This window comes from Coregonus clupeaformis, chromosome 17 (assembly GCF_020615455.1).
Source record: "Coregonus clupeaformis isolate EN_2021a chromosome 17, ASM2061545v1, whole genome shotgun sequence".
NCBI lineage: Eukaryota > Metazoa > Chordata > Actinopteri > Salmoniformes > Salmonidae > Coregonus > Coregonus clupeaformis.
The window spans coordinates 21,615,260-21,687,348 of NC_059208.1; the positions used below are offsets into that span (position 1 = coordinate 21,615,260).

At 44.1% G+C, this 72,089-nt stretch overlaps 1 protein-coding gene across 1 annotated transcript; it reads right to left on the reverse strand.

The window, feature by feature from the left end:
- Window positions 1-17,186: 17,186 nt before the first annotated feature.
- Window positions 17,187-38,623, reverse strand: LOC121586078 (hyaluronan synthase 2-like). The gene is made up of 4 exons (XM_041902535.2): window positions 38,099-38,623; window positions 26,976-27,602; window positions 22,566-22,667; window positions 17,187-20,331 (listed from the first exon to the last, which is right to left on the reverse strand). The coding sequence occupies exons 2-4, from the start codon at window positions 27,600-27,602 to the stop codon at window positions 19,402-19,404; spliced, it is 1,659 nt and encodes a 552-aa protein (XP_041758469.2). The 5' UTR covers window positions 38,099-38,623; the 3' UTR covers window positions 17,187-19,401.
- Window positions 38,624-72,089: the final 33,466 nt, after the last annotated feature.

Here is a 72,089-nt window from a genome sequence, read left to right on the forward strand (position 1 = left end):
TACTCTCTGACAGGGTAAGGACTTAGTATCCTATACTTCTCCTGGTACTCTCTGGCAGGGTAAGGACTTAGTATGCTATAGGTCTCCTGGTACTCTCTGACAGGGTAAGGACTTCGTATCCTATAGGTCTCCTGGTATTCTCTGATAGGGTAAGGAGTTAGTAGACAGTATATGAAAGTTCTCGTATACCTTTTTGCGGCGCTCCTACATGTTGATTATTAGTTTATGTGTCACAAAGCTGTTACCGCCGCCAGGGAAAACACGAGTCAACATGTTCATCTCTCTTCAGACGAGTCCAGACGAAACACAAAACCTCTATTGAGAGAACCTCCGCGCTGAAGCAGACCTGGGTTCAAATACTATTTGGAATCGTTCAAATACTTGCCTGAAGTGCCCGTAGGGCAATGTTTTTACTTTCAGGACTTTTCCATTGGTTCCATTGTAACATGCAAGCTCAATCAAGCACAGCTAAAGAACTTGAAATGATTTGTAATAGTACTTGAACCCAGATCTGTTCTGAAGGCGGGAGCTCTAAATGTGTTGTTTTTACGCTGCCCTCTCGCTGGCAGTACAGGGTCTTTCATTCCTTAATGTCCCACAAACATTTCCCCTGAAACAGGCAACAGATGCACAGTGTAGGGCCCTACAACAGGCCCGTCTCTATCTCTATCTACTGCCAGGCGTTTGATGCCTGCACGCACTGACATCATCCTTCCCACCGTCAGCTGGAGGGTTCTGGGAGGGAGGGAGGGAGGGAGAGAGAGAGAGAGAGAGAGAGAGAGAGAGAGAGAGAGAGAGAGAGAGAGAGAGAGAGAGAGAGAGAGAGAGAGAGAGAGAGAGAGAGAGAGAGAGAGAGAGAGAGAGAGAGAGAGAGAGAGAGAGAGAGAGAGAGAGAGAGAGAGAGAGAGAGAGAGAGAGAGAGAGAGAGAGAGAGAGAGAGAGAGAGAGAGAGAGAGAGAGAGAGAGAGAGCAGAAGAGAGAGACAGAGAGAAAAGGAAATGAGAGAATAGAAAGAGAGAGATGGCGAGAAAGAGGAAGACAAAAATAAACAGAGAAAGAGAGAAACGGAGAGACAAAAAAAGAGAAAGAGAGCGAGCGGTCGAAATCTAAATAAAGAGAAAGGGACGTCCATTATTGACAGCGACCCTGGAGCAATGCCTTTCTCAAGAGCAGATCAACAGTTTTTTTTCACCTAGTTGGCTCGAGGATTCGAACAAGCAACCTTTCAGTCATTCTAGGGTGGCAGGTAGCCTAGCGGTTAGATCATTGGTCCAGTAACTGAAAGATTGCTTGTTTGAATCCCCAAGCCAACTAGGTGAAAAAATCTGTTGATCTGCTACTGAGCAAGGCACTTAAAGCTAATTGCTTCAGGGTCGCTGTCAGTAATGGCTGATCCGTAATGGCTGATCCGTGTCAGTAATGGCTGATCCGCAAAAAACACATTTCCATTTCATACTTGTACAGGTTACACACTTGTACATGTGTGAAACATTACAAATACAAGCACCCCCTATTTTATACTCTACTTTTAATCAGAGCCCTATGGGAGTCCTCTGGGTCCTGGTCAAAGTAATGCATTAAATAGGGAATAAGGTACCGTTTCTGAGGCAGCCCTAGGTCTTCCTCCAGTAGTGTCTGATGGAGCTGTAGTATTTTACAGGCCATTGTGAGAGCTATGAGGATTCACTGGAGGACGACTGTTTCCCTGATATGATCTCCCTGTGGAGGAACGGTCAGAGATATCTCCAGGGAGGGAAGCCGGGAATGAAGGAAGGGTAGGATGTAATGTGATGTAATGTGTCAGTGCACAGCGTCACTGACACATTACAACACACAACTGCTGAGAGAGAGAGAGAGAGAGAGAGAGAGAGAGAGAGAGAGAGAGAGAGAGAGAGAGAGAGAGAGAGAGAGAGAGAGAGAGAGAGAGAGAGAGAGAGAGAGAGAGAGAGAGAGAGAGAGAGCGCGCCCACACTGAGGCCCTTTCATTCTCACTGAAGTGTGGGTCTCAGCATCAGGTCTAACAGCCTCCAGCCACAAGCCTTCAGCTCTTACAAGCAGCAGCAATTACATAATATCCCCTTAGGTTCCCCTCCATAGCTCAGCCTTATGGTGGTCTCATTTCTTTGATGTTTTAGATAAACCACTGTATTTACAATGTTGTATTTAAAGTCAGATATTGACCCTTTGGAAGTACTGAAAGCATGGTATATATTTGCGCTGGTTTTTGTCAGAGCCACAGGACTGCAACAGAAGAAGTCTGTGACATCAACTCAGTTTACAGCTGAACTCACTTGTTTAACACCTGGTGGTCTGATTACTCATAGTCTCAGCAACTGTTATTTAATTACTCACTTTATTAAACATTTTACTTTCACATCTGGAGCTAGCTAATATCTATAAAAAAAACATTAGGACATGTTAATGAGCGTGAATGTTGGCTGGGCTGAGGAGGAGGATTATGAAGGTATACTGCATGAGACAGCGATACTAATTCATGTCATTGGTTCCAATGTTAGACTTCTGGCTTCTGTCTTGGGATACATCCCAATGGCACCCTATTCCCTATATAGTGCACTAATTTTGAGCAGGGGTCAAAAGTAGTGCACTATATAGGGAATAGGGTGCCATTTGGGATGCATCCCTGGCTGGTTCACTCAGGTGGTAGTGGAGGTGGGGCATATAAACTATAAACAGCTGTTAGTGAATGGGTGTGCCTGTTATGGGTACGCTGAGCAAACTAGCAGCACAGCAACCTGAATGGACCTCTGTTAGCACCGCTCAGCTGATGCCATGGACTCCCTCTAATGGTAGAGGAAGAAGAAGGAGGAGGTGGAGGAGGGGGGGAGGAAGGGGGGAGGGGGGAGGGGGGAGGAGGAGGGGAGGAAGGGAGGAGGTGGAGGAGGGGAGGGAGGGGGGGAGGTAGGGAGGAGGGAGGAGGGGAGGAGCAGGGGGAGGGTGGGGGGGAATGGAGGAGGCGGAGGGGAGGGGGGAGGAAGGGAGGAGGAGGAGGAGGGAGGAGCAGGAAGGAGGGGAGGAGGGGGGAGGAGGCGGAGGGGAGGGGGAGGAAGGGAGGAGGAGGAGGAGGAGGAGGAGGAGGGAGAAGCAGGTGGGTAGGGGAGGAGGGGAGGAGGGGAGGAGGGGGGAGGAGGTGGAGGGGGAGGGGGGAGGAAGGGTGGAGGAGGAGGAGGAGGAGGGAGGAGCAGGGGGGAGGGGAGGAGGGGAGGAGGGGAGGAGGAAGGGAGGAGGAGGAGGAGGAGGAGGAGGGAGGGGGGGAGGGGGGGAGGAGGACAGAAAAGTCTCACATTTTGTTTAGCTGGGATATTTCTGGAAGCTCACATGACTGACACTCTAGTCTACACAACCTTTTGGTGTGCTGTTTGGTGGGTCATGGATACAGGAAAACATCACAAGGCCTATTCTCAGGAATCATTTGCATTGTGCTGACTTTGTACCTAATTCTGTAACATCAGATCACAGAAATGACATTGAAGTTATCATATATAATTGATTATATTGAAAAACAACAACAAAACGTCAGCCCGACAGCCGCCGTGTCTAAAAATTGATCAGCCTCTGATTAAAAAGGCAAGTATGAAAACCGAAGAGACAGAATCTTTAGATCATTTGTTTCGGTACTGTCCACGTGTAGCTTGTTTTTGGTCGCTGGTTCAGGAATGGCTGAAGAATTGCAACATTTACCTGGAGCTAACTCTGCAAATAGCACTGCTGGGTGATTTTGAAAAGTCATAGTCAATCGATCAATAATCGAATAGTACTCTTAGCAGAGTTAGCTTCTGTTATATGTTTTATTCATGGGAGCCAGGCCCAGCCAATCAGAATGAGCCCAGCCAATCAGAATGAGTTTTTCCCCACAGACAGAAATACTCCTCAGATGAACTTCAACGAGTACAGTCAGATCAGGGAGGGAAATATCAATTATGTAGCTGGGGGTGTTAGCTAGCACGTCTGCCTCTATGATGTCATAGCCTTCTGTATAAACTGAAGGGCTATCAACTTTTCAATACCTTGGAACATGCCAATACAAATGGATTGAGTAGTATGTTTGTGTCACGCCCTGACTCAAGGGACTTGTATTTGTTGAGTCAGGGTGTGTATTTTCTGTGTTGGGTTTGTCATTGTTATAGAATCTATGATGTGTAGATCTATGTTGGCCGGGGTGGTTCCCAATCAGAGGCAGCTGTAGCTCGTTGTCTCTGATTGGGGACCATACTTAGGCAGCCTTTTGGCACGAGTTAGTTGTGGGATCTTGTTCCGTGTGAGGTATGTTATTTGTCTACCTTGGACGTCACGTTTCGTTTGTTGTTTTGTCGTGTGTTTAGTCGTCAATAAACATGAATGCATATCACGCTGCGCCTTGGTCCGTCTCGTCCGTAAACGATCGTGATAGAAGATCCCACCAATCCTGGATCAAGCAGCGTGACGAGGAGAGAGGATGGACTTGGGAGGAGATGAGCGAGAGTCTGGCAAGAGAGATGGAGGCCATGATCACGGGGGAGAGACAAGCCCAAAAAAAATTTAGGGGGGGGCTCACGCCGTGGACGACGAGGCAGCAGGAGGCCGCGATAGAGCGGTTCAGCCGTTTAGCAGAGGAGGCCGCCAGATTAAGGGGGCCATTAGTTCAGAGGGAGCAGAAGGAAAGTGTAGAGGAACGGCGAGAGGAGCTGGTTAGGCAGCAGAAGGAGCGGGGGTTAATGAAGGAACCCAGTCCCGCTCTTCGCACCAATCGAGTGGTGCGTGTTGCTAGTCCGGTCCGGCCCGTTCCTGATTCCCGCACTAAGCCAGTGGTGGGTGTTCCCAGTATGGTTCGGCCCGTTCCTGCTCCTCGCATCAAGCCAGTGGTGCGCGTCGTCAGCCCGGTACGGCCCGTTTCTGCTCCCCGCACCAGGCCAGTGGTGCGCGTCGCCAGTCCGGTACGGCCCTTCCTGCTCCCCGCACCAAGCCAGTGGTGCGTGTCGTCAGCCCAGTCCGGCCCGTTCCTGCTCCCCGCACCAAGCCAGGGGTGTGCGTCGTCAGCCCAGTCCGGCCCGTTCCTGCTCCCCGCACCAAGCCAGTGGTGCGTGTGTCCAGTCCGGCACGGCCCGTGCCTGTTCCACCGGTGCCTTGTCCGGCACCGATCAGCTGCTCCACTCCGGAGCCAGAGCAATCCGCTCCACCGGGGTCCAGTCCAGCTCCGGTCAGCGGCTCCACTCCGGAGCCAGAGCAGTCCGCTCCACCGGTGCCTGATCCAGTTCCGGTCAGCGGCTCCACCCCGGAGCCAGAGCAGTTCGATCCACCGTCGTCGGGTCCAGCTCCAGTCAGCGGTTCCAGTCCAGACCCAGACGTCAGCCCCTCTCCAGGTTCGGGGTCTCCCACACCAGGGTCCAGACAGGGCGTGGTCCTTCGTGGGAGGAAGGAGAGAGGAAGCAGCGCGCCAAGGTCCAGACCAGACCAGGGGCGCAACAGGGAGGTGGAGAGTAAGTGGTGGTCACACCCGGAGCCGGATCCGCCTCCGAGGCGGAATGCCCAACCGACCCCTACCCTGTTAGGTTTATGTGGCGCGGTCGGAGTACGCACCTTTGGGGGGGGTACTGTCACGCCCTGACTCAAGGGACTTGTATTTGTTGAGTCAGGGTGTGTATTTTCTGTGTTGGGTTTGTTATAGAATCTATGATGTGTAGATCTATGTTGGCCGGGGTGGTTCCCAATCAGAGGCAGCTGTAGCTCGTTGTCTCTGATTGGGGACCATACTTAGGCAGCCTTTTGGCACGAGTTAGTTGTGGGATCTTGTTCCGTGTGAGGTATGTTATTTGTCTACCTTGGACGTCACGTTTCGTTTGTTGTTTTGTCGTGTGTTTAGTCGTCAATAAACATGAATGCATATCACGCTGCGCCTTGGTCCGTCTCGTCCGTAAACGACCGTGACAGTTTGGTCATAGTGACTGAGCTCTATTTGGAAAGGATTTCAACAAAATGGATTAAAGTAAATCTGGAATTAGAATAAAATCTGGGAAACATTGCGCAACCACTTACAATCTGTATAAAGTATTTGTTTTCCAACCATTGGTTTTAACGCGTTTGTTCAGTTTTCTAATGCAAACTCCTGTTGGTCAGGTAATCAGCCATTCCAAATACAACCCTGCAGGTCTACCATGTGCTTTATGAATGCTACTCTCCCCACACAACCCTGCAGTTCTACAATGCTTCATGAATGCTACTCTCCTGACACAGAGAAAGAGTGCTGCATTAGGTCCCGTGTAGCTCAGCTGGTAAAGCATGGCGCTTGCAACGCCAGGGTTGTGGGTTTGTTTCCCACGGGGGGCCAGTATGAAAAAAAAAAAAAATTATGCACTCACTAACTGTAAGTCGCTCTGGATAAGAGCGTCTGGTAAATTATTAAAATGTAAAACAAATTAGCATTACCGGTTAGCAAACCTGTACTAACTCCTACTCTGTCTCAATCTAAAGCAACCACATCCCAGATGAAATAAAGAGCGTACATTAGCATTAGTTACTTGTATCTCTCTCTGCAACTGCCTGAAACCCTGCCGGATATCTCATCTTGACTGTCCGTTCATTCCAATGAGATGTTCCATCTGTAAGTCTACATCTGTTTCTACTTTCCCTCTGCCAGAAAGACAATCAGTCACTGTTAGTCCTTCCATTAATGCCTGTGTTTACAGAGACCAGTCTAAAAAGACATTCATCAAGACCTTTGATATGGTCGCTTTATTCTCTATGTAAATAAGTATTTAAGGACATTGCTTAAGTTTGCTGGAGAATTAAAGTCAGTCATGGAGGTCGGATGCTGTCCATCTGTGATGCGGTGGTTGTGATGGCAACTGCTGTAGCCTGTTTTGAATAAGAAAAAATGCCTTAACGTCTGTATTTAACAACCCAGAACGAACGCCATGAGGATCCATCCATCCATTTTCCTTCCATCCATCCAGGCAGGCTGAGAGGGCACTACAGCCATGTTAAACCTATTGGAATGACTACTTACGTAGATGGAAGAACAGTTTAGTTTCAGGGCGAGGCTGATACAGCTGTGCATCCCCCAACACTCCTAAATGAACAGAGAATGACATAAATAACGCCAGGCCAGTAGCACACAGACACACAAAGCATCTGAGAAAGTACTTCAGTGTCCAGCTTCGTCTATAGACTTCAGATGTAAAGGATGTGAGGATGTGAGGGGAACTCCAATGAGAGGTGTTCTGTTCTCTACAGTATCTCTGAGGTACAGGATAGGTGTTCTGTTCTCTACAGTATCTCTGAGGCACTAAGGAGTCTAAGACACTAAACTACTGGTAATGAATGAATGGCTATAGCTGGATTTAGAGGAGCAAAACTTATTTTTGACATTGGGAGATACTGTAGATGTACAGTATATCATAGTTTGTTAAATGTTTTCCAGGTTATCCAGAGGGTTCATGAATCAAAGTCAATTCAACACAGCACTTTCAGCATGTTCATTTCCTTATGTTTTGAACAATGATTTAAAACATATCGCTTAAAAGGCTCAAAGTAGTCTTAAATCACTGTGGTCTGAGGCAATTAACTGTTTCGAGGGGCTTGGCATGGCTTTTCATGTCGGATGTACAGCATAAACACTATACCAGATGTTGTTCGGTGACAAGATCATCTCAGCAGTACTATTGGGAGCAGCCAGGCAGTATTGTCCTGCTGCGAAACATGATAACACTGTAAAACCAGGATAACACTATAAAACCAGGATAACACTATAAAACCAGGATAACACTATAAAACCAGGATAACACTGTAAAACCATGATAACACTATAAAACCAGGATAACACTATAAAACCTGGATAACACTATAAAACCAGGATAACACTATAAAACCTGGATAACACTATAAAACCACTATAACACTATAAAACCAGGATAACACTATAAAACCAGGATAACACTATAAAACCAGGATAACACTATAAAACCACGATAACACTACAAAACCAGGATAACACTATAAAACCAGGATAACACTATAAAACCAGGATAACACTATACAACCAGGATAACACTATAAAACCATGATAACACTATAAAACCAGGATAACACTATAAAACCAGGATAACACTATAAAACCAGGATAACATTATAGAACCACGATAACGCTATAAAACCAGGGCCCTCCAAGCCCTTCCACCCTGCAAACAACAAGGTAGTTTTCAGGGCTGGAAGTGGGGCTGAGTGCTGACTGAAGGGGAGTGCTTTGCTTGACATGTGCAGGGAGCCCCAGTCAGGCTACGTCCCAAATGGCACCCTATTCCTTATAAAGTGCACTATGTAGAGAATAGGGTGGCATTTGAGACGCAGCCTCCAGAATCGCAGGAAGTCCCCTTGTTTGTAAAGCATCTGGAGCCGAGCGGAATCGCAGTGTCCCTGGGCACCAGTAAATCACCAGCCATGTAAGAAGGGCCTGCGTTGCATCCTCAATCAAAACGGTACCAAATGGATGAATGGGAAGTTACTTTCAGACTTGAAAAGTACAGAGACATGTTTCAGATATGGTTGAAGCCTTGCCTTGTCATCTTATAGCTGCTGTCACCAATGCCTGGAAAACACACAATCCTTTTCCTTTTCGTCAGGATGGTCTGAATACTGTAGCCTGTCTGCCTGAGAACTACTCTATCATCCAATATTGGACACTAAGGACTTTTTGAACAATATCTTGTTTAGGGAAGAGGAAATCCCATTGCTTTTATTTATTTATTCATTGTTTGTTTTAAGGGAACTCAAGCTTAAATATGTCCTTCCTGCATTGGCGTTTCTCTTTTCTACCAGTCATTCCGCCAGTTTCCACAGCCATTTTGAGTAGAAATATATTTATTTCTTAGTCCCTTGTGATAAATTAAATAATGCATGACACGCTTGGGAAAAGAAATCTCAAAGATTAAGTTCATTAATTGAAGTCCACTCCTCCATCTTCTACATACAATCGCTAGTGAAAGTCTACACACCCCCTGCACAGTCTTCACATTTTGCCACCTTAACCTTGTACTGCAGTGGGCTAAATCAGGGTCACACAGAGTATTTCTTGGTAGTCTTAAACAAATCTACTTTGAAACAAAAGTATACACCTCACACACATGGTTATGGGCTTTTTATTTTAAAGACACCTGTACCATGTCAGATATAGAGTTGAAATGTATTACATTTTGAGTTTGCATCCCAATATTACACTTTATATACATCACAGAAGACTGAAATATCACAAAACCATTTGACATAGAAACACCGGATGTTCTTTTTTTAAATTTAAATAAGATTTATTAATAATGAAATAATGAATAATATTAATAACATTCCACCCATGAGGCCAGTAGGTCATTTGACTGCAGGAAAGAGCTACAATTATATCTGAAAAGGGATTCAATTGTGTGTGTTCTATTTTTACAGAACCTACTCCACATTTTCAAAGTATTTATTTATTTATTTTTATAATCGTTTTATTTTTCAGCTGGACAATTACACACATTTTAATGCCAAAGACACGCCAGAATGGCTTTCCAAGCGGTGTTAAGTGTTCCTGAGGGGTCCAGTCTCAGTCCTGACTTAAATCTTCTTGAAAATGAGAGACAAGGTTTGAATATTGCTTTCCATCAATGATCCCAACCTAATTTACTGAGCTTGAGACATTTTGACAAAAAACTATGGATACATGTTGCCCTAAGAGTTGTGCAAATCTTATTCAAAATTATTTACAGCTGTAAAGGTGCTTCCACCCTAACCCTAAACCTAAATCTGGGGTGGGAAGACATATGCAATCAAGGCATCTTTGTTTTCTATTTGTAGTGAACCCTGATAACCCCACCCAACACACAGTTTATAGTGAACCCTGATAACCTCACCCAACACACAGTTTATATTGAACCCTGATAACCCCACCCAACATGAGAATTACAGTGTATAGGAAAACTGTTCCTAATTGAGTAGACAGAGAAAGACACTAGGCAACGTCTGCAGTGTTTACAGTGTTTTAAATGCGCTCTCCTTGGTATTGTCCACAACATTAAAAACAACATTTCCCCCAATTGGCTACACACAGAGATTATAGAACAATACGTAAAGGTTGAAGCAAGGTCAATAATAAAGGTCAATAATTGGTTAAACTCTGGTGTGGTATCCTGTAATATATATATTACTACTATCTATAATTCATTGGACAATCATTTAGACCCTTGGACGTCATTGTGAATACATTCAATGAATAATCTTTGACATACTCTTGTTCCATGGCCATGTTCTTCCAGACATAATGTTGGCAGCAGCACATGAATGAAACAGCTCACAAGATGGTGTGCATTGACTTCCTGACCTCCACCCATTCATCAACAGTCAAACACGGAATTAATTACAATGTTCATTCATTTGACTTCTGGCACAATGATCTCCAATGCCCAGTATTGGCTGTAATAAGTAAATACAGGTGGTGGTAGACCGTCCAGACGAGACCTGCAGGGTTCAAGTACTATTTGAAATCTTTCAAATACTTGTAACGTTTGCTTTAGTTTGCCTGGAGTGCCAGATGGGTGAGGTTTGCAGTTTTGTGACTATTCCATTAGTTCCATTGTGCCAGGCCAGCTCAATCAAGCCCAGATAAAGTATGTGAAATGATATCAACTAGTCTTTGAATCCAGGTCTGGGTCCGATCAGCCTCTGATGCTGGGTATTTTCCTCAGTGTTATGACATAATGTTTTCTTTATAAATGTGATATTCTTTTCAATCAACAGAGCAGCTGATTGCTGGCAAACCCCAATGATCCGGGCTGGGGCAATCGGATATATTTTGAAAACTATCCCAAGTGGTTTACCAAATGGGAAAAGGGAAACTATCCCAAGTGGTTTACCCAATGGGAAAAGGGAAACAATCCCAAGTGGTTTACCCAATGGGAAAAGGGAAACTGCTATCTCACTACCAATATACTGTACATTATATAAATCCTGTTTTTCAGGGTCGATCCATCATGTCAGTGTCTTGACTGTCATTTGTCATCCTGTAGGGAGCAGCCCTGTCTGCTAGTACTGATATATAACCACATTAATTGACCTGCCACTGTGGAGTCACAAATTGACCTGCCATTGTGGCGTCACAAATTGACCTGCCATTGTGGCGTATAAGCAAAGCGTTTTGATTCCTTCCAGCCACCACTGCCCTGGGGGCAGCCATGGTAAATCCCATTGACTTCTCCCTCACAGTGTTTCGGGTGGTCAGGCTGATCTGGCCTGGTGCTCCAGAATCAAAGTGTCCTCTATAGTGTTCCTTCCTACCCTTCTTCAGACTCCACTTCACCCCTGATTACATCATTACATCTATTCGCCAGCAATTAATAACAGAATTACATCTATTCACCAGAACTTAATGACATAATTAGAAGTAATCACCAGAACCTATCTACATAATTAGATGTAATCACCAGAATGTAATGATTTGATAACTCCCTTGTGTTGCACACAGCCAGTGCGTCAGTATGATGGGGGACGTTGGTAAACTCCATCTGCTGCTCTACCAGAGGTTTGTGGTTGACCACCCAGGGTTCCCCCACAGAAACACCATGTCTGCGTCCCAAATAGCACTCTATTCCCTACTATGGGCCAAAGGCCCTGGTCAAAAGTAGTGCACTATTCAGGGAATAGGGTGCCATTTGGGATGCAACAACATCAAAGTGGGGAAACCGTGGGGCGATTCTGTGTACAGTTAATTCCTGTTAAAACACAATGGGTTCTTCTATGCTTGTAAACCTGATTCAGGGCAGATAAGCAGGCAGGATGGCTGAGTCAGTCATATGGGATCCAGTCAGGATGGCTGAGTCAGTCATATGGGATCCAGTCAGGATGGCTGAGTCAGTCATATGGGATCCAGTCAGGATGACTGAGTCAGTCATATGGTATCCAGTCAGGATGGTTGAGTCAGTCATATGGGATCCAGTCAGGATGGCTGAGTCAGTCATATAGGATCCAGTCAGGATGGCTGAGTCAGTCATATGGGATCCAGTCAGGATGGCTGAGTCAGTCATATGGGATCCAGTCAGGATGACTGAGTCAGTCATATAGGATCCAGTCAGGATGGCTGAGTCAGTCATATGGGATCCAGTCAGGATGGCTGAGTCAGTCATATGGGATCCAGTCAGGATGGCTGAGTCAGTCATATGGAATCCAGTCAGGATGGTTGAGTCAGTCATATGGGATCCAGTCAGGATGGCTGAGTCAGTCATATGGTATCCAGTCAGGATGGCTGAGTCAGTCATATGGTATCCAGCAGGGAGGGGAACGACAGCAGGCTGTTTTAGCAGGGAGGGGAACGACAGCAGGCTGTTTTAGCAGGGAGGGGAACGACAGCAGGATGTTGTTCCTTTGAAAGTCAGTCACCATATCCTTTGTTTTATGATGTATTTAATTTTAGATGGGATGACTCACACCAGACAGTACAATCATTCAGAGCCGGTCCGTGCTCTGTCTCATCCCTTTTGAGAAGACTGACCAAAGCAGTGTCGTCAGCATATTTGATCATGTGGCGCCCTGGGAACCAGCTCCGGCAGCTGTCTGTATACAATATATATATAGTACTGGTGAAACAACACTGCCCTGTGGGGTTCCAACTGAAGTAGTGCGCACCTCAGAGAGTGTGTTGCCAACTCGTACCTGCTGAGACCTATCAGTTAGGAAGTTGGTGATCAATGTGATAATATGTAAATATACAAGCGTGTGAAGCAATAGTTAATGCTGAATTCAAATACAGCTATTAAGACTCAGATCTGATGGCCTTGGATAACCTTTTCTATGTGGATAGATGTCATGTATTTATTTACTTATATGCCCTCATTGAGTATGTCTTTTGGCCTCTCAAAGCCATGAGAAACTAATAATGCTATAGTAGCCAGCCACAATGGGGTGTCTTGAAGATAGAGTCCAAATCTATAAAATGTACTGTAATGATTCCTAGATTCCTAACAATTATGCAGTGTCTCCTTCACCTACAGTAGCCTGAGTTTTTATAGCCTACCGTAACCATGCTCTAGTATCTTTCATGTCACAAATCTAATTATCTTATTAAGGCCAACAGTTGTAGTGAACATTGAAGTCAAGTATAAACACAAAAAAGAAATGTATTCAGTGTAAATCAAACCTTTCTGCTTTTTTGTTTAACGTTGCATGCCACAGTATTGTAGATTTAAGTAAGGTTGGCCTAGTGCATACTGTACAACGCTCCCTTTGACCGAATAACCTTTGACCTCGTTAACAGTTAGCTTTTATAACATAGCTTCAACATATATCATATAAATGAGAGACCAAAATGAATATACAGCCCTCCCTCTGGACAGTAGAACCATAGACATATGATGAGTTTATTTGAATATACAGCCCTCCCTCTGGACAGTAGAACCATAGACATATGATGAGTTTATTTGAATACACAGCCCTCCCTCTGGACAGTAGAACCATAGACATATGATGAGTTTATTTGAATACACAGCCCTCCCTCTGGACAGTAGAACCATAGACATATGATGAGTTTATTTGAATACACAGCCCTCCCTCTGGACAGTAGAACCATAGACATATGATGAGTTTATTTGAATACACAGCCCTCCCTCTGGACAGTAGAACCATAGACATATGATGAGTTTATTTGAATACACAGCCCTCCCTCTGGACAGTAGAACCATAGACATATGATGAGTTTATTTGAATACACAGCCCTCCCTCTGGACAGTAGAACCATAGACATATTATGAGTTTATTTGAATACACAGCCCTCCCTCTGGACAGTAGAACCATAGACATATGATGAGTTTATTTGAATACACAGCCCTCCCTCTGGACAGTAGAACCATAGACATATGATGAGTTTATATCCAAAACGCTATATCCACCAATTTTTCACATTTTTAATTTTTTTTTACATTTTACATTTATGTCATTTAGCAGACGCTCTTATCCAGAGTGACTTACAAATTGGTGCATTCACCTTATGATAGCCAGTGGGACAACCACTTTACCATTTTATTTTGTATATCTTTTTTTAAATTTTTGTTTTAAATTTTTGAGTATATCCTTTTCTTTTTTTATTTCATTTGTATTATTATTTTTCTATTTCATATTATTATTATTTTTTAATATGTTTCTTTTTTTTGTGGGGGTGGGGTGGGGGGGGTAGAAGGATTACTTTTATACTATCCCAGGTATTCCTTAAAGAGGTAGGGTTTCAAGTGTCTCCGGAAGGTGGTAAGTGACTCCGCTGTCCTGGCGTCGTGAGGGAGCTTGTTCCACCATTGGGGTGCCAGAGCAGCGAATAGCTTTGACTGGGCTGAGCGGGACCTGTGCTTCCGCAGAGGTAGGGGGACCAGCAGGCCAGAGGTGGAAGAACGCAATGCCCTCGTTTGGGTGTAGGGACTGATCAGAGCCTGAAGGTAAGGAGGTGCCGTTCCCCTCACAGCTCCGTAGGCAAGTACCATGGTCTTGTAGCAGATGCGAGCTTCAACTGGAAGCCAGTGGAGTGTGCGGAGGAGCGGGGTGACATGAGAGAACTTGGGAAGGTTGAACACCAGACGGGCTGCAGCGTTCTGGATGAGTTGTAGGGGTTTAATGGCACAGGCAGGGAGCCCAGCCAACAGCGAGTTGCAGTAATCCAGACGGGAGATGACAAGTGCCTGGATTAGGACCTGTGCCGCTTCCTGTGTAAGGCAGGGTTGTACTCTGCAAATGTTGTAGAGCATGAACCTACAGGATCGGGTCACCGCTTTGATGTTAGCGGAGAACGACAGGGTGTTGTCCAGGGTCACGCCAAGGTTCTTTGCACTCTGGGAGGAGGACACAACGGAGTTGTCAACCGTGATGGCGAGATCATGGAGCGGGCAGTCCTTCCCCAGGAGGAAGAGCAGCTCCGTCTTGCCGAGGTTCAGCTTGAGGTGGTGATCCGACATCCACACTGATATGTCTGCCAGACATGCAGAGATGAGATTCGCCACCTGGTTATCAGAAGGGGGAAAGAAATGCATGCTTTTGGGTACCTTTATGTGTGTATACATATTACTGTCCTCAGATTTTGTAGTAATATATTTAGATGTGTATTACAATGGGTTTAGTTGCAAAACACTGTATTGGTTAGCTGGAATGGAATGTTCCTATCCTGTATATCCATTGGTTAGCTGGAATGGAATGTTCCTGTCCTGTATATTTAACATAAATTCTAGCCTCATGCTGCAGTGTTTGGTTAGAGTTAGGTCACGTCCCAAATGGCACCCTATTCACTATATAGTGCACTTCTTTTGCCCAGAGCCTAGATCTCATATTATTGTATTGATAAAAACAAATTACATTTAAATATTGTCACAAATGTATCATTTGTACAGTTCTTTATTAAAAATCAAATTATTTGTCACATTTGACTGTGTAAAACCTTGCAGTGCTACTTTTTTCTTTGAGAGTAAGGCGGATATATCTTGTTTTGCAACAACATATGATAGTTTGTCTCTCTGACATGAAACGATGTAGTGATAGGTTTCAAACACACCCGTCTGTCATTCAACAACCCCATGCCATGATTAGATGGGGAAAACACACCAATCTTTTTCATAAGTTCTTTAAACAAAAAAAGCGAATGTACAAAAAAATATATCGCGTTTTGGAATGAAACTCTTCATATCTGTTCTATATCTACAGTATGAGTAGAACATTCACAACAGTCAATGTGTTCTTTAGAGTCTCAATGGCTTCTAGAACTGTTTAGTCATTCAGTCCCACAGATCCTGTACTGCTAATGATTCCACTGTGCAGAGTCTGGCAGCTCTGACCAAGAACTGGAGCTCTGCATGCGGGAGAACATGACATGAGTTAAATACATTCATTCCCACAGACAGAGGGGAATAGCTGCAGCTCTGAGCGTTACTTTAATGCCTCTGGCAGAGCTGGGAATGGCATTTCACTGCTGACGCACTGCAGACCCTGGGTTCAAATACTATTCGAAATCTTTCACATACTTTGAGCGTTTGCTTTATCCTGCCTGGAGTGCCAGATAGGCGGGGTTTTACACTTTTGGAATGATTCCATTGGTTCCATTTCGCCAGGCAGGCTCTTTCAAACATAGATAAAGTATTTCTAATGATTTTGGATAGTATTTGAACCCAGGTGTGAATCACTTGGGGCCTTGGCTCCGATGTTGCCCACATGTGCCGTTCTGGATGTATGACATGGTCTCAGTGTGTTACTACAGCGAGGTAGCTAGACAGAGGAATCACAGCTGGCTTGGTGGCTGTGCAGTACTGAGAGAATTCACATTTACTTCTTCTTTCCATGACCCAACCAACCAGGAAGAATCTGGAATTTTTTACCACCTGTTGAAAGTGGAATAGTACAATGTTGCGGTTCCAATTTTCCCCTTATGGTCTGAGACCAGGTAAGAGTTTGCATCCCAAATGGCACCCTATTCCCTATATAGTGTACTCCTTTTGACTAGGGCCATTTGGGACGCATGTTGGAGATTGGACAGAAATACAGCAGAACTCAGGAGAATTTTAACAGCAGGTGGTTCAACATGTTCAATCCAATGTTAGTCTAGGAGGACTAGACATGTCATATTGTGTGAGTAATAACCTAGTTCTGTACTCTGGAATGGGCTGGCTTGAATAATAGAGTATTGAGTTAGAAATTAGTTAGTGTAAGAATTCTGATTAAAGAAAAACAGAAATCCTCCTCATTAATAATGTGTGATGTATCTCATTCAAAGTGATTTAAAGTTGGAAAGAGCCTCCTGGATGATCTGGGAAGATTAGTGAGAGTATACTTATGGAATGGTCAAGTCAAGATGATTGATTTCACTACTCTGCTACTTTATACTAAAATGTTTGTGTGTACAATAAATAAGCTTCTCTGCCATGGCAACACTCCACCCCCTGATACTTGTCTGGAGAAAGGCCTTCTATTCTTCAGATTAAGCTGTCTCCATTGAAACAATAAAACACAACACCAGCCAAACAGCAACATCCACCAATGTAAGCTAGCACTACTATACTACTGAGAATGTCTCATTTTATGTGCAAACAAGTGTGTTTTACTGACCATCAGTGTTATAAGACATGAGGGAGTCACACATATTCATCATGACAGAAGTATTATTACAGATTAATAATGACAACATTCTAAACATAGTAAGACATTTTTTATTTTTTATCTTTGGCACAACACAAAAGTGCTTCATGATAATATTACCCATGATCCCAAAGTCCCGATCCCCGGGACCACCCATACGTAAAAATGTATGCACACATGACTGTAAATCGCTTTGGATAAAAGCGTCTGCTAAATGGCATATTATTATTATTATAATATTCAGTCTTCTCAATTCTAATAAAATGTAGTAAAATGTGTTCTTAAACTCTCTAAAGAGTAAATACTCTGGAATAGATAATTACATTTTTTGTGCAAATGTATCTGTTGGGATTTTAATCTGATGTGGATTAGCGCATTGTTTATAACATTTTCAGAATGCATCATGTGATGCATGTCCTCATGTGAACTCGTATGAAAACCTATTTCAGGAAGTCCTATAGTAAGGCAAGGGGTGGTCAAAACCGCCTCCTGAAGAGATACTGGGTGGCAGGCTTTTGCTCCAGCCCTGCAATAACACACCTGATCCAGCTAATCAATCAAGGTCCTGTGGAGCAGCAGATCAATAGAATAGAGCGTATTAGAGCTAGCCTGGTCCCAGATCTGTTTGTGTTGATCAGTAGAATAGAGCGTATTAGAGCTAGCCTGGTCCCAGATCTGTTTGTGTTGATCAGTAGAATAGAGTGTATTATAGCTAGCCTGGTCCCTGATCTGTTTGTGTTGATCAGTAGAATAGAGTGTATTAGAGCTAGCCTGGTCCCTGATCTGTTTGTGTTGATCAGTAGAATAGAGTGTATTAGAGCTAGCCTGGTCCCTGATCTGTTTGTGTTGATCAGTAGAATAGAGTGTATTAGAGCTAGCCTGGTCCCTGATCTGTTTGTGTTGATCAGTAGAATAGAGTGTATTAGAGCTAGCCTGGTCCCAGATCTGTTTGTGTTGATCAGTAGAATAGAGTGTGTTAGAGCTAGCCTGGTCCCAGATCTGTTTGTGTTGATCAGTAGAATAGAGTGTGTTAGAGCTAGCCTGGTCCCAGATCTGTTTGTGTTGATCAGTAGGACAGAGTGTGTTAGAGCTAGCCTGGTCCCAGATCTGTTTGTGCTGTCTTGCTAATTTAGATTTGGGACCAGGCTATGTTAAGAGTAGGGCTGGAGCAAAATCCTGCAGAACGGCTACCTCTCCAAAAGGAACTTTGGTCTCTATAAGGTCTATTATAAAATGTATATTATCAAATATATAATTATCTATAAACCACAGAATGTTCTTATAAATATTGCTGGTTTTCTGTCAATGTACATAAAAAAACACAGGTTAATCACCCTTCTTGTATTCAATAACTTATCCCTAGATTTGCATTTTATTGTTATCATTGCAGACAAAAACCCAGCTCTTAACTTCACATTGTTGATCAGATACACACGTCATTGTTATAACAGTTGAATGCACAATGCATTTTTCAATTTTTATATAAAAATGAATTAAAATAAAGAATCTTTGGTGGCTATTAAAGCAAAAATAGAATAAAAGGTCTATATAAAAAGGTATTCAAATACAATATGTAACTTACAAAGTAACAAGTCAACAGGTACAGCACGGCCAAAAGACTGAGAAATTCCAGCTTTTGACTTTCATTAAGAACTGTGTATAAAAAAAGGACAAACATGACCGAAAATATCATAAATTATGTTATAAACAAGAATGAGCCCTTTTCTGGGTGCATCCCGATCACTCACTCATACGATGAAAACATAACCACTGAGGTATTTGATCTTCATATTACTCTGTCAAGCATTATGCACAATGGGAGTGAGACATAAAAGTGCATAGGACAATTGTTTTTAATGCATGTCATCTCTGTGTATCTATGTGGAAAACAGGATGTCCATTTGGTGGTTTTCCATTTGGCAAAACACATCAACAACAAGTGATTTTTTTTTTACCTCATCATCATAATATTTCAGAAGGAAATATCTGTAGTTTCTTGTTTCAGTCAGTCACAGCAGCAATGATATCTCTCTCCTGGCATCGTCATTTCACGTCACCTGCCGAGAGTCCAACAATCAATGAGCAGTTTGAGATTCTTCACTTTGTAAACGTTGAGAGGGAGAATGTCTGCGTCCGAATGGCACCCTGATCCCTAAAAAGTGTCTTACTTTTGACCAGAGCGCTGTATTGGCCCTGGTCAAAAGTAGTGCACTATACAGGAAATAGGGTGCCGTTTGAGACGTAAACCAAGGAGTTTCAGGGGAGGAGGAGGTGGAAAGGAGGGAGGTGTCATACATCCAGCACCATATCATACTGCTGTTCTTTCTTCCTCTTGCCACATTTAGTGATCAATACTGTGTACAATGTTAAGAGCATGACCCAGTAGCTGGCGTACACTATCGCACCAACGATTAAGATTTTCTTTTCAGACTCTGGAAAATGTTTTCTGGTTTCCTGGACGACCGAATAGATAACGCCAAGGAAGAGGATGGTGAACCAGACCGATATGGGAACGAGCCCTATGAAGTTAGTCACGATAGTCTTCCTCCCCGACGTTCCCCAGCCGGCCTTGTTTATGGTGGCGATAGCGAACATCTTGGCTGGTAGCAGACTGGACATGTATAACACTGAGTAGAAGGACATGAAGACCATTACGATGTTGCCCCTCAGGCAGGAGGCGAAGGAGGACTTGATGAGGGCGACAGCCTGCACGATCAACAGGAAGAGGAGGATATTCCAGATCCTTCCCTGGTAGAACAGCTGTATCGACGTGGCGATGAGGAAGAAGGGGAAGAATCCGGTGATGACAGCCTCGTAGGTCATCCAGAGGTGGTGCTTGTGGAACCACATGGCGTTGTAGAGCCACTCTCTGAAGTAGGACTTACTCCAGCGGGTCTGCTGGTTCAGCCAGCGCAGGTAGGTGATGGGGGTCTCGGTCAGGCACTTGGACCGGGCCGTGTACTTGGTGGCGTAGCCCAGGCTCAGTACGCGGTTGGTGAGGTGCCGGTCATCGCCGAAGCTACAGTGGCTGCCCATGAAGGTCTGGTTGTACCAATCCTCTAGGAACTCGTGGAGCAGGTTGTTCCTGTACATTCCCAGTGGTCCGCTGATGCACTGGACGCAGCCGAAGTAGGACTGACACGCTCGCTCGATGTTGAAAGCCACCCAGTAACGGACGCTGCTCAGAAACGAGATCCAGGACTCGTATTTGTTCAGGATCTGTGGAGGAAGAAAGACTCGGAGGGTCAGGGTATTTAAGTTGGTTAACAACTGCTGTAAACACATTCTCTATTATTAGCATAGCAACCAAACTGCACAATCGTAGGTAATTGGGTTAAGGACCCCTAATTAGCAAAAAAAAAATGCTATCAACTCTCCCAGAGCTCTTACAAATGTTTCACCGATCAACCTGCTATTATGTAGAATTCTCACATGAGAGTAATCATATATACCTAAGGTATAGGCTAACTCAATTATGTCAAGGAATGTCCTGTTGTGTAGATGCATTTTTATAGTTTATATTATTTGCCAGGTTTGCTACTCAACAACTGTGTAGGCTGAACAATTACTCTTTATCTTTAAAGAAAGACTTCACAGGATCATAAAAGAAAGACCTGTAGCACTGAAGCTGACTTGTTGAAAAAAATATCAAAATACTTTTAAGAGGTTTGTGTTGATTTCTGTGTAGGCTCTAAATGTGGGTCGTAACAGCATCAAACATCACTACATCAGTTAATAAACCACAGTGTGAGAAGATTCTCTCAGCCTAACCGAAGCAAATCTGAAGATTCTCTCTGCCTAACCGGAGCAAATCTGAAGATTCTCTCAGCCTAACCGGAGCAAATCTGAAGATTCTCTCAGTCCTAACCGGAGCAAATCTGAAGATTCTCTCAGTCTGACCGCAGCAAATCTGAAGATGCTCTCATCCTAACCAGAGCAAATCTGAAGATTCTCTCAGTCTGACCGCAGCAAATCTGATGATTCTCTCTGCCTAGCCGGAGCAAATCTGAAGATTCTCTCAGCCTAACCGGAGCAAATCTGAAGATTCTCTCTGCGTGGCGCAGTGGTCTAAGGCACTGCATCGCAGTGCTAACTGTGCCACTAGTTCCTGGTTCGAATCCAGGCTCTGTCGCAGCCGGCCGCGACCGGAAGATTCATGGGCGGCGCACAATTGGCCCAGCGTCGTCCAGGGTAGGGGAATGGCCGGCAGGGATGTAGCTCAGTTGATAGAGCATGGCGTTTGCCATGCCAGGGTTGTGGGCTCGTTTCCCACGGGGGGCCAGTATAAAAAAAATATGTATTCACTAACTGTAAGTCGCTCTGGATAAGAGCGTCTGCTAAATGACTAAATTGTAAATGTAACCGGAGCAAATCTGAAGATTCTCTCAGCCTAACCGGAGCAAATCTGAAGATTCTCTCAGCCTAACCGGAGCAAATCTGAAAATGCTCTCAGCCTAACCGGAGCAAATCTGAAGATTCTCTCAGTCCTAACCGGAGTAAATCTGAAGATTCTCTTTGTCTGACCGGAGCAAATCTGAAGATTCTCTCAGCCTAACTGGAGAAAATCTGAAGATTCTCTCAGCCTAACCAGAGCAAATCTGAAGATTCTCTCAGCCTGACTGGAGCAAATCTGAAGATTCTCTCAGCCTGACCGGAGCAAATCTGAAGATTCTCTCAGTCTGACCGGAGCAAATCTGAAGATTCTCTCAGTCTGACCGGAGCAAATCTAAAGATTCTCTCAGTCTGACCGGAGCAAATCTGAAGATTCTCTCAGTTTGACCGGAGCAAATCTGAAGATTCTCTCAGTCTGACCGGAGTAAATCTGAAGATTCTCTCAGTCTGACCGGAGCAAATCTGAAGTGGCACTCTAATCCCTATAGAGTGCACTACTGTTGGCCAGAGCCTAAATTGTACTTATGGCTCAAAAGGCTCTAGGTAAAAGTAGTGCATTCTATAGGGAATAGAGTGACATTTAGGCAGTCTAGACATGTAGACTACAGTAGTGTACTAGGTAAGGCAGGGGTCTCCAACCCAGAGTCCTGGAAAGCTACTGGGTGGTCAGGATTTTTGGTCCAGCAGTAACACACCTGAATCTGCTAATCACCAGACTGAAGATCACGCTTATTTTTTACCAGCAATGTTAGTGATGGGTTAGATCAGTGGAGGCTGCTGAGGGGAGGACAGCTCATAATAACGGCCCGGAATGGAGTGAATGGAATGGTATCAAAAACATGATTTTCACGTGTTTGATACCATTCCATTCACTCCATTACAATCCATTCCAGCCATTATTATGAGCCGTTCTCCCCTCAGCAGCCCCCACTGTGCTGAACCCAACACCAGTCTTCTATCAACGGAAGACTGGAGCTGGTTTCAACACCTACAGTGTGGTACCAGGCTAGGAGAACACTGTCTCAGACAAACAAACAAGTAAATAACAATGGAGTCGTTACCTGCACATCTCCCCCTACTCCTCCCACCATGGGGTCTTCCTCCAGAACCTTCACCATCTCCACAGATGATGCAGGATCCAGCATAGTGTCAGAGTCACACACCTGAAACACAGGGGACACACTATCCTGTTAAATCCACAAACACTTCACCCAAAACGCTTCTCACGCTCTCTCCCACAATACAAAGTTAGAAAGTTAAACTAGGGCAGAAGATCTCGTTACACGGACAAAGAGTCCTTCATCAAGTTTTTTGGGCGGGATATGTTTGTTTTATATTGGCCAATTTTACCAATCAGCGGTGCATTAATTACACTGATTAATGATGGACAGTATTGCTTTGTGTTTCTTTGAAAAGCCACTTTCATTTCATAATTCTTTTGGATGTCAAGTTGAAGCTTTGTTTGCAACCTGGATGTTTCCCAGAAAGCTTGTTCCAAACAAGTTAGTGTCAAGTGGGAAGGTCCGTCAGTTGGTCAACAAACATCAACCAACCGTGTGAGTAAAGTCATATTTGCATCTACAGATCTCCTTCACAGATTACAAAGGTTTCTTCAGTCACTCCTTCATTGGGTATTATTTGATTGGGTAAGTGAAGTCATTGAAAGGAGGGCTGGGGTTTGGCTGGAAGACTGGAAGGAAGGAAGGTTGCTGTGCTGTTTGGGACGGCTTCCTGTACTGGAAGTGATACAGTATGGTTGTGTTGTGATTGGTTGTGTTCTGACTGAGAGATGGTTATGTTGTGATTGGTTGTGTTCTGACTGAGAGAGGGTTGTGTTGTGATTGGTTGTGTTCTGACTGAGAGAGGGTTGTGATTGGTTGTGTTCTGACTGAGAGAGGGTTGGGTTGTGATTGGTTGTGTTCTGACTGAGAGAGGGTTGTGCTGTGATTGGTTGTGTTCTGACTGAGAGAGGGATGTGATTGGTTGTGTTCTGACTGAGAGAGGGTTGTGTTGTGATTGGTTGTATTCTGACTGAGAGAGGGTTGTGTTGTGATTGGTTGTGTTCTGGTGGTGGCAGAGAATTTGTTGTAGTCAAAAAGGCATCCTACAACAACCTGTAGTATAGCTATTTCAAAATGGTAATATTTAGAGAAAGATCAAGATAGTTGTTTGAATTGTTTGAAAATGAATACATTTTGATTGTGTAGTGCTGTGAGAATTCAATTTCTATTTTTATGCTGTAAGAGCAATGTATTAAAACACAAATGTCATGAAAGGAGGGTAACTAAAGAGAATGATATGGCCAGAAGATAATCAAACCACCTCAGGAATATACTTCTGTAACCCTAACCAGTCTATTGCTTTTGATACACAGTACATCAATACACATGCCCTTTCCCAGTGAGAACAGCTACTCATGCATAGTTTGGCATAGCCTGTTGGTACACCTGCAATCATTCTAATGTGCACAACATTACTCATGTTATTTTCATAATCTGTTGAGTGTTTGATTAAGTGAAGCTGCATCACTACTATAGAAATGGAATTCTATTTATTTGATCACTTCCCCTTGGCAACCAGTCCGATAGCAACGTTAGCACCAAACCTGTTCTGATAGTCCATAAATGGCATTGATATCCACAGATTAACAACAAATCACTACAAAGACTACAGATGCTGAAACCAAAAGGGGAAAGTCCCATTTCATCTTTCTAGTTTGACAGTAAAAGAGTAAACAGATTGCAGCTGTAACAAGCCTCAGCTTGGGGAGATAACATGAAAACCGCTAATAATCAGTCGTTCCTTCGATAAGTGGTTATCGGAAATAGCTTGTGTAAAAGGTCTTCTCAGTAAAACATGTTCCATCTGGCGTCAGTCGGTTGATCTGTGCCACAAATACCACAGAGGTTTGACATCGCAAAGGCTAAGGTCGGGTCATAAAGTCAGCAGACAAACGATGGATTCACTGATGTTCCAACTGGATCTATACGACACGTAGCGCATGTCCTCTGTCCGACAGACTGCGTTGTAGGCCTGTTTCTAACGCCTTAGTACGCTGGTCACACGGTGCTAGCTCTCTAACAAACAAGGGGTTGTCTGAGGACAGCTTGGGTGTCCTGGGGCCTTCCTCTCGCAGCGTGAGACTGGAATATACTGTAATATATTATATATATTATTATAATAGTATATATTATATATATTATATAATATACTGGAATATTAGTTGACCCATAATATAGCCTGCCAACAGAATAATGACACTGCAAAGCAATGCCGGGTAACACTTTACATTAAGTTGCTCTTACGCCTGTGTAGTTAAGTGTTAACCCAATGTCACAATATCAATATATTCACACACAGTTATGGTGAGAATAGAAGGTTTAGTTATTTTGACACTATGGGCCCTGGTCAAATGTAGTGCACTGTATAGGGAAAAGGGTGCTATTTGGGACGCACCAAGCAATGTTAGTTTATTGTGATGATCATGCAGCAACCGGTAGCTAAATAAAGGTCATGTCAAGTTCATCCACTGATGCAACATATTTTATCAGACATAACAGGACCGCTAAGAGGAATGCTTAAAGGGACATTTCAATGTCGTAGGCATCATCTCCAGCACCACTCCAACATCAACATCTTTGAAAATGTTTCTATGTTTTGTAGTAAAAAAATATGTGTTTCCAATGACATCATCAACTAATTAGTAGACAATTAGTAGGCAATTAGTAGGTAATGCCTCCTCATTCATTGGTTAAAATCACATGATGCACACCGATGATGTCATCGATGATGTCATCGGAAACAATAAAAGAGCGGCAATAGTACTGTTTGTCCATTTTGAGACGCCGTAGCCAGTATACACTTCCTCAAAATATCTATCTAAGATAACTCAAGAAATCTGTAATACATTTTTTGCCGAAGAGATCTTAGTCGCACAATTTGACATCTAACTAAGATGTTTGGTGCAGTATTTTTCAATGAAAACATGTGCATGAAAACAAGTCGTCTCTGGTTGAATGACAACAAAGACTTTATTGAAGAATCCCTACTGTTGACCAATCACCGACGAAGGGGCGTAGACTTCGGCCCCCGAAAAAAAAATGTGTGTGCCCGAACAGCTGAAAAACCCCCTAACCGATGTCCAAAACGAATACAAACATCACAAGATGTTGTTATAATATATGAACTTTCAGCTGGGAAGCATGCGGACGACTTAAGGCTGCTTCCCAAATGGCACCCTATTCCCTATATAGTGCACTACTTTTGACCGGGGCCATTTGGGAATAGGGTGCCATTTGGGACGCGACCTAAGTCAAGTCAAGTAAGTAATCTGTGTGTTGCCAAGCCAAGGCTTTAACCGTCACGATCAGGTACGTTAGACAGACGACCCCACAGTGAGAATAACCACACAGGTCTGGTAGCTAATAGCTAGCTAAGACAGATATGTGAGAATGGCAACACAGTTAGCCCTACATAAGCTTTGGATCAGAGGTTTGAATTATAACTGAAACCAGCCGTTTACGGTGGAAAGACAGCAGTGTACTAGGCTGCGTCCCGAACGGAGCCCTATTGGGCCCTGGACAAAAACAGTGCACTGAATATGGAATAGGGTGCCATTTGGGATATAGCCTTTCATTGATCTCATTATTACCTGTTTATACGAACTATGGGTTCTTTTTTCACTGACAGAACCATTTTTTCTTTACCGGTACTACACTCTCAGAAAAATAGGTGCTATCTAGAACCTTTAATCTTCGGCTGTCCCCATAGTAGAACCGCTTGAATAACCCTTTCGGTTCCAGGTAAAACCCATTTTTCTAAGAGTGTACCGAGCTTGGAACGTGTTTGACTGGTGTATATGTTCAAGCTTTAGCCGAAAACAGATGCTAGCATCTATTGTTTGGTCTCCAATATCCCACCTCAAGACTCATGACGTTCAGAGGCAGACAATCTAGTTATCCAGAGTAGTTTGGAGGACCTACACTCCAGTATTATCCAGAGCAGTTTGGAGGACCTACACTCCAGTGTTGCTGTATAACTATTCACAATGTAGTATATACAGCACAGTTGGGAAAAATACTACTTAGTAAATGTTATTGAAGGAACTTTATACACGCCTTGGGATAGTAGCTAATGCGGATACTGTCACTTTTAAAGTTCCTCATTGAGAATACTGTGTGTTTTGACGCCATGCTATGCAACATGATCTGACTCCAACCTATTAGCCTACAGGTCTCTCCACTTTGTCTGAGTTGGACTGAGTGCAGAAAAATATGTTAATGGCTTCACACTGAGGTCTAGCACTCTGATGAACAGCATTACCCTTACAGCCTTGAAGCTACGGTACATGCACAAGGCCTCCACACCATCCCTTTTCAGAAAGAGAGCACAAAAGCGTCTTTGTGTACCCCATATTTAGCTTGGCACAAACCGCACTGCCCCCCTCCAACCCCTCCTCCTCCAGGACTTACCTGAACATAGTGCACACTCCTCCCTAGGGCTTTGAAGGCTGTGTACATTACTTCCCTCTTGCCTCCCCACTTCTGCATGATGCAGACACACTTATTATTGAGCACCAGGCGCAAGACGGCCTGCAGGCTCTCAGCATACGTCTCGTCCGTCTCCTCAGGTCCCCGGTGGTGGTAGTTGTTTTTCCAGACGTAAGTGGCGGCTTTATCCCTGCCCATGATCTCCCGGAAGATCTCCATCATGTAGTTGTCGTCCTCGTTATTCCCGTCAATCACCATGATGACCTTGATGCCCGGGTAGGTCAACCTCTTGACGGATACCAAGCACTTCCTCAGGTACGCCGGGTCCTCCTGATAGGCTGCGATGCACAGGGCCAGTGATTTGGTGAGTTTGATGGGCGTCTCCAGGGATCTCCTCATGTTCCGGTGTTCTAGGAGAGCAAACAGACTCTGGATGAGGAGGTGGATGACCAGGATGGCCCCGTACAGCCCGAAGGACAAGTGGTTTCGTGCCGTGGTGAAAAACTGGTAGCCCATGATGTAGGCGGTAGAGATCCCCACGAGTAGCGAGACTCCAAACATTGTCGTCCCGATAAATCTTAGGTAGGTGAGAGCTTTGTCACATCTCATCTGGAAAAGCAACAAGAACAGAATCATTGTCAATGTCAAATGAGATGACAGTGGAGACATTCAGTGGGATCAATATTGAGTTGACAGTAGATACACACAGTGGGATCAATATTGAGATGACAGTAGATACATACAGTGGGATCAATATTGAAACGACAGCAGAGACACTGGGAGGACATTGACGTGGTAATTACTAAATGAACACAGCTGCAGATATTAATTGGTCAACTTGATAGAGAGATACTGAAGACATAATGATGATAATGATGATAGATGTACCTAATAATCATCATTATGATACGTCACAGTAAAAGCTCTACCCTAACTCTACTCTGACACCCTAGCAGCAGACCCCATGTTTTACAACAACAAAAACCAGGTTCAGACAGCCGGTAAAGTTTGTCCCCCCCTACTCCCCTTCCATCCCTTTCTCCCTCCATCCCCCTCCCCCAAAATCCCCCTCTAAATGTCAGATGGTTCTCTATGGCCGATTGTTCCAAGTCTCTTTACTAATGCTGCACACCATCTGCTGGGCAGACGTAAGAGCCGAGCGAGAGAGCGAGCACCACCCTCTGACATCATCTGTTTATATCTCCGTGGGAAGACAAGAGCAGTGAAATATAAAACGCTGCCTCTCCACTAAAGACCCTCTGTCACAGTGAAGAATATGGTGGTACATTTGATCAGTTGAGGCAGTATGAGGTGGTACCTCTTGTTTAAGGCTTAGACATGTGATAGCTTAAGTGACACTTCAAGGTGTCTAATACTGTTGAAAAGCAAAGAAACACTATCATGTCTTGTTTTATTTGACTGACCGTTTTTGGGGTCTACACTAAAGACCCTTCTGTCACAGTGAAGCAGGAAGTAGTGCATCTTGTTACTTTGCTTTAATTAAAGATCTTAGATCTATCATAAGTGACACTTTGATGTGTCCAATGCTGCCTGCATGGGTCTCTCCATTAACACTAAAGACCCATCTGTCTGAGGTCCTGGTAGATTACATTAAAGGCTGAGGTGGTCTTGGTAGACAACATTAAAGACTGATGTCGTCTTGGCAGACTACATTAAAGGCTGAGGTCGTCTTGGTAGGCTATAGTAAAGGCTGAGGTCGTCTTGGTAGACTACAGTAAAGGCTGAGGTCGTCTTGACAGACTACATTAAAGACTGAGGTCGTCTTGACAGACTACATTAAAGACTGAGGTTGTCTTGGTAGACTACATTAAAGACTGAGGTTGTCTTGGTAGACTACATTAAAGGCTGAGGTTGTCTTGGTAGACTACATTAAAGGCAGAGGTCGTCTTGGCAGACTACATTAAAGCCTGAGGTCGTCTTGGCAGACTACAAAAAGGCTTATGTCTAGTCTAAGTCACAACTCAAGGTGTCCAATGCTGTCTAAAAGCAAAGAAACACTGACATGTCTTGTTTGACTTGAGTGCTAGTTATTTTAGTTTTTAAATCAGCTGGCTCCTTGATTTGGAATAGGGACTGGAACGGGAACAGTGAAATATAAAATGCTCCATGCATGGGTCTCTCTCCACGTGACCTAAAGAAAAAGAAACGCCTGAAACTAGATTCCCTACATACTGGTCTTGACAAGAAGGAAAGAAACTGTCGCGGGAGGTTCTCTTCTGCACTTTTCAACCAATCCAGTAAATGTGTAGGAGGAGTTAAGATGGAGTGTCTCCTTGTTAACGTCCAAAAGTGAAAGTCACGCGAAGTCACAGGCTCTCTTTCCATTTCCCCTGAAAACTTGAACATACGGTTGTTGGGGACTTGACAGAGGCTACTTTCCATGAAAGACCCCTCTATCTGTCACAGTGAAGAAGAAGGTTCTACATCTTGGCTAAAGGCTTGGATATTTGATAGCCTAAGTGACACCTCGAGGTGTACGATGCTGTTGCGAAGCAAAGAAACCCTGACATGCCTTGTGTCTAGACTGCAGTTTTGTTTATTTTAAGTCAGCCAGCTCCTCGGCATGGAATAAGGCCTGGATCACTTGATACAGCATGAAAAGGGGACGTAGTCAGTGTGTGAGGCGAGCTGAGCGCTGAACTGGTATGTCTCTGGGCTTTAAGTGTCATCACATTTACAAGACCTCTGACTCCATTCCCCTTCATGTGTTCCAGGTCCCCACCCTTGGCCAACTGGTTAACCTAACGCATTGGTGTTAATGTCTGTAGTGTTAACTCAGTACAAAGAGTATCCCAAACCCTCCTGTTCAAGTCCCACTGTTGTAGGGTAAACTCTGTGTGAACTGTGAACCTAAACCCCCATTCAGATGGTGCTAAAACAGCCTGGATAGCAAAACCCTGCGGGCCAGATGCATAAGGATTAACCACTAATCAGGGGAGAGTGTGTATGTGTGTGTGCTTGTGTGTGTGTGTGTGTGTGTGTGTGTGTGTGTGTGTGTGTGTGTGTGAAATGACGTTTCCCCCCTCCTCCTCCTCCTCCTCCCCTTAAACCCCATTGTAGTTCCGGATCCTAAAGGATCTAAAGCCTGGTTTGATGTTGATGATGATGTGTTTTCCTGTGTGCCAAATACACCAGATATTGTTGTTGTGGGCGGGGGCAAGGGGGAGGGGCTCATTTTGCTCATTTGACGGCTACATGGAGCAGGCCTTTGCCGAGAAGCTGCTTATGCACCAGCCCCTCGTGGCACCCTTGGACAGCCTCGGGTGTAGGTGCTGGTGGTGCTGATATTTGGCAGTCTCTGCCACGTACACAGGCTTGCAGTGTGTGGCCTCCAGATTGCGGGCCTGACAAAAACGAAGGCAAAGCAATTGGCTAGGTACTGCTCTGTTTCAGCTGCCGTGGGCAGCCTGGCTGTTTGGAGAAGGAGGTGCTTTCTGTACCCTTGAGTGCCATGCATACAGGGACCTTTGAAATGTTTGGATCCTTTTTTTGTAAATTTGATTGGTGGATTGTGTGTGTGTGTGTGTGTGGGCGTGTTTAACTATTCTTGTGGGGACCAGAAGTCCCCACAAGAATAGTAAACAAACAAAAATTTGACCAACTGGTGACATTTTGTTAGTCCCGATGAGGTCTAATGCTATTTCTAGGGGGTTTAGGTTTAAGGTTAGAATTAGTGTTGGTGTTCGAATTACGTTAAGGGTTAGGGTTAGGAGCTAGGGTTAGTTTTAGGGTTAGGGTTAGGAGCTAGGTTTAGGGTTAGGGTTAAGGTTAGGTTTTTGGGTTAAGGTTAGGGTTAGGGTTAGGGTAAAGTTAAGATTAAGGTTAGGGTTAGGTTTAGGGTTAGGGGTTAGGGAAAATAGGATTTTGAATGGGACTGAATTGTGTGTCCCCACAAGGTTAGCTGTACAACACTGTGTGTGTGTGTGCGTGTGACATCGAGGGTGTCATCAAAGTATTGAGATGATGTCACCTCACAGTGTCATAAGGCCCTGTGTGTGTTGTCCCTGTGCTGTATGCTGGATGGGTTAGCTTGAACACTTCCAGACTGAGAATGAGTCCCAAATGGCACCCCATTCCCTATATAGTGCACTGATTTTGACCAGAGCCATATGGGCCCTTGTTAAAAAAAAGTAGTGCACTAAATAGGGAATAGTGTGCCATTTTGGGACGCACTGTATCGGCTGGGCTTGGGTCTGGGCAGGACACTCCCTTTGCCTGAGATAACACTGCCAACGATTGATGACAAATGATCTCAATTGATAGTGAGTAAGGCTGAGGAAGTGAAGGGGGCTGTTGGAGAGTGAAGGCTAAGGAAGTGAAGGGGGCTGTTGGAGAGTGAAGGCTGAGGAAGTGAAGGGGGCTGTTGGAGAGTGAAGGTAACCAATAAAAACCTTGTAGCTGCAGCCAACTGCACGTCTAACACGTCATGTTATACTGTGCTGTAACTACAGCTGAGGTAGAGTGAGAGAGTCTGTGTGTGTGTGTGCGTCTTCGTCTGCATCTGCATCTGCGTCTGTGTGCGCTTGTGTGTGAGCCTGAATGTGCGTGGTGTGTGTGTGTGTGTGTGTGTGTGTGTGTGTGTGTGTGTGTGTGTGTGTGTGTGTGTGTGTGTGTGTGTGTCTGTAGGCTATAGGCTAATGTGTCTGCCATGTTGGTGAAACAGCATGGTAGCTGTTATGTAAAGACTTAATATTTACACCTGTTGTCTGACTATACGTCTGAGAATACAACATGAAGGCAATTAGTTTCATTCTGCTGGAGCTGGCCCTGTTCCAGGAGGGGTTTAGAGGATAGGAGGACACAGGGAGGGGTTCCTGTGCTGAGCTGGAGAGACTCAACTGAGAGTTGAATCATGCTCAGTTGGGAAAACCTAAACTCCAAGGCTTTGACGGTTTAGATTAAATACAACACTGTGGCCAGAGCAGAGCTGAGCAAAGCTGAAACTGGGCCAAGAGGACAACTGACATATAATATTGGCAATGAATGGAGTCAATTAACTTTACAGCTCTAAAATGAATACCTGCTGTAGTTAAAAACGTTTTATGAATCTAGTGTTCTACCGCCGTGGAGGGGCAGTTCACACCTGGTCAGTGACGCGGGCTGTGTCCCAAATGGCACCCTATCCTCTATATAGTGCACTACTTTTTAAACCAGAGCCCCTATAGGCCACAGCTGTATAAAGTGCACTAGATAGGGAATAGGGTGTCATTTGGGACGCAGCTATGGCCACACCTATTTATATAACTTTAATAACATTTGTCTTGCTAACAGTTGTCTTGCTAACTCTTGTCTTGCTAACACTTGTCTTGCTAAAAGTTGTCTTGCTAACAGTTGTCTTGCTAAAAGTTGTCTTGGTAACACTTGTCTTGCTAAAAGTTGTCTTGCTAACACTTGTCTTGCTAACACTTGTCTTGCTAACCCTTTTCTTGCTAACCCTTGTCTTTCTAACACTTGTCTTGCTAAAACTTGTCTTGCTAACACTTGTCTTGCTAAAAGTTGTCTTGCTAACACTTGTCTTGCTAAAAGTTGTCTTGCTATCAGTATGTGTAGAAGGAGGATGAAAGGATAGAAGGGGGTTGTTGAATGAAAGAACAAGACGTTGAATTGATATACTGAGATGTATGGTGAGGTGGAACTTCACATGTGGAATAATCAATCAATCAATCAAATGGTGTACCACCACCATGGATATATGGCTTCAATGGCACTTACACCTTACAGCATGTGCAGAAGGGGGAAATATATCAGGATATAAGGGGGTTGTTGAACAAAAAAATAAGTTGATATACTGTATTTAATAAATGCTATAGTGATGGTTTTAGTGTAGCACTTACAGACTGCATGCTGAAGTGGAACCTCATGTGTAGTCATGAAGGCCAGTAAAGTTAGATCCCCCATTCCATTATGTATGGTTTCATAACACATTTGTGTCACAGGCTAACACAGTAACGGTACTATAATACAGTACATGGTTATAGTCTGCAGAGATTCCACTTCATGTCTGAGAGGCAGAGCTGCGTTAAAATGAAGATGGCCCTCAAGACTGCCATTATGAATGACGGGAAACACATGCCTCATGACAACTATTCTATAGCAGATTAAAAGACAGAAACGCTAGGAAAGACCAGGGATCCTTGTAGAGGATGTTAATTATTCAGTACTGTACTGTCTCAAAGCTTGCTACTGTAGTTAGTAAATTGTAGTTCTTGCTAGGCTTGCTACTGTAGTTAGCTACTTGTAGTTCTTGTAGTTCTTGCTAGGCTTGCTGCTGTAGTTAGCTCAGATCAAACCTTCTCTTGAACTGGACTTAAAGCAAACTCAATGAACAAAAGTCACTGAGGTTCTGAGGTTCTGAAACGTGATTAAGAGACAACTAGTGATGTGTCAAAAGGCACAGAGGGCTACTTCTAAGTGTGTGTGTGTGTGGGTTTGTGTGTGAAGTGATGTTTTGCCCCCGCCCCAAGCCCTTATGTAGTTCTAAAACCTGACCCAGTGGCTGCAGTACCGGACCCTATGTAGTCTAAAACCTGACCCAGCGGCTGCAGTACCAGACCCTATGTAGTCTAAAACCTGACCCTGTGGCTGCAGTACCAGACCCTATGTAGTCTAAAACCTGACCCAGTGGCTGCAGTACCGGACCCTATGTAGTCTAAAACCTGACCCAGTGGCTGCAGTACCGGACCCTATGTAGTCTAAAACCTGACCCAGTGGCTGCAGTACCGGACCCTATGTAGTCTAAAACCTGACCCAGCGGCTGCAGTACCGGACCCTATGTAGTCTAAAGCCTGACCCAGTGGCTGCAGTACCGGACCCTATGTAGTCTAAAACCTGACCCAGTGGCTGCAGTACCGGACCCTATGTAGTCTAAAACCTGACCCAGCGGCTGCAGTACCGGACCCTATGTAGTCTAAAGCCTGACCCTGTGGCTGCAGTACTCTCATTGGTGTGGGACTCATGTTGTCATTAAGTGTTCCATCATTAAATACATCCTCCTCCTCTTCCTCTCCTGTTTGGAATCAGCTGTGGTAGTTACAGTATAACACACAGTCTTCCCTCATACATCTCCCCCTCTCTTTCTGGATGGGTTGAACCTCAGGAAGAGGAGGAGGCTGTGTGTGAAGTTAAACTTGGGCGGTGGTGGCGCCTCGCCATCCCTGGCTCCTGGATGCTTTCCTGATTCAGCTAGCTCTCCGACTTCTCCATCACATCTCTCTGTCCCTCCCTCCTTCCTGTCTGGTTTGGTCAGTGATCAGACATCTCCACCACTACAACTTATACTGTTCCTCCAGCTCCCTGACTTTCTGCTGCTCACCTCCTCTTTATGCCTTCTCTCCTTCCCTGGTTCCCTCCTTCCCTGGTTCTCTCCTTCCCTGGTTCCCTCCTTCCCTGGTTCCCTCCTTCCCTGGTTCCCTCCTTCCCTGTTTCCCTCCTTCCCTGGTTTCCTCCTTCCCTGGTTCTCTCCTTCCCTGTTTCCCTCCTTCCCTGGTTCTCTCCTTCCCTGGTTCCCTCCTTCCCTGGTTCCATCCTTCCCTGGATCCCTCCTTCCCTGGTTCCTTCCTTCCCTGGTTCCCTCCTTCCCTGTTTCCCTCCTTCCCTGGTTCCCTCCTTCCCTGTTTCCCTCCTTCCCTGGTTCCCTTCTTCCCTGGTTCTCTCCTTCCCTGTTTCCCTCCTTCCCTGGTTCCCTCCTTCCCTGTTTCCCTCCTTCCCTGGTTCCCTCCTTCTCTGGTTCCCTCCTTCCCTGGTACTCTCCTTCCCTGGTTCCCTCCTTCCCTGGTTCCCTCCTTCCCTGGTTCCCTTCCCTGGTTCCCTTCCCTGGTTCCCTCCTCCGGACTTTTGACCAGTAGTGTATATTGAGTTGAAGACAACCATGTCTCAACGGGAGTCGTCATGCGGTTAAAATGAATGACAGCATGTACTCTTGCAGTCATGTGGTCTTGTTCAAATCAAATCAAATCAAATGTCATTTGTCACATACACGTGTTTAGCAAATGTTATTGCGGGTGTAGCGAAATGCTTGTGCTTCTAGCGCCGACAGTAACAGTAAACAAGTAATATCTAACAATTTCACAACATATACCCAATACACACAAATCTAGTAAGGAATGGAATTTAAGAATGTATACATATATGGACAAGCAATGACAGAGCGGCATGGACTAAGATACAGTAGAATATTATAGAATAGAATACAGTATATACATATGAGGTGAGTAGTGCAAGATATGTAAACATTATTAAAGTGACTAGTGTTCGATTTCTTAAAGTGGCCAGTGATTTCAATAGGCAGCAGCAGCCTCTAATGTGCTAGTGATGTCTATTTAACAGTCTGATGGCCTTGAGATAGAAGCTGTTTTTCATTCTCTCGGTCCCAGCTTTGATGCATCTGTACTGACCTCGCCTTCTGGATGATAGCGGGGTGAACAGGCAGTGGCTCGGGTGGTTGATGTCCTTGATTATCTTTTTGGCCTTCCTGTGACATCGGGTGCTGTAGGTGTCTTGGAGGGTGGGTAGTTTGCCCCCGGTAATGCGTTCGGCAGACCGCACCACCCTCTGGATAGCCCTGCGGTTGCGGGTGGTGCAGTTGCTGTACCAGGCGGTAATACATCCCGACAGGATGCTCTCAATTGTGCATCTGTAAAAGTTTGTGAGGGTTTTAGGTGCCAAGCCAAATTTCTTCAGCTTCCTGATGTTGAAGAAGCTCTGTTGTGCCTTCTTCACCACACTGTTTCCTGAAGTCCACGATAATCTCCTTTGTTTTGTTAACGTTGAGTGAGAGGTTATTTTCCTGGCACCACACTCCCAGAGCCCTCACCTCCTCCCTGTAGGCGGTCTCGTCATTGTTGGTAATCAAACCTACTACTGTTGTGTCGTCTGCAAACTTGATGATTGAGTTGTAGGCGTGCTTGGCCATGCAGTCATGGGTGAACAGGGAGTACAGGAGGGGGCTGAGCACGCCCCAGTGTTGAGGATCAGCGAAGTGGAGATGTTGTTTCCTACCTTCACCACCTGGGGGCGGCCTGTCAGGAAGTCCAGGACCCAGTTGCACAGGGCGGGGTTCAGACCCAGGGCCTCGAGCTTAATGATGAGCTTGGAGGGTACTATGGTGTTGAATGCTGAGCTATAGTCAATGAACAGCATTCTTACATATGTATTCCTCTTGTCCAGATGGGATAGGGCAGTGTGCAGTGTGATGGCGATTGCATCGTCTGTGGATCTATTGGGGTGGTAAGCAAATTTAAGTGGGTCTAGGGTGACAGGTAAGGTAGAGGTGATATGATCCTTGACTAGTCTCTCAAAGCACTTCATGATGACAGAGGTGAGTGCTACGGGGCGATAGTCATTTAGTTCAGTTACCTTTGCTTTCTTGGGTACAGGAACAATGGTGGCCATCTTGAAACATGTGGGAACAGCAGACTGGGAAAGGGAGATATTGAATATGTCCGTAAACACACCAGCCAGCTGGTCTGCGCATGCTCTGAGGATGCGGCTAGGGATGCTGTCTGGGCCGGCAGTCTTGCAGGGGTTAACATGCTTAAACGTCTTACTTATGTCAGCCACAGAGAAGGAGAGGCCACAGTCCTTGGTATTGGGCCTCGTCATTGGCACTGTATTATCCTCAAAGCGGGCGAAGAAGGTGTTTAGCTTGTGGTCTTGTTTTCACACAGTTCAAAGCATGTATTTTATCACTTGTGACTTTCATTTAGCCAATTACAGTCATATCCCACTGGGCACACACTGGTTGAATCAATGTTGTTTCCACATCATTTCAATGAAATTATGTTGAACCAACGTGGAATAGACGTTGAATTGATGTATGTGCCCAGTGGGATGTTTTACTTTCAGAAATGAAAATAGTCTACTGTGTAGGCCTACATCTTTAAAAAAAAAATGTCCCTCTAATTTGATCATCCCTACACAACAGATGAGATATGATTATATCCACAAAGTATAGGCTTATCATAAATGATCATAAATACTGTATGGAATCAAGTCAACTCAAAATCACTAGCTAAATAAACTGCCCTGGAATGAATAGTGGGCTGCTATGGGTGTTTCGAACAGCGCGCATCCACGCTGAAGGTATGAAGAAATACGCCTGAGCAGGGAAAGAAAAGGAAGCTAGTTTGAAGATCGTTGTTTCCTTGAATAAGGAAGGAACTTCACCCTAATTTGCTCCAGGGGTGGCTTACTAGTATGGCTAACACTGTAAAACACCACATTTCACTGCACCTATTCTGTGTATAAATAAAATACTGTGTGTATTTAAAGCGGGAACAGCCCCGCTGAGGGTGCTCTGAAGGAAACCCAATACCTGCCTAGTCATTGGCTCAAGCACCCCTGCGATTCGAATTACTTATAGGCGGTGACGTCGGCATATGTTTTATTCTAACGGTATAATAAGTGATTTGGACAGTGATTATGCCCATCCTCGATGGAGTATCGTGTGACTCCAGCTTACTCTAAAACATGGTGTAGATTTTTCCATAGGCAGCAAGGAATGATAAAGAACTACCTTGTTTCGACTTTATTATATAGTTCCACTATTTCATTTCTCCACCGCATATTGGCTGAGATGAATGCAATACTAATGTCTATAAAAAAAAAAGAACAGTAACCAAACCACACATCAACATGCCTATTGGACTGTTCTGTATGGTATAGGTGCCCTACAGTCTATGTCCCACAATAATACTTCAATATGACAAACATTAAATACTTCCCACACCCTGACAGATATAGCATCACTTCAGAAACCATTCACTGTAGCTCAGTTGGTAGAGCATGGCGCTTGCAACGCCAGGGTTGTGAGTTCGTTTCTCACGGGGGGCCAGTATGAAAATGTATGCACTCACTAACTGTAAGTCGCTCTGGATAAGAGCGTCTGCTAAAATATAAAATTAAACTATGATTTGGCACCTACCGGACAATCATGACATGTTAGTTGTCAACTTTCACCCAAAGCTCCATTCATTGAACTCAAATGATTCTAAATGAAAATGTAAAACAAAATAAAAATGTATGCATAATGAAAGAAAACAGCTAGTTAGTTGATAACAAAGTTAATATTGATGTGATGGTCATACCTTGAAGCAGCTGTGAGTGCCTGTGCGGTTTCTTTAAAAGGATGCAGTCAGCATAGGCTCCGTTTGCAGCGTTCAACTTGGAGAAAACTTCTCAGTAACGTGTCACCTTTGCAGAAACACTCATGAAGCTTCTTAAAATGTTCTTCATAAAGGAAAAAAGTTTGTGCAATTTTCCAAGTCTCCTTGCTTTGAACGGTTGAAAACATTCATTCATTCAAGTCTTGTATTTCTTCTTCTTTTAACTTCTCTCTCTGCATACATTACTTATATAATGTATACATTTTAGATGTATACAAATAAGTATAATCATCTTGTTAGTCAACTTTGGCATACGTGTCATTTATACAATTAATTTTTTTTAAAGAAAGAAAAATAAAAGAAAAATTGTCATTCAACAGTAGTCAATGTTGGTGAAAAGAGCTGTAGGTAATACAGGTTAAAGTCATGAACTGCCGAACCACGCTGTTTTTACTACTTATTCAGCGTCTAATTCCTTCCAGACGCCTTTGGTTTATGCTTCCTGCATTCAGCTCCTTACATTTCAAAAGACTCTTAACTAGGGAGAGTTTTTGGACTTGTTTTAATAAGGGGGGAAGGTTTGAGGATGAGGAGGAGCGACTTATTGGGGAGAGAAGAGAAAAAAAAAGTTGATGCCCGAAGTAAGTAACCCATTCAAACTTCTGAGACGTGGACATGAGGATGGAGAAGTGCGTGCGACTTCGGCTAATGAACCTGAATGTTCATGGGGGAATGCTGATTGTGATATTCGATATTATTAGATTACATTCGATTTCGAAGACATGAAATTTGCTTTTGCATTCCGCAAATAGTTTCTTTGCTACTTTGTATGAGGTTTTTCCATGACAATGTCAGAGTATAGCCTACAGGTAAAACGCAACATCCTTAAGCAAAACTCAAATAACACCGCATTTATTCGTTGGTATATTAGCTCGGAATAATAACTATTATTATTGCAATATAACTTGTAATATTTTCCTGCTATCTTTTCAGTGCCGGTAAAGACCGTAATTATCCATCTGGTATTCGTCTGCCATCCATCAATTGGAGCGCTGTACAAGCATTGGCCAGCAGGGAGCGCCATATAATTCTAAACCCAGCATTAGAGCCCTTGCCATGGAATAGTCTTCTGCAGAGCCATAAATTAACATCTAAATATATGACTCTGGTGTACTGTAGATGCACAGTCATTGGATCAGGCACATTCCTCTACCTTGTGATATAATTAAAATAGGTGTAAAAATGACAATATTAGTCATTCAATAGCTCATGTTTTCAACAGAGAAAAAGTGCTTTGTACGTTATCATTATTGAATGTGACGGGAATTCCAAATTAAAAGTCACTTGGCTGAAATTGCAAAATATATCAGATGAAAATAATATTGGTCACTGACATTTCTTATTATCATAATCCCTGAGTTGAACAAGAGTAGTATGATAGAATGACATGCCATTGAAATACCCCATACAGCTGTGTTTGTTTATTTGTTCTGTATGAAACATATGTCTGTTAAACTCAAATGACTTTCTCTGCCAGGGAGGGACATTGTCACGGCCAAATATGAGTACCCTTATTTCTCCTGTCCATGTTGCCCAGCCACTATATTTGAACAAGGATACACAATGACTTCCTTTCCCTTACCCCTCCCCCCCACACACGCTTGCATGCACACACACACACACACACACACACACACACACACACACACACACACATACACACACAATCGCTTCCCATCAGTGTTTCACTGTGAGCTTTGGTGTGTGTGTGTATTGCCTCAGGGACATGGCAGCTCCAGCTCGGTTGTAGAGCTGCAGTCAGAACAAACACCCTGGGAGAGAGGCTGAGAGAGAGAGAGAGAGAGAGAGAGAGAGAGAGAGAGAGAGAGAGAGAGAGAGAGAGAGAGAGAGAGAGAGAGAGAGAGAGAACATGAAGGATTCTATGCTCTTCCATCAGCCCAGAGAGGTGCTGAGGGCTGGGGAGTGATGAGTTCAGGCCTTCACTGGTTCTCTCTGGATACGGCCCAAATGGCACCCTATTCCCTATACAGTGCACTACTTTTGATCAGAGCCCAATGGGATTCCCTATTGGCTTTGGTCAAAAGTAGTTCACTAAATAGGGAATAGGGTGTTATTTGGGATGCTGGTTCTCCCTGACTTTGATGAACAGCAACCATATGTTTCCCAACTGAGGATTCCCAGACCAGAAGCAATGGCAGCAGACTAGGATACAAACCGTGTATTGTTTTTAGGCCTAGTCCGTCTCGCCAACCAAGCACCAATCTAAACATCACGTTGGCGATTAAAAATCATGACATATCTCTTTTCCTTCCGAACAGTAGACCGTTGAGGTGTGCTTGATTTAACTTGAGGTGTGTACTTTTGGGACTATTCCATTGGTTAATTTGTCAATCAAGAGCAATTTAAGAATTTGAACATATCTGTATTGACCCGGGCCATCAGGATTGATGTTTCTACTAGAACCTTTAGAGGACTATTGCATTTTGATTGTGTAAGATGTGAGACAGATTATGATAGGATGCTGTAAACGTTTAATGTGTTAGGCAGGCAGACAATGTTCCCTATCCTCAGATGATTCTGATGATTTTAATCCATGTTGTCAGACTAAGCCTACAGGGTATCATAAGACAGGCCGATAACTGTTGCTAACAACACACGTTTGACCAACCAGGATTCAAACCTTGGTCTCCTGGAAGAATGTGTCGGCTCGTCAAGCTAAAGCCTAGGCATTAGCATGGAGAGCTAATTTTTCTCATATACAGTACTTTAGGATAATGGAATTGAGGCTTAGATTTGTTCTCTCCTCTCCAGGGCCCTCTAAAGTAATGCAGTGATTTTCTTTAATTATAGAAAATAGCCTCTCCTCACCAAAACACAATCAGTCAGAGAAAAATTATGAAGTAAATATTTCACCCTTTCATTAACATACAATAAATATATAGAGTTAAATCCCTAACACTCCATTATACTATAGAACGACGTCATTACATACATTACCAATACATATACTTATTTAACCTTTATTTATAGGCTTAACGTTAATCCCAGTTTAGACCAGGGTCTCTTTTTCAATGGTGTCCAGTGTTACAACTATCAACAATCCAAACAGCTTAAACAGATAAAACTACATATTTAAATGTTAACTAATGGTAAAGAAAGCCGTACTCCTACAGTTAACACATAATGAATGGCCCTTTCAAGTATTGCTATTTGTCCTCATGAGCATTGAGAGCCAAACTCCTTATCCCATAATTGGATAAGCATATCATTTGTTTAAAGCACAAACCTGCTGAAAAGAGCACAATTAAGAGGAATAACATGTCTTGATATTTAGCTTCCCCAGGTCCTGTTGCTAAGAAGATGATGTGGTTTAGGGATTATTTAGACAGGTTATACTGTATCACCCTCTTCCAATGTCTTGTAGGATTACTACTATGCTGTATCAAGCCCCACACCGGAGACAGTGGGAGTGGATTGTGAGTAATGGGTACTAATACCCTTTGAACTCTTCAAGGAAAGCACCTTACTATGCTTTGAGCCGGCCCGGGCCGGTCGCTCACCATCACATTTTCCACAATTCTATCCCTGGCTAGCTCCTCTCCTCCACTACAGTCACATTCTGGTCAGGGGCTTCCTTTTTCAACTATAATCACTCCTTTCACTGAGACTCCATTATCACTGACTAATCAGAGACGTGGGAGAGCTGCAGCACGCTGCAGAGAGAATGGATCCATTGACTAAGGGGCAGTTAGTTACTGTGAGAGGTTGTGTTGTTGAATTAAGTGTCTGACTGTTTTGCGTGTCCGCTGCATCCCCAAAGAGTTATCTTCTCCAAATGAAACATGTGTTCTTCAGTGTGTGGAAGAGTCATCTAGTGTACATATTAATCATTGGTTAACACCATACAATACGACTTGGTTTACTTTTGTAGTCCTGCCTTGAAGGTTTCCATTGAAGTGACTGGAGCCATTTGAGGCATTTGAGTCATGATGGAGTAACGGTCGCATTCCATCAGTATTGGTTCATTACTGGGCTGTAATGAAGCCGCTAAGAGGTCACAGAGTTAATCAATGCCCCTACGACGGACAGGAAGTCACAACACTGCTCTTTACTCCTTCGCTTCCACCCCGAGTCACTCTCCTCAGCTTCAAAGACAAGCTTTATTACTACTGCAGCAATAAGGGCACTCTACAGACTGATTGTTCATGACTGTGGTTGTTTGTCATTGACAGGACAGGACACAGTGATATGCAACTAAACAACAGGTTAAAGGGATGTATTAAGCAATGTTCCCTCAAAAATGTTTTGGCACTGAGCAAACTTCAGGTCTTGTGAGCGGAAACGTTAATTTTGCGAGCATTCTGTGAAACTTCCGGCGTGTGTTAACTGTGAACACTGAGGCTGTACCTGCTTGAAGTTACAGTTTAATACAGTGGCCAATATACTATTGTGTCTATTTGAGCATGTAGGGCTATCAGAGTGGCCTATAAACTAAACCAATGGAGCAAATGCCATAACATTTCCACATGGATATAGCTATTGACTTCTATGATATTCAATGTAGGCCTACATTCAATGTAGGCCTACATTCCAAGAGACTTTTAAAAAACATTATGCATGGCTTGACATTAACAATTTTATGACTGATGTTTTACTTGTTCCAAAGCTCAAATTATTTAATAAAAATAAGAAATGATCTAAAACAATTGGCCAAATAGGTGACTGAAAATTGCATTCTATTGTGTTACATGATGCAAGAAACCACTTTACAAAAAATGTCATTCATTGTTTTCATTATTATTTCCATAAAGGGACACTGCCCCTTTAAGACAAAAAAACCTCTACCTGACTCGCTTTTCAAAGACAGATACAGTGAGGGAAAAAAGTATTTGATCCCCTGCTGATTTTGTACGTTTGCCCACTGACAAAGACATGATCAGTCTATAATTTTAATGGTAGGTTTATTTGAACAGTGAGAGACAGAATAACAACAAAAAAATCCAGAAAAACGCATGTCAAAAATGTTATGAATTGATTTGCATTTTAATGAGGGAAATAAGTATTTGACCCCTCTGCAAAACATGACTTAGTACTTGGTGGCAAAACCCTTGTTGGCAATCACAGAGGTCAGACGTTTCTTGTCGTTGGCCACCAGGTTTGCACACATCTAAGGAGGGATTTTGTTCCACTCCTCTTTGCAGATCTTCTCCAAGTCATTAAGGTTTCGAGGCTGACATTTGGCAACTCGAACCTTCAGCTCCCTCCACAGATTTTCTATGGGATTAAGGTCTGGAGACTGGCTAGGCCACTCCAGGACCTTAATATGCTTCTTCTTGAGCCACTCCTTTGTTGCCTTGGCTGTGTGTTTTGGGTCAATGTCATGCTGGAATACCCATCCACGACCCATTTTCAATGCCCTGGCTGCGGGAAGGAGGTTCTCACCCAAGATTTGACGGTACATGGCCCCGTCCATCGTCTCTTTGATGCAGTGAAATTGTCCTGTCCCCTTAGCAGAAAAACACCCCTTAGCATAATGTTTCCACCTCCATGTTTGACGGTGGGGATGGTGTTCTTGGGGTCATAGACAGCATTCCTCCTCCTCCAAACACGGCGAGTTGAGTTGATGCCAAAGAGCACGATTTTGGTCTCATCTGACCACAACACTTTCACCCAGTTCTCCTCTGAATCATTCAGATGTTCATTGGCAAACTTCAGACGGCCCTGTATATGTGCTTTCTTGAGCAGGGGGACCTTGCGGGCACTGCAGGATTTCAGTCCTTCACGGCGTAGTGTGTTACCAATTGTTTTCTTGGTGACTATGGTCCCAGCTGCCTTGAGATCATTGACAAGTTCCTCCCATGTAGTTCTGGGCTGATTCCTCACCGTTCTCATGATCATTGCAACTCCACGAGGTGAGATCTTGCATGGAGCCCCAGGCCGAGGGAGATTGACAGTTATTTTGTGTTTCTTCCATTTGCGAATAATCGCACCAACTGTTGTCACCTTCTCACCAAGCTGCTTGGCGATGGTCTTGTAGCCCATTCCAGCCTTGTGTAGGTCTACAATCTTGTCCCTGACATCCTTGGAGAGCTCTTTGGTCTTGGCCATGGTGGAGAGTTTAGAATCTGATTGATTGCTTCTGTGGACAGGTGTCTTTTATACAGGTAACAAGCTGAGATTAGGAGCACTCCCTTTAAGAGTGTGCTCCTAATCTCAGTTCGTTACCTGTATAAAAGACACCTGGGAGCCAGAAATCTTTCTGATTGAGAGGGGGTCAAATACTTATTTCCCTCATTAAAATGCAAATCAATTTATAACATTTTTGACATGCGTTTTTCTGGATTTTCTTGTTGTTATTCTGTCTCTCACTGTTCAAATAAACCTACCATTAAAATTATAGACTGATCATGTCTTTGTCAGTGGGCAAACGTACAAAATCAGCAGGGGATCAAATACTTTTTTCCCTCACTGTATGTGTACGTTTTGTGCTCTTGTAGGAAGCAATCACTTCTCCATTGCTGACCAAAATTTGCTAGTAACTCACTAACTAGCAAAGAACATCAACAGTGGTGGAAAAAGTACTCAATTGTCATACTTGAATAAAAGCAAAGATACCTTAATAGAAAATGACTCAAGTAAAAGTGAAAGTCATCCAGTAAAATACTACTTGAGTGAAAGTCTAAAAGTATTTGGTTTTAAATATACTTAAGTATCAAAAGTTAATGGAATTGCTAAAATGTACTTAAGTATCAAAAGTAAAAGTTAAAGTATAAACCATTTCAAATTCCTTATATTAAGCAAACCAGACGGCATAATTTTTTTATTTTATTTTATTGACTGATAGCCAGGGTCACACTCCAACACTCACAAATAATTTACAAACGAAGCATTTGTGTTTAGTGAGTCCGCCAGATCAGAGGCAGTAGGGATGACCAGGGACATCCTCTTGATAAGTGTGTGAATTTGACCATTTTCCTGTCAAAATGTACTTTTGGGTGTCAGGGAAAATGTATGGAGTAAAAAGTACATTATTTTCTTTAGGAATGTAGTGAAGTAAAAGTAAAAGTTGGCAAAAATATCAAAAGTAAATGTTGTAAACATGATTTCATAGTTCGTTTTTAGTCATTTATGATTACTGATTGTAAATACATTAAATTCACTCAATGACGTTTGACAATACCACTTTCAGCCTGCTGATAAAGTCCTTTGTAATCATCTTGTGACATGTACTGAGTATACGAAGAGGCAGACGCAGGAATTAACAAGGTCAAGGTTTACTTAACAATGAGCAAGAGCAATAACAAAGACAGCGTAAACGACACAATGCTTAACAATCACACACAACATCATCCAGAACAGTCCAGGGCTAAATAGGGGTGGTAATGAGATGATGAGGTGCAGGTGCGCTGGAGGTGATTAGGGTGCGTTGGGTTTCCATTCCTGTGTTTGCCGAGGTGGTGCGCTCAGACCGGTGGCTCAGTAGACTGGCGAATCAGAGCGCCGGGGGGGGAGCAACGGGAGGATACGTGACACATCATCTGCTGGTGACTCTCAGATCCACCTCTACGCAGACGACACCATTTTGTATACATCTGGCCCTTCATTGGACACTGTGTTAACAAACCTCCAAACGAGCTTCAATTCCATACAACACTCCTTCAGTAGCCTCTAACTGCTCTTAAACACTAGTAAAACTAAATGCATGCTCTTCAACCGAACGCTGCTTGCACCCGCCCACCCGACTAGAATCACTACTCTCGAAGGGTCTGACCTAGAGTATGTGGACAACTACAAATATCTAGGTGTCTGGTTAGACTGTAAACTCTCCTTCCAGACTCACATTAAGAATCTCCAATCCAAAGTTAAGTCTAGAATCGGTTTCCTATTTCGCAACAAAGCCTCCTTCACTCATGCTGCCAAACATGCCCTCGTAAAACTGACTATCCTACCGATCCTTGACTTCGGCGATGTCATTTACAAAATTGCCTCCAACACTCTACTCAGCAAATTGGATGTAGTCTATCACAGTGCCATCCGTTTTGTCTCCAAAGCCCCATATACTACCCACCACTGTGACCTGTACGCTCTTGTTGGCTGGTCCTCACTACATATTCGTCGCCAAACCCACTGGCTCCAGGCCATCTATAAATCACTGCTAGGCAAATCCCTGCCTTATCTTAGCTCATTGGTCACCATAGCAACACCCACCCGTAGTCTGCGCTCCAGCGGGTATATCTCACTGGTCATCCCCAAAGCCAACACCTCCTTTGGCCGCAATTCCTTCCAGTTCTCTGCTGCAAATGACTGGAACAAATTGCAAAAATCTCTGAAGCTGGAGACACTTATCTCCCTCACTAACTTAAAGCATCAGTTGTCAGAGCACCTTACCGATCACTGCACCTGTACACAGCCCATCTGAAATTAGCCCGCCCAACTACCTCATTCCTATATTGTTATTTATTTTGCTCATTTGTACCCCAGTATCTCTATTTGCACATCATCTCTTGCACATCTATCAGTCCAGTGTTAATACTATTTTTTTTTTTTTTTTGCACTATAGCCTATTTTATTGCCTTACCTCCATAACTTGCTAAATTTGCACACACTGTATATTATATGTATTTCTGTTGTATTTTTTTGACTTTGTTTGTTTTGCCCCATATGTAACTCTGTATTGTTGTTTTTATCGCACTGCTTTGCTTTATCTTGGCCAGGTCGCAGTTGTAAATGAGAACTTGTTCTCAACTGGTTTACCTGGTTAAATAAAGGTGAAAAAAATAAAAAAAATAAAACATCCTTTGATAGCTCTCACAGAAAGTAGGATTTTTAAAATCTACTTTGACGTCCTTGCTTTAAACTATGTAGTATCATTAAAGCAAGTGTGGCTGAAAAGTGAAATTGGCTTTAGGATTATACAGTATGTTTTATTTTTAACAGGAAAGACATATTGAGATCTAGGTCTCTTTTTCAAATGCGCCCTGTATAAAACAACATAAATATACACATTATACACACATCAAAATACAAAACCACAGTCATGGGAAGCACTAATAAAACCTCACAAATCATCCAGAAAAACTGTTACATTCCTCCACAAATAAGTCCCCAATCAATACTATAAATACGGCACCACTATGTCAAGATTAAATGTATTTTGAATTTTGTTCCGGCAATACTGTGCATTAAAACTAAAAGCAGATATGTGCTCTTCAAAGCTGTTCTCAGTGTCGACACTGTATCTGTGTCCTGTATCTTGGATTCTACAGAATTGATCACAATATGTCCTAAAGCATTTACTGGCCACAGTAATCTGACTAGACATACATCTGATTCTGATCACCAGGTGTATATGGGGTGATGATCTCCTGAGTCTTCTCCCTATCTCTGTACCTCACCATGCTGTGAGGCTCCATCGCTCCATTCGTAACCAAGGCTTCTTGCACCATCAAACTGCCTCCATTTTCTCCAGCGATTACACACAGCGCTCCACGTTTCCCACGTTTCCCTCTGATAGTGAAAAAGGAAGAGAGAGCGTGACGTGTTGCCTGCTTTTCATTATCACTCCCCCTGACCTGCGACTCTCTCTTGAAGTCTTACCTAGAAGTCTTCCTAGAACAACCAGACAGTCAAAGGGTCGCATTTCCACCCTCAGGGGCTCTCAGCCTCTCGTCTCAGAGCCAGCTGGACATGGGTTCAAATGGTATAAATCTTCCTTCAAATTGAGTGTTTGCTGCGAGTCTGCCTGGAGTGCCAGATTGGGTGGGGTTTTGACTTTCGACCAGATTCTGCTTGACTTCAGGTTCAGCATGTTCAACAGGCTAAAGGGGCCAAGTCATTTGAAGAACAGGCAGGCGAGTCGTGGAACACCTCTACTAAGCGATCATCGGTCACCATTGGCATCAGTTTTAATTGTAACTGACAGCTGTGGCAGCGAGTGGTGACTCCTGGGTGAAAATAAAGCTGCTCACACTGGCCTCCTCTCGCCTTAGTGGTTCAAATCACACTAGAGGCCATGACATGTCTGAGAGGGATGAAACAACCACACATCATGAAGTTACGTATGTACACACTTTGAAAAAAAGGTGCTATCTAGAACCTAAAAGGGTTCTTTGGCTGTCCCCATAGGAGAGCCCTTTGCAGAACCCTTTTTGGTTCCAGGTAGAACCCTTTTGAGTTCCATGTAGGACCCTTTACACAGAGGGCTCTACATGGAACCCAAAAGAGTTCTACCTGGAACCAAAAAAAGTTATAGATGGAAACAAAAATGGTTGTCCTATGGGGACAGCCAAATAACCTTTTGGAACCTTTTTTTCTAAGAGTGTGAAATCCTTAGCTGAGTGGATGGCTAAAAGCCCCCTTTTAAGAGGCCATGATGTTTGAAACCCCAGGATTAGAGGTCATGACACAGCTAAGGGAGAGGCGATACAACCACACCTCCTGATTAGGGCAGTTCTCCTCTAAGGGATTTATCCTCACGTCTCCTCAGTCTATCTCCAGTGTGATCTAGGTACAGTATTTCTAGAGGTCAAGCTAGAGAGCATGTCCATCTTTTTAAGCTGTCAGATTCAATTGATAGTGACTTTTTAACACTATGTAATGTGGCCACAGCAAGGGCCTGATGTCTCATAGTGGATGTCAGGGAGACAGCTGACCAGTATGGGGGGAGAGCGAGAGGAGAGAGAGAAAGAGAGAGAGAGCGAAATTGGGACACCCCAAAACTCCTGGTCCCATATCTAACCCTAACCTTCCCACCACCCATTCTTACCCTCAACACCTACTCCCTGATCCCTGGTCAGTCCAAGATCACTTTCCTAACATTCCAGGTTTTCCAGAAATCCTGGTTGGAAGATTCCCAGATTTCCTGCTTGTTCTATCCTGATACCAGAAATCTGGAAAAACTGGAATTTTAGGAAAGTTACCAGCATTTTGCAACCCTATCACTGGGTCAATGCTGTCACAGAGTGGGGACAATGGCGTCGTGAACCCAACAGCCACTTCCATCCCCCCTACTGGGAAGATGGGTTTCTGTTTCCTACTTGTAAGTACAAAGACTTAAAACTAATGTATTGACCACTTAAAGTGGTACCAGTAAAGTGCAGATGATAAATCATGTTGATTGTGATCACTATAGGGCGAATCCTATAACTTCAACTTAAGAATTAGGCATTCATTGATATCAGTGAGAGAATATCAGTGAAAATTCAACTTGAGTGGAAGTTAATATTCTCCCCTCTGACATCATTTGATTGAATTTGTACGGTATTGTATTTGTATGGACATATGAGGAAATGGACATAAAATTGGGAAATAATGTTACGGTAAAGTTTCTCTTTTCTTTGTAGTGTCTTATGTTCCTGACTCAGTATCCATGATATAATACAATGTTTAAAATATATATACAGTACCAGTCAAAAGTTTGCACACACCTACTCATTCCAGGGTTTTTCTTTATTTGTACTATTTTCTACATTATAGAATAACAGTGAAGACATCAAAACTATGAAATAACACATATGGAATCATGTAGTAGCCAAAAAAGTGTTAAACAAATCAAAATATATTTTATATTTGAGAATCTTCAAATAGCCACCCTTTGCCTTGATGACAGCTTTGCACACTCTTGGCATTCTCTCAATCAGCTCCACCTGAATGTCACGATTGTTGAGAGACGGGTCAGACCAAGGTGCAGCGTGCGATGTGAACATGTTTATTAATAATAAACACAAAAACAAAACAACAAACCAACGTAACGTGAAGTCCAAGGCAATACACAATACAAGCCTAACACAGGAACAAGATCCCACAACAAAGGTAGGCAAACAGGCTACTTAAGTATGATCCCCAATCAGAGACAACGAGCGACAGCTCGGGGCGTACCGGGCTGGCGACACGCACCACTGGTTTGGTGCGAGGAGCAGGTACGGGCCATACCTGACTGGATACACGCACCACTGGTTTGGTGCGGGGAGCAGGCACGGGCCGTGCCGGACTGGAGACACACACCACTGGCTTGGTGCGAGGAGCAGGCACGAGGCGTACCGGACTGGGAACCGGCGCTGGAGGTCTACGACTGTACCAGTCCTTTACTCTCCGCGCCCAGTCCTCCTCCAGTGAGGACTCCTCCTTGAGCCCCCACGAGTGCAGTGGTCGGGGTTCTTCTCTATCGATCCCCGACCACCCTTTTAGCCCCACCAAAAAAATCTTGGGGCTGTCTCGCGGGCTTCCTCCTTGGCCAACGCCTTCTGTGTTCCTCTCCTGCCTGGGCCTCCTCTTTCGCCCAGGGTCCTTTTCCTACCAAAATCTCCTCCCATGTCCAAAAACTCTTCCCCACCTGTGTCCAGGGTGTCTGCTGCTCCTGGGCACGCTGCTTGGTCCGTTTTTGGTGGGATCTTCTGTCACGATCGTTGAGAGACGGGTCAGACCAAGGTGCAGCGTGCGATGTGAACATGTTTATTAATAATAAAAACAAAACAACAAACCAACATAACGTGAAGTCCAAGGCTATACACAATACAAGCCTAACACAGAAACAAGATCCCACAACAAAGGTAGGCAAACAGGCTACTTAAGTATGATCCCCAATCAGAGACAATGAGCGACAGCTGTCTCTGATTGGGAATCACACCCAGCCAAACATAGAAACACAATACCTAGATCACAAATATAGAATGCATCACATAGATTTCCACACCCTGACTCAACATACAAGAGTTCCATACGTCAGGGCGTGACAGTGAAATGCTTTTCCAACAGTCTTGAAGGAGTTCCCACATATGCTGAGCACTTGTTGGCTGCTTTTCCTTCACTCTGCAGTCCGAATCATCCCAAACCATCTCAATTTGGTTGAGGTCGGGGGATTGTGGAGGCCAGGTCATCTGATGCAGCACTCCATCACTCTCCTTCTTGGTAAAATAGCCCTTACAAAGCCTGGAGGTGTGTTAGGTCATTGTCCTGTTGATAAACAACTGATAGTCCCACTAAGCCCAAACCAGATGGGATGGCGTATCACTGCAGAATGCTGTGGTAGCCATTCTAAATGAATCACAGACAGTGTCACCAGCAAAGCACCTCCACACCCTAACACCTCCTCCTTCATGCTTTACGGTGGGAAATAAACATGCGGAGATCATCCGTTCACCCACACGCGTCTCACAAAGCCACGGTGGTTGGATCCAAAAATCTCCAAGTTGGACTCCAGACCAAAGGACACATTTCCATCGGTCTAATGTCCATTGCTCGTGTTTCTTGGCCCAAGCAAGTCTCTTCTTCTTATTGGTGTCCTTTAGTAGTGGTTTCTTTGCAGCAATTCGACCATGAAGGCCTAATTCACACAGTCTCCTCTGAACAGTTGATGTTGAGATGTGTCTGTTACTTGAACTCTGTGAAGCATTTATTTGGGCTGCAATTTCTGAGGCTGGTAACTCTAATGAACTTATCCTCTGCAGCAGAGGTAACTCTGGGTCTTCCATTCCTGTGGCGGTCCTCATGAGACTCAGTTTCATCATAGCGCTTGATGGTTTTTGCGACTGCACTTGTCACAACACAACTGATTGGCTCAAACGCATTAAGAGTGAAAGAAATTCCACAAATTAACTTTTAAGAAGGCACACCTGTTAATTGAAATGCATTCCAGGTGACTATCTCATGAAGCTGGTTGAGAGAATGCCAAGAGTGTTCAAAGCTGTCATCAAGGCAAAGGATGGCTATTTGAAGAATCTCAAATATAAAATCTATTTTGATTTGTTTAACACTTATTTGGTTACTATATGATTCCATGTGTTATTTCATAGTTTTGATGTCTTCACTATTATTCTACAATGTAAAAAATTGTAAAAATAAAGAAAAACCCTGGAATGAGTAGGTGTGTCCAAACTTTTGACTGGTAGTGTATATATGATATAATATATCATGTAATATATCATATCATGTAATATATCATATATATATATATATATATATATATATATATATATATAATATTATGTAATATAATATAACCTGTCATTGTGCTGAAAATGATACAATTACCGGATATTTCTAAGGATCCATTTGAATGTCTTTCTTACTCTCCATCCAGACATTGTATTACCCAGCGACGTCATACTCTTGGAAATACGTAAGCAGTGGAGCCGGCTGGCGCTGTGGTAACACAATTATTACACAGGGGATCTGCTGTGTGATTTCCCAACAATAAGTATGAACAAATGAGTTTTAAACCCTCGTCCAAGCATGCTGCAGTGCTCTGCTCACCCAACACAAACACAAACAGATCTGTATGAGTCACAAACGGCACCCTATTCCCTATATAGTGCACTACGTTTCACCAGAGCCCATAGGAAATATATAGGGAATAGGGTGCCGTTTGGATACAGATCTGTTTGTGTTCATGTTCAGGCCAGGCTCAGAGCGGGGCAGACAACTCCAGTTTTGGTATTTGGTATTTTTTTAGGATCCCCATTAGCTGTTGCAAAAGCAGCAACTACTCTTCCTGGGGTCCACACAAAACATGAAATATGACATAATACAGAACATTAATAGACAAGAACAGCTCAAGGACAGAACTACATAAAAAATTTTTAAAGGCACACGTAGCCTACATATCAATGCATAGTTTGAAACACTGCAGGACCAAAACAAACCCATTTGCCACAGCGAAAATAAACCTTTCCTCCACCTCTAGTTATCTCTGTAGGAAGACAGACGACTACACAGTTTACACTGGGAAGTTAAACCTTCACCTGTTCAACCGTCATGTTAAACTAACTGAACTTTAGTGACCTACAGGCTGTGTTGTAGATTTAAAACAGGATTCCCCTCAGTCTCTGATGTTAGTATATCAAGTCAATGCTATAGAGGCTTTACTTGTACTTCTTTCTCAATAGAGAAGTTTCCAATTAAAACATTTGTTTTTTCAAAGTCTGACAACATACAAGAGATGAATAGTGGCTGTCCGGAGAGTTTAAAATATACACATTTATGGCTCGTTTATTGAATAGAAATGTACACACGACATATGTCGTATTCATAGATTGCATCTGCATGTTTAGTGTAGTAGTACAGGCCCTGTGAATCTGTGGGGGTTTAAATAAAGTGATACTTTGGGAGTCACAATACAATACAATGAAATGTTGGCAGTACCTGGTGGAATACAGCAACTAACAGTGTTTAGCCAGCCAGGCCAGCATATCATTACACAAGCACAGACGCGCACGTGCACACACACAGCCAGCATGCCACTCTTTACCCCAGCTGGAATTGTTTAACAGCACAATCAAACAATGTCCAAGAGAGCACCTTTTGTCTTGTACGATCACTCCCTCCCAGGTTGGCTTTTTGATCTCTGTGTGTGGATGTGTGTGGCTGAATAACATGTTCTGTTTCTATGTCACTTGGGGATAAGGGATAATGTATTCTTCCCTTCCTCTTTGGACAGTTTTTCAAACATGGTAGTGGCCATACATCTTTGAGGGATGGGATGCTCATGATCATTCTTGGTAACACTGAACTGGATTCTATGTCCATTGGGGATCATTTATTCTTCCTATTCATCCTCTTGTTATTCCAAACATAGAAGTGGCCATACATCTTTCAGAGAGATGGGATCAAATCAGTACATTAATGAATGCGTCCTCCCGAGTGGCGCAGTGGTCTAAGGCACTGCATCGCAGTGCTAGCTGTGCCACTAGAGATCCTGGTTCGAATCCAGGCTCTGTCGTAGCTGGCCGCGACCGGGAGACCCATGGGGAGGTGCACAATTGGCCCAGGGTAGGGGAGGGAATGGCCGGCAGGGATGTAGCTCAGTTGGTAGAGCATGGCATTTGCAACGCCAGGGTTGTGGGTTCGATTCCAGTATAAAAAATGTATGCACTAACTGTAAGTCGCTCTGGATAAGAGTGTCTGCTAAATGACGTGAATGTAATGCTCAGTAGTGTCTTGTGAAATAATTATCATTCTCATGTGCGTTGGTAACACTGGATTTACCCCAAACAATGTTTTGGGTTTCTCGTCAACATGTTGCAGAAATGTGTTGTGAATTATGGTTGTGCTTACATGTAACAAAGGGGATACAGACAGCTCACATTCACTGTATTGTGTATCGCAGAAAGACGTTCAGAGGTTCAGAGAACTGCATGCTGTGGTCTGCTCTGTGTCCTTTCACATTCCTCGGTGATGGGGAACACATTTAGTCAAACCAAACTGGGTATGCGACCCACATTTTTTTTATTTAACCTTTATTTAACCAGGTAAGCCAGTTGAGAACAAGTTCTCATTTACAACTGCGACCTGGCCAAGATAAAGCAAAGCAGTGCGATAAAAACAACAACACAGAGTTACATATGGGGTAAAACAAAACATAAAGTCAAAAATACAACATAAAATATATATACAGTGTGTGCAAATGTAGCAAGTTATGGAGGTAAGGCAATAAATAGGCTATAGTGCAAAATAATTACAAGTAGTATTAACACTGGAATGATAGATGTGCAAGAGATGATGTGCAAATAGAGATACTAGGGTGCAAATGAGCAAAATATATAACAATATGGGGATGAGGTAGTTGGGTGGGCTAATTTCAGATGGGCTGTGTACAGGTGCAGTGATCGGTAAGGTGCTCTGACAACTGTTGCTTAAAGTTAGTGAGGGAGATAAGAGTCTCCAGCTTCAGAGATTTTTGCAATTCGTTCCAGTCATTGGCAGCAGATAACTGGAAGGAATGGCGGCCAAAGGAGGTGTTGGCTTTGGGGATGACCAGTGAGATATTCCTGCTGGAGCGCATACTACGGGTGGGTGTTGCTATGGTGACCAATGAGCTAAGATAAGGCAGGGATTTGCCTAGCAGTGATTTATAGATGGCCTGGAGCCAGTGGGTTTGGCGACTAATATGTAGTGAGGACCAGCCAACAAGAGCGTACAGGTCACAGTGGTGGGTAGTGTATGGGGCTTTGGAGACAAAATGGATGGCACTGTGATAGACTACATCCAATTTGCTGAGTAGAGTGTTGGAGGCTATTTTGTAAATGACATCGCCGAAGTCAAGGATCGGTAGGATAGTCAGTTTTACGAGGGCATGTTTGGCAGCATGAGTGAAGGAGGCTTTGTTGCGAAATAGGAAGCCGATTCTAGATATAACTTTGTATTGGAGATTCTTAATGTGAGTCTGGAAGGAGAGTTTACAGTCTAACCAGACACCTAGGTATTTGTAGTTGTCCACATACTCTAGGTCAGACCCGTCGAGAGTAGTGATTCGCTTTGAAATCATTCACACCGTCGGTCGGTCCCTATCAAACCCGGGTGCCAGCAGCGTTCGATTGAAGAGCATGCATTTAGTTTTACTAATGTTTAAGAGTAGTTGGATGCTACTGAAGGAGTGTTGTATGGCATTGAAGCTCGTTTGGAGGTTTGTTAACACAGTGTCCAATGAATGGCCAGATGTATACAAAATGGTGTCATCTGCGTAGAGGTGGATCTGAGAGTCACCAGCAGCAAGAGCGACATCATTGATATACATGGAGAAAAGAGTCGGCCCAAGAATTGAACCCTGTGGCACCCCCATAGAGACTGCCATAGGTCCAGACAACAGGCCCTCCGATTTGACACATTGAACTCTATCTGAGAAGTAGTTGGTGAACCAGGCGAGGCAGTCATTTGAGAAACCAAGGCTATTTAGTCTGCCAATAAGAATGCGGTGGTTGACAGAGTCGAAAGCCTTGGCCAGCTTATTATCGGTCGCAGTTATAATATCGTTTAGGACCTTGAGCTTGGCTGAGGTGCATGGGCATGGGCAAGTTGCAGCGGAGGGTGCAGAGCTGGTGGCCGGGGTAGTGGTAGCCAGGTGGAAAGCATGGCCAGCCGTAGCAAAATGCTTGTTGAAATTCTCCATTATTGTAGATTTATCGGTGGTGATAGTGTTTCCTAGCCTCAGTGCAGTGGGCAGCTGGGAGGAAGTGCTCTTATTCTCCATGGACTTTACAGTGTCCCAAAACTTTTTGGAGTTAGTGCTACAGGATGCAAATTTCTGTTTGAAAAAGTTAGCCTTTGCTTTCCTAACTGCTTGTGTATATTGGTTCCTTGAGGCACAACCTGGTTCCTATACACCATGGGAACATCTGGTCTCATTGTTTATTGTGCTATAATGCAAAGAAATAAGCTATTGTTTAACCCACTTAGCTATATGGCCGTGCTGCATGAGCTGCATGTTCTGAAGCAGAGGAAGCATCTGAACCAAAGTGGTGTCTCTTCCTCAAGATCGCTTTGAAATCATTCACACCGTCGGTCGGTCCCTATCAAACCCATTACAGTACCTTCTTACCACACGATGCAGCCTGTTCCCATTGCTGCAAGACATACTGTGTAGACTAAAGTCCTTCAAGGAAGATGTGCTGTAAGTTGTTGGGGATAAGTGTTGGATTTAGAGGAAATAAAATATTGTTAGCTGTCAGTCAGTCAGTCACACATTTGCTGTATCATATTATTCATTCAGGATGACTAAAGGGGACGCAAGGATTGGGAGAAATCAACCCGACTGGGCAGTAGATCTGTTAATAGTGTGTACAACTGTAGGAACCTGGAGAGTAGGGTTGACAGCAGGGAAAAGTAGAACAATCATTGGCAGTTGCTGTGTCCCAACTGGCACCCTATTTCCTATATAGTGCACTACATGACATTAGTAGGATCTGGAAATGGCTGCCATATATAACTGAAATCAGAAGAAAAAAAATATTGTTGTTTGTAAAAACATTGCCCATGGTTTTTACTTATACAGTGGGGAGAACAAGTATTTGATACACTGCCGATTTTGCAGGTTTTCCTACTTACAAAGCATGTAGAGGTCTGTAATTTCTATCACAGGTACACTTCAACTGTGAGAGACGGAATCTAAAACAAAAATCCAGAAAATCACATTGTATGATTTTTAAGTAATTAATTTGCATTTTATTGCATGACATAAGTATTTGATCACCTACCAACAAGTAAGAATTCCGGCTCTCACAGACCTGTTAGTTTTTCTTTAAGAAGCCCTCCTGTTCTCCACTCATTACCTGTATTAACTGCACCTGTTTGAACTCGTTACCTGTATAAAAGACACCTGTCCACACACTCAATCAAACAGACTCCAACCTCTCCACAATGGCCAAGACCAGAGAGCTGTGTAAGGACATCAGGGATAAAATTGTAGACCTGCACAAGGCTGGGATGGGCTACAGGACAATAGGCAAGCAGCTTGGTGAGAAGGCAACAACTGTTGGCGCAATTATTAGAAAATGGAAGAAGTTCAAGATGACGGTCAATCACCCTCGGTCTGGGGCTCCATGCAAGATCTCACCTCGTGGGGCATCAATAATCAATCAATCAATCAATCAATTTTATTTTATATAGCCCTTCGTACATCAGCTAATATCTCGAAGTGCTGTACAGAAACCCAGCCTAAAACCCCAAACAGCTAGTAATGCAGGTGTAGAAGCACGGTGGCTAGGAAAAACTCCCTAGAAAGGCCAAAACCTAGGAAGAAACCTAGAGAGGAACCAGGCTATGAGGGGTGGCCAGTCCTCTTCTGGCTGTGCCGGGTGGAGATTATAACAGAACCATGCCAAGATGTTCAAAAATGTTCATAAGTGACAAGCATGGTCAAATAATAATCAGGAATAAATCTCAGTTGGCTTTTCATAGCCGATCATTAAGAGTTGAAAACAGCAGGTCTGGGACAGGTAGGGGTTCCATAACCGCAGGCAGAACAGTTGAAACTGGAATAGCAGCAAGGCCAGGCGGACTGGGGACAGCAAGGAGTCACCACGGCCGGTAGTCCCGACGTATGGTCCTAGGGCTCAGGTCTCTCAGTTGGCTTTTCATAGCCGATCATTAAGAGTTGAAAACAGCAGGTCTGGGACAGGTAGGGGTTTCGTAACCGCAGGCAGAACAGTTGAAACTGGAATAGCAGCAAGGCCAGGCGGACTGGGGACAGCAAGGTGTCAGCATGCCCGGTAGTCCTGACGTATGGTCCTAGGGGCTCAGGTTCTCAGAGAGAAAGAGAGAACGAGAGAATTAGAGAGAGCATACTTAAATTCACACAGGACACTGGATAAGACAGGAGAAGTACTCCAGGTATAACCAACTAACCCCAGCCCCCGACACATAAACTACTGCAGCATAAATACTGGAGGCTGAGACAGGAGCGGTCCGGAGACACTGTGGCCCCATCCGAAGAAACCCCGGACAGGGCCAAACAGGAAGGATATAACCCCACCCACTCTGCCAAAGCACAGCCCCCCGCACCACTAGAGGGATATCCTCAACCACCAACTTACAATCCTGAGACAAGGCCGAGTATAGCCCACAGAGGTCTCCACCACAGCACAAACCAAGGGGGGCGCCAACCCAGACAGGAAGATCACGTCAGTAACTCAACCCACTCAAGTGACGCACCCCCTCCTAGGGACGGCATGAAAGAGCACCAGCAAGCCAGTGACTCAGCCCCTGTAACAGGGTTAGAGGCAGAGAACCCCAGTGGAGAGAGGGGAACCGGCCTGGCAGAGACAGCAAGGGCTGTTCGTTGCTCCAGAGCCTTTCCGTTCACCTTCACACTCCTGGGCCAGACTACACTCAATCATATGACCTACTGAAGAGATAAGTCTTCAGTAAAGACTTAAAGGTTGAGACCGAGTCTGCGTCTCTCACATGGGTAGGCAGACTGTTCCATAAAAATGGAGATCTATAGGAGAAAGCCCTGCCTCCCGCTGTTTGCTTAGAAATTCTAGGGACAATTAGGAGGCCTGCGTCTTGTGACCGTAGCGTACGTATTGGTATGTGCGGCAGGACCAACTCGGAAAGATAGGTAGGAGCAAGCCCATGTAACGCTTTATAGGTTAACAGTAAAACCTTGAAATCAGCCCTTGCCTTAACAGGAAGCCAGTGTAGGGAAGCTAGCACTGGAGTAATATGATCAAATTCCTTGGTTCTAGTCAGGATTCTAGCAGCCGTATTTAGCACTAACTGAAGTTTATTTAGTGCTTTATCCGGTAGCCGGAAAGTAGAGCATTGCAGTAGTCTAACCTAGAAGTAACAAATGCATGGATTAATTTTTCTGCATCATTTTTGGACAGAACATTTCTGATTTTTGCAATGTTACGTAGATGGAAAAAAGCTGTCCTTGAAACAGTCTTGATATGTTCGTCAAAAGAGAGATCAGGGTCAAGAGTAACGCCGAGGTCCTTCACAGTTTTATTTGAGACGACTTTACAACCATCAAGATGAATTGTCAGATTTAACAGAAGATCTCTTTGTTTCTTGGGACCTAGAACAAGCATCTCTGTTTTGTCCGAGTTTAAAAGTAGAAAGTTTTCAGCCATCCACTTCCTTATGTCTGAAACACAGGCTTCTAGCGAGGGCAATTTTGAGGCTTCACCATGTTTCATTGAAATGTACAGCTGTGTGTCATCCGCATAGCAGTGAAAGTTAACATTATGTTTTCGAATAACATCCCCAAGAGGTAAAATATATAGTGAAAACAATAGTGGTCCTAAAACGGAACCTTGAGGAACACCGAAATGTACAGTTGATTTGTCGGAGGACAGACCATTCACAGAGACAAACTGATATCTTTCCGACAGGTAAGATCTAAACCAGGCCAGAACTTGTCCGTGTAGACCAATTTGGGTTTCCAGTCTCTCCAAAAGAATGTGGTGATCGATGGTGTCAAAGGCAGCACTAAGGTCTAGTAGCACGAGGACAGATGCAGAGCCTCGGTCTGACGCCATTAAAAGGTCATTTACCACCTTCACAAGTGCAGTCTCAGTGCTATGATGGGGTCTAAAACCAGACTGAAGCATTTCGTATACATTGTTTGTCTTCAGAAAGGCAGTGAGTTGCTGCGCAACCGCTTTTTCTAAAATTTTTGAGAGGAATGGAAGATTCGATATAGGCCGATAGTTTTTTATATTTTCCGGGTCAAGGTTTGGCTTTTTCAGAGAGGCTTTATCACTGCCACTTTTAGTGAGTTTGGTACACATCCGGTGGATAGAGAGCTGTTTATTATGTTCAACATAGGAGGGCCAAGCACAGGAAGCAGCTCCTTCAGCAGTTTAGTAGGAATAGGATCCAGTATGCAGCTTGAAGGTTTAGAGGCCATGATTATTTTCATCATTGTGTCAAGAGATATAGTACTAAAACACTTAAGTGTCTCTCCCGATCCCAGGCCCTCGCAGAGCTGTGCAGATCCAGGACAGCTAAGCCCTGGAGGAATACGCAGATTCAAAGAGGAGTCCGTAATTTGCTTTCTAATGGTCATGATCTTTTCCTCAAAGAAGTTCATGAATTTATTACTGCTGAAGTGAAAGCCATCCTCTCTTGGGGAATGCTGCTTTTAGTTAGCTTTGCAACAGTATCAAAAAGAAATTTTGGATTGTTCTTATTTTCCTCGATTAAGTTGGAAAAGTAGGATGATCGAGCAGCAGTGAGGGCTCTTCGGTACTGCACGGTACTGTCTTTCCAAGCTAGTCGGAAGACTTCCAGTTTGGTGTGGCGCCATTTCCGTTCCAATTTCCTGGAAGCTTGCTTCAAAGCTCCGGGTATTTTCTGTATACCAGGGAGCTAGTTTCTTATGACAAATGTTTTTCGTTTTTAGGGGGTGCAACTGCATCTAGGGTATTGCGCAAGGTTAAATTGAGTTCCTCAGTTAAGTGGTTAACTGATTTTTGTCCTCTGACGTCCTTGGGTAGGCAGAAGGAGTCTGGAAGGGCATCAAGGAATTTTTGTGTTGTCTGAGAATTTATAGCACGACTTTTGATGCTCCTTGGTTGGGGTCTGAGCAGATTATTTGTTGCGATTGCAAACGTAATAAAATGGTGGTCCGATAGTCCAGGATTTTGTGGAAAAACATTAAGATCTACAACATTTATTCCATGGGACAAAACTAGGTCCAGAGTATGACTGTGGCAGTGAGTAGGTCCAGAGACATGTTGGACAAAACCCACTGAGTCGATGATGGCTCCGAAAGACTTTTGGAGTGGGTCTGTGGACTTCTCCATGTGAATATTAAAATCACCAAAAATTAGAATATGATCTGCTATGACTACAAGGTCTGATAGGAATTCAGGAAACTCAGAGAGGAACGCTGTATATGGCCCAGGAGGCCTGTAAACAGTAGCTATAAAAAGTGATTGAGTAGGCTGCATAGATTTCATGACTAGAAGCTCAAAAGACGAAAACGCCATTTTTTTTTTTTGTAAATTGAAATTTGCTATCGTAAATGTTAGCAACACCTCCGCCTTTGCGGGATGCACGGGGAATATGGTCACTAGTGTAACCAGGAGGTGAGGCCTCATTTAACACAGTAAATTCATCAGGCTTAAGCCATGTTTCAGTCAGGCCAATCACATCAAGATTATGATCAGTGATTAGTTCATTGACTATGACTGCCTTTGAAGTGAGGGATCTAACATTAAGTAACCCTATTTTGAGATGTGAGGTATCACGATCTCTTTCAATAATGGCAGGAATGGAGGAGGTCTTTATCCTAATAAGATTGCTAAGGCGAACACCGCCATGTTTAGTTTTGCCCAACCTAGGTCGAGGCACAGACACAGTCTCAATGGGTATGGCTGAGCTGACTACACTGACTGTGCTATTGGCAGACTCCACTAAGCTGGCAGGTTGGCTAACAGCCTGCTGCCTGGCCTGCACCCTATTTCACTGTGGGGCTAGAGGAGTTAGAGCCCTATCTATGTTGGTAGATAAGATGAGAGCACCCCTCCAGCTAGGATGGAGTCCGTCACTCCTCAGCAGGTCAGGCTTGGTCCTGTTTGTGGGTGAGTCCCAGAAAGAGGGCCAATTTTCTACAAATTCTATCTTTTGGGAGGGGCAGAAAACAGTTTTCAACCAGCGATTGAGTGCTGAGACTCTGCTGTAGAGCTCGTCACTCCCCCTAACTGGGAGGGGGCCAGAGACAATTACTCGATGCCGACACATCTTTCTAGCTGATTTACACGCTGAAGCTATGTTGCACTTGGTGACCTCTGACTGTTTCATCCTAACATCGTTGGTGCCGAAGTGGATAACAATATCTCTATACTCTCTACACTCGCCAGTTTTAGCTTTAGCTAGCACCATCTTTAGATTAGCCTTAACGTCGGTAGCCCTGCCCCCTGGTAAACAGTGTATGATCGCTGGGTGATTCGTTTTAAGTCTAATACTGCGGGTAATGGAGTCGCCAATGACTAGGGTTTTCAATTTGTCAGAGCTAATGGTGGGAGCCTTCGGCGTCTCAGACCCCAACGGGAAGAGTAGAGACAAGAGAAGACTCAGACTCAGACTCCGACTCGCTACATAATGGGGAAAACCGGTTGAAAGTTTCTGTCGGCTGAATGAGCGACACCGGTTGAGCATTCCAACAGTATTTCCCTCCAGAAGCCATGAGAAAGTTGTCCGGCTCGCGGGGACTGTGCGGGGGGATTTATACTAACGTTACTATCTGTACTTACTGGTGGCACAGACGCTGTTTCTTCCTTTCCTACACTGAAATTACCCTTGCCTAACGATTGCGTCTGAAGCTGGGCTTGTAGCACAGCTATTCTCGCCGTAAGGCGATCGTTCTCCCTGTATATTATGAGTACAGCGACTGCAATTAGAAGACATCATGTTAATGTTACTACTTAGCTTCGGCTGTTGAAGATGTTGACGAACCATGTCCAGATAAAGCGTCCGGAGTGAAAAAGTTGAATGAGGGAAAAAAGTTGCGATGGAAAAACTAAAAATATAAACGGTAATTAAAAACAAAACAAAAAAAAAACATAAAGTTGTAAGCTAGCAAAATAAAGTAAAGTTGGCAGCAAAAACGCACAGCAACAAAACGCACAGCAACACGTCTGATGGATATACTGAGATCATGTGACAGGAATGAGATCACAGTATGGTTCTTTTGGCTCTATCAGAGAAGCTCATAATCATGAGGAAGGTGAGGGATCAGCCCAGAACTACACGGCAGGACCTGGTTAATGACCTGAAAAGAGCTGGGACCACAGTCTCAAAGAAAACCATTAGTAACACACTACGCCGTCATGGATTAAAATCCTGCAGCGCACGCAAGGTCCCCCTGCTCAAGCCAGCGCATGTCCAGGCCCGTCTGAAGTTTGCCAATGACCATCTGGATGATCCAGAAGAGGATTGGGAGAGTGTCATATGGTCAGATGAAACCAAAATATAACTTTTTGGTCTAAACTCAACTCGTCGTGTTTGGAGGACAAAGAATGCTGAGTTGCATCCAAAGAACACCATACCTACTGTGAAGCATGGGGGTGGAAACATCATGCTTTGGGGCTGTTTTTCTGCAAAGGGACCAGGACGACTGATCCGTGTAAAGGAAAGAATGAATGGGGCCATGTATCGTGAGATTTTGAGTGAAAACCTCCTTCCATCAGCAAGGGCATTGAAGATGAAACGTGGCTGGGTCTTTCAGCATGACAATGATCCCAAACACACCGCCCGGGCAACAAAGGAGTGGCTTCGTAAGAAGCATTTCAAGGTCCTGAAGTGGCCTAGCCAGTCTCCAGATCTCAACCCCATAGAACATCTTTGGAGGGAGTTGAAAGTCCGTGTTGCCCAACGACAGCCCCAAAACATCACTGCTCTAGAGGAGATCTGCATGGAGGAATGGGCCAAAATACCAGCAACAGTGTGTGAAAACCTTGTGAAGACTTACAGAAAACGTTTGACCTGTGTCATTGCCAACAAAGGGTATATAACAAAGTATTGAGAAACTTTTGTTATTGACCAAATACTTATTTTCCACCATAATTTGCAAATAAATTCATAAAAAATCCTACAATGTGATTTTCTGGATTTTTTTTTCCTCATTTTGTCTGTCATAGTTGACGTGTACCTATGATGAAAATTACAGGCCTCTCTCATCTTTTTAAGTGGGAGAACTTGCACAATTGGTGGCTGACTAAATACTAAAATCTCCCCTTCTGTCATGAGCCCTCTCACTCCACTGGGTTACCACCTTTAGTTGTTTCCACTCTGCTCACCACTCTCTCTCTACTCAGCCTAACCAGCTCCACCTGTCCCTGCTCTGCTCGGCTCTAATTACTCTGCCAGCTGCGCTGCATTACCCACTACCTCTCCCAGTATTTATAGCCCTGTCTTTCAGCTCTCCTTTGTCAGATCGTCTGCAAGGCTCACACCCGGAACCTGTTTGCTCGCGCTTCTGGCTCACCCTGGTTTTGTGACCCCGGACCTGCCTGTTTTTTGGTTACTCTTCTGCCTCAGGAGATCCAGACCTGCTTCTGCCATTACGACTCCTGACTACTCTTCAATCCCGGTAACTCTGACCAGCCTTCTGCCTTGCTACTACGTATTTTGGATTTCCCTTGAACTGTACTGCTGCCTGGTTTCATTCCGCCCCGTTGTGTCTGTGTTTCCTCCCCCCCCCCCAGGACTTCTGGACCACCAACCACCGGCGTCATCGGACGCATCGCTGCCACTGGGGGGAGGCACAGACCCAGCACATCGGACGGGATAACCCCTGGAGCCTTCACTCACTCCCTACATCCCTTTCCCTTTAAGTTTAAATAAACTTTCTGGTGTGACGCAATTGTGGTCCTCTTGTCGTCTGTCTGAACCGTGACACCTTCAAAAAGACTGGTATTTCAAAAGAGATTCAAAACTGAACCCACTGGGTACAGACGTCAGTTCAACGTCTAGTTTTGATTTGCATTTGGTTGAGAATAAAAAAATAAAAAAAGGTTAAGAGTTACGTGAAAAAAATACAAAATACCCTTACGCTGATGACTTTTTGCTAATCTAATTAGTTTTCCATGTTGATTCAAATTCATCACATAGATTTTTTTGGGTTGAAATGACGTGGAAAAAACGTTGATTCAACCAGTTTTTCTCCAGTGGGAAACAACACCTCTCCTCCACGACCATGATCCTTCCACACAGCACAGTGCCTGTAAAGTTTAAACCCCTTGCCAGATCCTCCCGCCTCCAGTCTAGTAACAGTAACACCCCAACATCCAACAACAATGAGGTCTGTGTCGACGAGAGAGAGAGAGAGAGAGAGAGAGAGAGAGAGAGAGAGAGACTGAGACCGTGGGATTACTGCATGGCTTTGCAGGGCCAGGCACATGGAGCTCAATGATGATGTCACAGGGCATGGTGGTCTCCGGGCCAACGAGGGCGGGTCCTCCCTCCGACGCCCCAGTCAGACCCAGACCAAGTCAGTCAGCTGTGTGTGTGTGTGTTGGTGTGTGTGTGTCTGTGTGTGTGTGTGTGTGTCGGTTACCTGTCGGCTGACACCATCCACACGTCTCCTGACATCATCAGCGCAGCTCAGAGAATAATGAAATACGGGGAACTCCCTGCAATAAGTCAAAAAAATTACCCCTTTTTATCTCTCTCCTCCCTCATTCTCTCAGACACTTCCTCTAGGGTTTTGTGAGAAAGATACACACATGACTTTTGGCTAGAATGAAAGGAGGAGATGTTAGTAGCATGTAGACATTGGATGACAACTCAAGTTGTTTAGAACACACATACCCTGAGGTGTGTGCTGTTAGAAAGGACGACTTCAAGGCTCAGTTTCTTTAAAAATACTAATCAAACTTGTTGAACTCTAGAGACTATTGAATATACGCTCTAAGTAAAAACATTTATATTTAAGTTGAGTGATCTTGATGGTAGGCTACCTCTTTACGTTTGTTTAAAAAAAAAAAATCACCACTTGTCATGGTTGGATACCCAGTGTCTGAGGACTAGATTGGATACCCAGTGGCTGAGCAATAGATTGGATACCCAGTGTCTGAGGTTGGATACCCAGTGTCTGAGGACTATGTTGGATACCCAGTGTCTGAGGACTATGTTGGATACCCAGTGTCTGAGGACTAGATTGAATACCCAGTGTCTGAGGACTATGTTGGATACCCAGTGTCTGAGGACTAGATTGAATACCCAGTGTCTGAGGACTAGATTGGATACCCAGTGTCTGAGGACTAGATTGGATACCCAGTGTCTGAGGACTAGATTGAATACCCAGTGTCTGAGGACTAGATTGGATACCCAGTGTCTGAGGACTAGATTGGATACCCAGTGTCTGAGGACTAGATTGGATACCCAGTGTCTGAGGACTAGATTACCAGGATGTATCATCTCAAAACAGAGGCTTCATTGTAGAGTTACATTTACAGCAAGTGTTAGGGTCTCTTGACAACTCAACACTGTTGTTAATTCGACCATTAATGTGACCTGTCATTATTTAATATGATCTATTGGGTGAGTGGGTGCAGAGAACAGCATATCACTTTCTGACTCAGTGCATGTCAGTAAAGACTAGTAGTACAGAGGCCAGAGCAAACATTGTCAACCCCACAGAGCATAGTATGACGTTGGTTCAGGGTGGGATCTTGTTAGCTAGCAACATTGAGCTGCTTTGGTTTGGACTCCTCAACAACCAGCCCAGCAGCAGAAGCAGAGAGAGTTGATTTGATCGTGCCGAGTGCTGTCACTGTGTTCCATTATACCAGAACTACCTTTTATTGTTTAACAGGCCCCATGAGATCGGCAACAGGGCTGTATTTCTCTCTGAGGAGATTTTCATGGACGAACACGCGACACACACACACACACACACACACACACACACACACACACACACACACACACACACGTGCCTTCTTGTCTGTATTGGTGAGCTCACTATGAACTGCACCCCATTTTACACTGGGCTGGAAGAGCTTGGCTATGTTAAGATTTTCCAGTAGGCAGGCAGCAGGCTTACAGGCCAGGCCAGGTTTGAGAGGATTATACTTCTGGTGTGGTATTAATCTCTCATGGTTGAGCTAGGGCTCTCGTGGTTGAGCTAGGGCTCTCGTGGTTGAGCTCTCATGGTTGAGCTAGGGCTCTCATGGTTGAGCTAGGGCTCTCGTGGTTGAGCTAGGGCTCTCATGGTTGAGCTAGGGCTCTCGTGGTTGAGCTAGGGCTCTCGTGGTTGAGCTAGGGCTCTCATGGTTGAGCTAGGGCTCTCGTGGTTGAGCTAGGGCTCTCGTGGTTGAGCTCTCATGGTTGAGCTAGGGCTCTCGTGGTTGAGCTAGGGCTCTCGTGGTTGAGCTAGGGCTCTCGTGGTTGAGCTAGGGCTCTCGTGGTTGAGCTAGGGCTCTCGAGGTTGAGCTAGGGCTCTCGTGGTTGAGCTAGGGCTCTCGTGGTTGAGCTAGGGCTCTCGTGGTTGAGCTAGGGCTCTCAAGGTTGAGCTAGGGCTCTCAAAGTTGAGCTAGGGCTCTCATGGTTTAGCTAGGGCTCTTTAGCTCTGAGGTTAGTGACTATGGTAGTGGAGTCTATTGCATTAGGACAGTTGGAAATAGGGTTTCAAAATTCCAGTAACTTTCCCAAAATTCCTAGGTTTTCCAGAAATGTGGTTGAAGAATCCTGGATTTTCTGCTTATTCCTCCCTGATTCCAGGATTTTGGGAAGTTTTACAACCCTAGTTGGAAACAATACAGTGGAAATTCCACCTATCCTGACAGAAGCTGAGGTTGATCCATTACCATATTGCTTATACCCTACTTAGTAACACTTTCTGTGAACTTTAGGACACACCGAAAACGTCATGCCAATATATTATTTGGAGTTAAAGCATAGTTAACTAACCATAGCCTTGGAGTTGATCTTCTATGTGGTCGTTTATTCCAGATTGATAGATTTCTCTGACCAGTTCTCTCAATGGGGCTCAATCCTCAGGTAGACTTTGGGTCAGGTTTCTAGGATGTCAATCACCCATAACCACAATGGTGAAACAAAACGACATGTATAGGAAACTACTAAATGATGTTGCGTGGGGGGAATAAAATGTGATATTGCAACTAGACATGAGCTGTGTCCCAAATGGCAACCTACTACCTAAGTAGCGCACTACTTTTGACCAGGGCCCATAGGGATAAATAAAGCAGTTTACTGAATAGGGGACAGGGAACCAATTTGGGACACAGCCATACCTTTGCAAACCTGTAGGATTTACACCATGGGGTCACCATGAATCAGAGTTGTTACCGTGGCGCTCACTCTATTCTCTACTGAGAGCCATACATCTCCCTATTACCGTGACAACTGCTAACTGATTCTTTCACTTAGCATAGCATGGTCAGTCCCTGAATTCAATCAATTGAAGATATAGGGAAACAGCACTGTGGGTTCATTCAGAATTGTTATGTTTACTGTATTTTTATGGACAGATGTGGTTTTGTGTTAATAGCCAATGACGATGACAGTAGACAGTGGTAGGTCTGGGGACAGTCTACAATGGTAGGTCGATGTGGATGAAGGCGTGCTCGCCCATTGAGAGAGAGGTTGTTGTCCTGGCACTACACTGCCAGGTCACTGACCTCCTCCCTGTAGGCTGTCTCATCATCGCCGGTGATCAGGTCTACCACTGCCGTGTCATCAGCAAACTTGATGATGGGGCTGGAGTCGTGCGTGTCCACCCAGTCGTGGGTGAACAGGGAGTACAGGAGGGGACTAAGCACACACCCGTGTAGGGCTGCCTACCCTCACCACCTGGGGTCGGCCCATAAGGAAGTCCAGGATCCAGTTGCAGAGGGAGGTTTTCTGTCCCAGGGTCCCAAGCTTGGTGACGAGCTTGGAGGGGACTATGGTGTTGAACGCTGAGCTGTCGCCAATGAACAGCATTCTCACATAGGTATTCCTCTTATCTAGGTGGGTGAGGGCAGTGTGGAGTGCAATTGAGATTGCGTCGTCTATGGATCTTTTGGGGCAGTATGCAAATTGGGTCTATGGTGTCTGGGATGATGAAGTTGATGTGTGCCATAACCAGCCTTTCAAAGCACTTCATGATTACAGATGTGAGTTCTACAGAGTGGTAGTCATTGTGGCAGGTAGTCTTAGAGTTCTTGGGAACAGGAATGATGGTGGTCAGCTTGAGATGTGGGGATTACAGACTGGGACCAGGAGAGGTTGAAAATGACCATGAATATACCTGCCAGCTGTTCTGCGCATGCTCTGAGAATGCTCCCTGGAATATCGTCCGGCCCGCGGCCTTGCAAGTGTTGACCTGATTAAAAACCTTACTCATGTTGGCCTCGGAGAGGCCCTCATGCACGGCTCGGTGGAGTTATTTTCAAAGAGTGCATAAAATGCATTGAGTTCATCTGGTAGAGAGGCATCGTTGGGCAGATCACGGCTGGGTCTTCCTTTGCAATCCGTAATGGACTGTAGCCCCTGCCACATGCGGTGGACGTCGGAGCCTGTATAATAGTATTCCACCTTGTTCCTATATTGTCCTTTTGCTTGTTTGATGGCTCTGCGGAGGTCGTAGCGGAACTTCTTGTACTTGTTCTTGTCCTCAGCCGTAGCCTCGAGGTTGGCTGCGATAGCCCTGTGTGTGGTAGCCCTGTCCTTCAGTTTAGCGCCAACCTCTGGGTTAATCCAGGGCTTTGATTGGGGAAGCAACGAACCTTCACTGTGGGGATAACATCGACAATGCATTTCCTATTGAAGCCGGTGACGGAGATGGTTAACTCGTCGATGGTATCGGCGGAGTCCCGGAACGTATTCTAGTCAGCTCTAGTAAAGCAGTCTTGTAGCATAGCAGGACTATTTCTCTATGGAGCACGTCACGGGTACTTCCTGTTTGAGCTTCTGCTTGTAGACAGGAAGCAGAAGTATAGAGCTGTAACAATCAGCTTGGATCGCAAACTATGCTACCATATAAAAGTTCAAAGAAATACAGTTTTCCAGACAGACAAAATGACTAAAGTAAGCAAAATAAGCATATAAAGTGTATAAATTCACAATCCCAATTCAATTAGACCCCAAATAAAGTTCAGAAAGTCCCAAGCCCATCAAAAAAAAGGGTCCCAAAGTCAATAAAAAAGCAAAACTATAAGTAATCCAATAAAGGCACAAAATAATACAATCAACACAATCAATCGGATGGTAGAGGAAGAGAAAAATCCAGCCTGGTGGAGATTTCCTTAAAACAGCTCAATGTTCATGGCATCCTCCAAAACGATCAACATATGAATTCTTTGACCTTGGGATTAACAATCCACAAGAATTAGCAACAATTATTGCTTGGAATGGCTAATATAGGCTCTTAAAAGGTTTTTCAAACAAATAGAACCTCAGCCAGGTACACACCAAACATTTATCAAAACTCTCCTCCATTTCTTCTTCTTCTTTGGTATAATAGTGTTTGCAACAATTATATGTCCTTCCGCCACCTACTGTACAGGTGGATGAAAAATGCGGGGTACAAATAAAAATAAATTTAAAAAATCCATACGAACTATCAATAACAAAATGTTAATTAAACTAAATCAGCTTTTCGGTTTTAAACAGGTCCCTGCACAAGCTCAGAAGGATCCTGTGATGGCGGGACATTTCCTGGCGAGAGTAGTCCTTGCAGTGCTTCTGCAGTTAAGTCTTGGAGGCCCAAAAACGTATTGGCTGCAGATATAATGATGACTTCTTGGACACTTGTGCAGTACAATTAATAATCGTGGCTATAAATGCTACAAAATCCACCTTCTTCACAATGAGTGTATCCAGATCACTTGATTGACGTATAACATTTGGTTATGGTGCATCTGCCACCATATCTTCTTCAGAACTGTGGCCTCTTGCCCCTTCAACTCTCTTCACCGCCTCCACATAGGAGATTTGCTGTACAGCCCTGATCCTTGACACCTCAACCTCTTTCACCCTAACAGGGCACTCAGGGAATTCGGAAGTACGATCCCCACCACATCTGCAACATTTTACATTCACATTCACAGACTCTTCAATAACATATTCCTTCCGTCTGCAAACACTTGACACATGGCCAAACTTCTTGCACTTCTTGCATTGCATCGGGTTTTGCACGAAACGCTCTTACAGCGTATCTTATAAAACTTAGGGTGGTAAATACTCATCAAACATCAATAATACAGATAGACTTCGCTCCCTTTCCCCATTCTCCATACGGGTCAAGCGCCGTGCATGAACTACTCCTGGATTTTTTTGTCTAAGATATTGATTATCAATGTCCAACGGGACGCCAGAGATAACCCCTTTTACCGGTGCCCTGCTCCGAAAATCAAAGTTGTCCACTTCATGCGTTGATAATTCTGCGAGCCACAATGCATCCTTCTGCTCTTTAGATACACATGATATCAACACTATACCACTCCTGGTTACTTTGACTGCATCCACTTTTCCCAACGCCTTCTTCACCATCCTCGTGACTTCAAAAGGGTTTCCCAAATAAACATCCTTATCCAAAAAACGTACTCCAACGAGCAACGATTCATCAGACTCATTTTCCACAACAGTTTTAGCCCTTTTTTGTTCCACTGTTGGACTTCACTGTTGTCCACTCATCTTTCTCACTCTCCTCCATTTCTTCAAGCCCTCTTAAAGGGATAGCCTACCAAAATGGCAATGGCAGTCATCTTAGATTTGACAGTGAAAATAACGCAGTCAGAACTGGCAGATACATAATATAACAGCATGAAAATGAAAATACACATAAAGGTTTAAGCTTGCAAGTTTTTACTTTAAACCAGACATTTATTAAATGTCTATGTGCCTATCACCTCACACTTGTGGCAGCGTCACAGAGTCATGATCTGATTTGCCGAAGGGGGGGGGCGAGGGAGGGCCTTGTATTCTTGCTTGTGGGTAGAGTAACAGTGGTCTAGGACTTTATCGCCCCTAGTGACCAAGGAGAAGTGTTGATGGATGTTGGGCATCACAATGAGAAAAGCAGCCTCTGGTGCATGGTTCCTGCTTGTTTATAGCCTCACACAGTTTGTTAAGTGCCAGCTTGCTGTTTGTATTGTCCTGAGGTGGAATATATACAGCAGTCATGATAACAGATGAAAACTCTCTCAGGAGGTAGAAGGGTCGGCATTTGACCATCTAAGTATTCCAAGACGGGTGAACAATGGGTGGAGACTTCCACTGCACT

Coding starts and splice junctions, on each gene's coding strand:
- LOC121586078 (XM_041902535.2), bottom strand. CDS start 27,602: ATGAGATGTGACAAAGCTCTCACCTACCTAAGATTTATCGGGACGACA. Junction 22,668..26,975: donor GGAGTGTGCACTATGTTCAG/GTAAGTCCTGGA, acceptor CCTGTGTTTCAG/GTGTGTGACTCTGACACTAT. Junction 20,332..22,565: donor GAGTAGGGGGAGATGTGCAG/GTAACGACTCCA, acceptor CTTCCTCCACAG/ATCCTGAACAAATACGAGTC.